The sequence below is a fragment of the Magnolia sinica genome, chromosome 13 (assembly GCF_029962835.1).
Source record: "Magnolia sinica isolate HGM2019 chromosome 13, MsV1, whole genome shotgun sequence".
Lineage (NCBI taxonomy): Eukaryota > Viridiplantae > Streptophyta > Magnoliopsida > Magnoliales > Magnoliaceae > Magnolia > Magnolia sinica.
In genome coordinates, this window is record NC_080585.1 from 64,007,552 (window position 1) to 64,079,640 (window position 72,089).

Consider the following 72,089-nt stretch of genomic DNA (forward strand, 5'->3'; position numbering starts at 1 on the left):
ATACATCGAAAATCGAACTATGAAGGGAACCCTCAAAACTGCAAAGCACAGGGCTATGAAGGCCTTTTATTACGCAACTGCACAATGAACCCATCAAATCTGCATAACACTATTCATCGTGCAACACTATTCACTGCACAACACTATTCATCACGCAACACTATTTACGTGCAACAATATTCACCGTATTCCTTCTCACTCTAGAACTTCTAATGATGCAAATGAGAGGGGAAGGGGATATTTATAGGCTTTCACATGTGTGAGGCATCGATTTATGTGTCATGGGCCCCATTCCGTGCAACACTATTTACCCGCATAACACTATTCACCATGCAACACTATTTACCCGCATAACACTATTCACCATGCACCATTATTCACCCACGCAACTATTCATCCATGCAACTATTCACCACGCAACACTATTCACCATGCAACATTATTCACTGCGCAACAGTATTCACCGCGCAACTATTCACCATGTAACACTATTCACAACGCAACTATTCATCACACAATACTATTCATGTGCAACACTATTCACGCACAACACTATTCATGCGTAATAGATTTTTCAAAGAGAGGGCTGTACAAATGGAAAAATATTGTGTAATGGGGGATCCAAGGAGATAGATAGGGCTGTAAATGGGCAGGGCTTCTTATTTGGGATCCTTGATGCACAACAACACAAACTCCTATCGATTTGTGCATTTTTTATAACCCAACATATATATATATATGTATATATTGATATGATTTCCCTTTGTGAGGTTTGTCTAATTTGGGTTGTAGTGAAAATTTTATGGACGAAATTTTCTGTTAGGAGGGGAGAGCTGTAAGACCCGTAACTTCACAAGACCTCCCTTATCATTCGACTTAAACAATGGCATGTTCCCGACGAACCATATCAATGAGTTTTGATTGTTATCCTATTTTTATACTGCAATACCCTGAGACTTGTACCCTAGCGACCGCGCAGGCATTATGATTCCAATGCCGCACGGCAAGCCCCATTTCAACCCCTATATTAAAAGTTACAATTTTGGCATAATCCGAGGTGGGATGTGCAATGTACACAGGCTCGTACCCCTACTTATGCTAGTCATCATTATGTCACTCCTCTCCATTAGTCAAATCCCCATGTTGTCAAATCAATCAATCCATCCATCAACCAAGCCATCAATCAACCAATCCATCACTTATGTCACTCTCTCTCCATTAGTCAAACAATCTTATGCATTTCTCATGCAACCTGTAACCCTACTTATGCCAGTCATCATTATTTCCTTCTTTTTCTCCCTATTTTACCCCTCCATCTTCTCCTTATTCTCTCTCTATCCAAAATTCTCTACCACACAAACTCCCTAACTCCCTCTCATTTCTAGCATTTTCTAGTAAGAGTAAAGAGGGATTAAGAGAGAGAAAAATATTAGAAAGATTAGGGAGAGATTAAGAGAGAAAGAGAGAAAAGAAAGAAAGAGTAGAGAGAGATTAAGAGAAAAGAGAGTGTTTAGGAGATATTAAAAAGATAGCTTGAGAGAAGGTTATGAGGGATCAAGAGAGTAAGTGAAAGAGAAAAACGATATTAAAGAAGATTAGGGGTGAAGAGGAGCTTGGTGGGCCATCTGATCACCGATCCGAGATGATCTAACTAATCATTTGTTATTGTGAGTGCATGGGAGGGTTAAAAACCTCATCTTCTTTGTATTTTGTTATCTTGGTGGGCCCAAAAGGGTGGGACCCACCTTCATCATGTATTAAGTATGTGATAGATCCCATAGTGGCAGGGGGCCACCCCGATGGCCAAATCTCTTTCCCTTCCTTTCCCTTTCTTTTCTTACTTTCATGTTGTTGGAGAGAGTGTCCTGTAAGATATCATAGCATGGACTACATTGTGTGGCCCACCATGATATTTATTTTCTATTTAAACCAATTGATTGTGTAAGCACACTTGGATGGTGAAAATACACTAAAAATTGATGTGATACAAAGCTTCTTGGCCTTACCATGAGTTAGTTATTCAAATGGATAGAGTAGATTTCCTAGATGGGCTCCACCTCACCCCATAAAACACATAAGAGGGAGAGGGGCAGTGGCACTATCGCTAGACGCAACAACGTCCAGGGACACTGTTGGCACCGTCTACCTCCCAAGGCCATTGTGTGGGCTTCCCTCATGGACCCCACCATGATATATATATATATATATATATATATATATATATATATATATATATATATATATATGTATGTCATCCACACCATCCATCCTATATCGCTTCTCATTTTAGGCGTTGAGCCCAAAAATGAAGCTAATTTGGATCCCAGGTGGGCCATAACACAAGTATTAAGGGGTTGGGTTACCCATCATCCTTACTGGCTTTGGATTGGAGGTTTGCAGTGGGTCTCCACTCATTGGACACAAGTTGATGTATTTCTTAAATCCACACCATCCATGTATCTCTAGGCTCATGTTAACTGTTCAAACCAAAATCCTAGCTGATCCAACCATAAGGTGGACCACACCACAACCGACGGTGGGGCAGGGAGCTTCCCTTGCGTCAGCCATGCTAACATGGGGTGAGGGCATCCCAATCATGGACCCCACCTTGATTTATATGTTTAATCTACGCCATTCACCAGTTTCGTCAGATTATTTTAGGCTGTGGTTCGAAAAATGGGGCAGATCCGAGCCTCGAGTGGACCGTAATAAGGCAAATAAAGTTCCACTGTTGGAACTTTCTAAGGCTGATTGTTGTGTGTGTATGTGATGGACTTACCCAACATTGGACTCCTTTGGTCTACAGAGAGTTGGCTGATATAATGGACCGAATGGATTATCCAGTCGTGGACCCCACAAAGCAGAAAATAAAAAAATATATAAAGGAAGAAAAAAAGTATGTCACTGGGCGTTATTGAGCAATGACATGAGGGGTGGAAGCCTCATTGGGCTACCCCCACTTGTGGACCCCACTATTGCATATATTTTTAATCCACACCGTCCACCATCTAGTCTAGATAATTTCAGGCCATGGGCTAAAATTTAATGCATATTTGAGTCTTGAATGGATCGTGCTAAGGAGAACAATGCCTATCTGTTGCAACCTTCTAAGGCCTGCTTTAGAGTGCTTAATCATCCAAATAGCCCAAACTAGAGTCTATTGGACCCCACTCAAGCTAGCTAAGATGGTGGATGGATTAGATCATCCATTTGGGGCCCACCTTAATAGTGTAGGTAAAACATAAAACAAATATAATAATAATAATAAATAAAAATTAATTATTATAAATGTCATGCACGTGGACGGTAACCCATTCTTAGCCAATTGTGGGTCTTACAGGTGGGACCCATTCTGATGTTTATATTGAATATGCACCATCCACCGACTTCTCCATATTAATTTAGGCCATTGGCCGAAAGATGAGACAGATTCGAGTCTCAAGTGGGACACAATGAGGGAAAAAAACTATTACTGTTGAAATCTTCCAAGGCCCACTGTGGAGTCCATGTTAGTCCAAATCAATCCAATTCAGTAGCTATTAAACTCATCTCGATCTGGTCTACGCGGTGAATAGATCAGATCACCTAAGTGGGGCCCACCCTTAGTGGTGGTAAAAATATATATATTATAATCATGTCAGCCACTTGTTGGCACTGTTACCAGCGCCCCAGACGAGACGACGCCCAGTTGGAGGCATGGAAGTGGGTCCCACTCATCGACCTTCCATGATGTATCTTCTATATCTGCTCCGTTCATCCATTTGACCAGATCATTTTATTTCAGGAGCACAAAGATGAGGGTGATCCGAATCTTAGGAGGGGGTCACACTAATGGAATTAAAGGGGGTAGGGAGTGTTGCACATTTGGCAAAACATAGGCCCCACTCGTGGGACCACCTTGCCCATGTTTGACATCATGAATTTAGTGTCCCTATTATACTAAGTTAAAGTCATGTGTATTTACATGATTTGGAATTAATTAGTAAATCAATTTAAATTCCATAATTAGCGTACACGTGTAATGTTGACACTATGGTTGTATTAGTCCGTTGGGGGATATACTTGGGCCATGAGCATAGGATCATATCCTAGTGACTAACCAATGATATGTAACTGTCTATTTACGTTAGCTATGATCGGACAGTGCAAATCATCCTACTAAAGTAATTATAGTGATGTCATTGATAATCTAATTATTTTGGGATATCATTAATGGGTCGTGTACTCAAATGGATTGGTAGCCTAGTGACACACATGTGGTATATGTGAGTGTCCATCCGGGTTACTCCTAGTGAACCCTGCCTTGTTATATGTATTTTATTCATGACTTGCAGGCTAAATAAGGAGTCGATGTTAGGCTAACATGGGCCACACCACATAGACTTCTATATTTCTAGTGAGGCCTACCGTTCGGTTCCCACTCTCTATATATGATGTGTCAATTAAGGTCGATTATTGCCTAATATATCCGATAACATGCTAAATGTACTTAGCCTAGTAGGACACACTAAGTACATGCTTAGTATAATGATATCATGCCTAGATATATGCCCATATGCGTCATTTGTATGCATGTTGTGGGTGATGATTAATCATAACATATGCCTTTAGACTGAGATACTTAGGGGACCCCATATGCTTAGTATAATGATATCATACCCAAATATATGCCCATATGGGGTATGTGCAAATTTGATGCATGACTTGGATGGTATGACTCATTCATTTTGCATCTTGTATGTCACGATCACTTTACGCCCTAACGATATCAGGATTATGGCCTGCACAGGCATATCATGAATGGTTGGATTGGATACCAAAAATATTTGTTCTAGCATTAGGGAGCTATGAATGTCCTTGGGTGAAAGTCCCTAAACCCTTGTGGTACCAGTAGGATGCTTCAACGTTGAGACCGAGTGGATAACATGAGCGTCCGAGTGCCAAATATCAGTAGGCTGCGTCTCCTACTGTGACGTGGTCGGTTGAAAAGGGGTGCGACCTTATCCGCCCGAGGGTAGCAGGCTGTAAGCTAGGCTGAGTTTGACTAGCTTGTAAATGGGTCCGCCATCGATGAGCTGGGTGGGCATTGGCATACCACTGGTAAGGTAGATAGTGAGGTCTCTTCCACTCACTTGGTCATACGTGCGATGGGGCGGCAACTAGTGTTGGAGTGTACTAGACCCTGGTGATGTTTCCAGTGACGAACTATTCGGATGTATGGACTAGTTGAGGATTAACATGCTTGCATTATATCTCTAGCATATGACATTTGGTCATGTAGGCCTTGCATTACATAGCCTTAGTATGGCTAACATCATTTATGTGCTTGCTAGTTTAGCCTTCATCATTTCCACTTACTCTGACATTTGCATGCTTGGCACATGCATTGCGCACACACGCATGCACTCTCTAAGCTTCGTAGTAAGCTTATGCAGGTTCGTTACGTGTAGGTTGTGCTAGACCGTAGTAGCATTGAGGCAGGAACATGTGCCCGATCTCTTGAAGTTTTGTTATGTCATGTATTTTCCTTTCAGCACTGTATCAAAGATTATATTAGTAGATATAGGGTGATGATGTTTTGTGACTTGGGTACACTTATGGTTATGCTCCTTTACAAAAAAAAAAATCCTGAAAATCCTTCTTGTAAGATCCTAGGATCGGAACTTGGTGCATGGGAGTTGGGAGCCGAGAATGGGGTACTACGGAGGCTGTTAACACTAGTTTCAGCGGTTGAAAAGTTTGTGAGCCGGTTCCCAAGTTTAGGGCGTGACAGTCGCTCTCTTGTAATCGAGCCTGGTAAAGGATGATCTGAGACTTGATGAAGGCCATAAGTTCTTAGGAGTTGGGATAATCCCAACTTAGATGGAGATATTTAGTCTCAAAGAGATCCTCGGCTAGTTCTTTGCACTAGGCTTCAAGCGTTTACAACATGGCCTCGTTGAAATGGTGTTGATGGATCCAGTGCAAGCGATGGCTCTATGAAGAATCGTATCGGGCTAATAAAGCATTGGATTCTGCATGGATTATAAACCTCTTCCTCATCAGACCGACATGTTTTTATATTTTCATATTGGCATATTTGAAAAAAATGAAAAGCAAGTATATGAAGGGAAACTTGCATGGGACCCACCCACTAATGGTTGCCCACAAGTGAACCTTACAGTCATGTCCAATAGTTACTAGAAACATTGAATATGTAAGAGTGTCCAAGTACCATGAGCCTTTCAATCACAAATTATATCATACAAGACCAATAACAATACATCTATTAAAGATTTGATTGTATCAATTATATGCATGAAGTGGTAGACATTTGGCTTATTAATCATATCATATAAAGTTGGTCACCTCTTCATCTTTATTATGGGGAAAATGGGGTGACCCATGAAAGGAAGTCGAACTAAGAGCCAGCACAAACTAAATGGGACAAGCTACTCGAAAAATAACTACTGTCAGAGAAGGGCCAACCATAAGATAGTCGGCACAATCATAGGTCGGGACGACCTTTAATGAACTTCCCAGAAGAGTAACCTAATGGGGTTGTCAGGCCCAGCAAAGGAAGCTAATGACTACTAGAGTCAAGGACATCCCAAACTTGCTTAGTCAATATTATCATTGTAACGATACCGACCTACTAATAGTTTGGTATTGTCCGTCTCCAAGGCATTGTTTGCCTCTACCGTCTGACCTTATCTATGGGACGGACAAATCCATCGGCTTTCAACTGACATTTGATCCTATCCAAAGCAAATGACCAGGGGATCTCTCTTGGAATCTCAAGGGATAGGGCCGAGATCCCAGAGATTTCGGGTCAAAGATCTTTAGAAGATCTTCGAGATATGAGGAGTCCTAAACAGAAAGGATGTCCAATGGTGTGTTCTTCCCTCTAAGAAACAAGATCTCCAATGGTGTGATCTCCCCTCTAAGAAACAAGATCTCCAATGGTGTGATCTTTCCTCTAACAGAAAAGATCTTCCGACTGTGTGATCTTCTCTCTATTATAAATAGGGAAGCCCCTAAATGGTGAATGGTACACACTTAAATACAACCCATAGACTAGTGACTCTTTTCCTTTAAGATCATTTCTACAAAGACCCAGATGCCTGACTTTGTCATCGGAGGGTCCCCTACATAAGCCAGGGTCTTCCTCGTTTGCTTCATGTGTAGGCACCCAAGGGTCTGAGAAGTGTCCACCAGAAAACTACATCAACAGTTTGGCGCCGTCTACGGGAACATAGCATCAAAACCGTTTCCTGCTTTTCCAGATAAATTACTATAGATAGAGGAAGAAGAAACCTGAGTCTCCCCTATTGCGCCTGATCGCACACCACTGGACCAGCTTGACAATGATCCAGGCTCCACCTCCCAACAACAAGATGACTCCAGTCCTACAAGGTAGGCTTAGTGATCTTGCAACAGGGGAGGGCGGCTAACCTCCCTTGAGCAGCTGGTCAAGATGCTGAATAATAACATGAACTCCATGAGACAGTTATTGGAACAACTACAGCCCCAGCAAGTGCAGAGGACAGCTCATGAAGCTGAACAAGTGGGCCATAACCCTTCTCAGCCTTTCAACACGCCTGCCAACTCTTGGGGAAGTCGGCAACTCTTATCGACCAGGCCAGCCCCTTCTCACATTTCTGGGACTGCAGCTTTACCCACTTCCGACTTATGCCATGAGCTAAACCGAAAGAAGTACGGCAAAGCTCCGATCGAAACTACGGCCGAAAGCAGTGAACCGTGGGAGGCTGACCTTAAGGACTTGTGAGGTCAGATTGGAGACATACGACAAGCCTACTATGTAAACACTCTAACTCCAATGGAAGTGATAATGGTTAAAACTAAGCCTCCATTCACTGCTGACATTATGCAGGCGTGACTGCCGAACAGGTTTCGTATGCTACAATCACTCCCTTCTCGGGAGCTATAGACCCGTCCAAACACCTGGAATCCTTCAAGGTCTAGATGGAGCTCCACAATGCGTCCGCTGCAGTAATGTGCCGAGCATTCTCATTAACCCTGACTAGAGCTTCCCGACTATGGTTCAAACAAATGAAACCAAACTCCATCAGCTCGTTCTCTCAACTTGGTCAAATGTTCGTCACGAACTTCGTCAAGGGGAAGGAAAGACTTAAACCGGCTCTCACCTTCTCCACATCGTTCAATAAGAAGGAGAGCTTTTAAAGACTACATCAAGCGCTTCAATCTCGAGGCAATGCAAGTAAAAAAACACTCCGAGGAACTTGCTCTGACTGCAATAATGGGAGGATTAAGGGATCCCAAGTTTTTCTTCTCGTTGGATAAGAACCCGCCAACAACGATGGCTAACCTACTAAACATATCTCAAAAGTATTCCAATGCCGAGGAAACCTCTATCCTGCCAAAGGTTATCCAGAGTAAAGGAACGACAGGCAAAGAAGAGTAACCAAAAATAGAGCCTAGCTCGGCCAGTGGAAGTAAGAAGAGGAAGGATGACCGATCACGAGATAATCAACGTCTGAACAAGTGACCCAACAGTAAGTTCAAAACATACACTCCTCTTAACAAGACACTCGAACGAGTCCTGATGGAGATTCAGGACAAACGCATCCTCAAGTGGCCGAGCAAGTTGAAATTTGATCCTATTAAAAGGAGTAGAAATAAATACTGCAATTTTCATTAGAATCACGGTCATTCGACGAGCGATTGTTTCAACCTCTAATAGGAAATTGAAGCACTCATCCTTCAGCAGGCACCTTGGAGAATACATCAGTCATTGAGGAGATCAGGCTACCTCAAAGGACGAACAGCCCATCAATAATGAACCAACCAGAGAAATCTGCACCATTTTCGAAGGCCATGTGTTGAGGGTCAAATATTGCATATTATCCCCCATTTATTACTTGGTTTTATGAACATGATAATGCTTAATGTTTTATTTTAATCATGTTCATGTTGCAAGGTGAATTTAAGGGCTTGGATTGAAAAGGATACTAAAAGCATGAATTTAATGCTTAAGAATCACTAAAGCTAAGGATAAATCTTATAAGACCAAGAATGAATAATTCACATGCCAAAGGTCGAAGAAAACCAAGTGAGGAATGAAGAGCATTGAAGACTTGAAGTGAAGAAAAGGAACCCTAAAAATCGGCATCCTTCGACTAGTCTAAGCCCATCCTCAACTAGTCAAAGGATCCTGCTTGACCAGTCAAAGGTTCCTCGACTCGAACTCCAGCGATAAAATTCTCAAAAATCCCGTCATTCTTGACCAGTCAAAGGCGACCCTTGACTAGTCGAAGGTTGTCTTCGACTAGTCTAAGGTTATGCAGACAGCACATGAATTATGGAAAATTGAAGCGGTTTCCAGATTTTTCCAACTCGATGTGAAAGTTAGAGTTGCAAAACTATAAATAGGGGTCCACATGGCATTCCTAGGTATCTTCTAGGGTTTGAAGAGTAGAGAAAAGTGGAGCTGCCGTCTAAGAGTTTTCTTCTTCTTCCTTAGTTAATGTTTTGTTTAAGAGTTTTTAGTTCAATCATGTCTATGGTTGGGTAAACCTCTTAGTTAGGGCTAAGAGGTCAAGCTTGTAGCATGATCGAGATGTTTGCTTTATTTTGATTCATGTTTTGTTAAACTCTCTTGGATTTTATTTTGATTATGAAGTAATATTTTTAGTGTTTAATGGTTTGTTGTGACAAATTACAATAGATCTGTGATGACTTGAAATATCTTCTTTTCCTGAGTTGAGATTGTGAAATTAGAAAATCCTGTTGTTCACCATTGTCCCTTGGGCATGGTATGATGATGGAATCCTTCCTAACCTTCACAATTCTCTTATAATTGGTTGTGGGATTGGAAAATCTTGTTGTTTGCTTTGTCTCCTAGGCATGGTTAGGTGATGGAATCACTTCCAAATCCTCACAACTCTTATCCATTAATGATTTGATCCATGAGAAGTTCAAAGATCTGACAAATATCTTCTTACCAATTGGATAGGATAGGACTCTGATTCCAGTTGTGTTCTTGAATCAAGCAAGGTAGTGTCCCAATTGCTACAAGTGGATCCTTGCCACCCTAGTTATCACCTTTAAATTTATTAGGTTTTAATTAATCTATTCACAATTACTCTCTAAAAATATTCAGAATTAGGTTTACATCTTCTTCTAGTTTTAGTTCTAGTTACTTTCAGAAGACACACAAGTTCAGTCCCCTTGGAGTTGACCTCAATCTCACCGAGATTATTACTGCATTACAACCCTACACTTGGGGTTGTGAACACCTTGCAGGTGGAGGAGATTTGAACAGAGCCTAGAGAACCCACACAAGGAGCATCGGTCATCCCGAATCAAAACGAGAAGTCTTTCTCACCAGCTAGTCTTTGAAAGAACAAAAAATAGAAACATGAGGCTTGACCTTCACTGAAGAGGACGCCCGAGGAGTTCACCATCCACACGATGATGCGCTCCTAGTCACAATCACCATAGTCAATCGCATGGTATTTCGAATTCTCGTGGATAATGGATCATCGGCTGATATCCTCTTCGCACAAGTGTTCAACAAGATGGGAATAGGTCAGTCTCGACTTTGAACCATCAAAACTCCTTTACTCTCAGATTCTTGGGTGGCAGAGTCATACCAGAAGGATCAATACAACTCCCACTCATTACTAGTAGCTCGTTAACAAGATAATCACCCATTAGATAGGACGAACAATGGAAGTCTACGTGGACGATATGCTTGCTAAGAGCATTAAAGCTATGGATCACGTCTTTGATCTCAAGAAAATGTTGTTGGTTATTCAGGAATATCAGATGAAGCTGAATCCAAATAAATATGCTTTCCTAGTTAGCTTGGAAAAATTCCTCAGTTTCTTAGTCAACCAACAAAGATCAAAGCTCTTCTCGACATGAATTTGCCAAAAATGACGAAAGATGTCCAATGCCTTACAGGAAGAATCCCCGCTCTTAATCACTTTGTATCTCAGGCTACAGACAAATCCCCGCTCTTCAAATAGTTAAAAGGGAAGCAGGTCTTAGACTGGACAAAGGAATGTGAAATGACATTTTAAGAATTTAAGCGATACTTGGGATCACCACCATTGCTCTCCAAACTCGAACAAGGAGAACCGCTACTGATGTATCTGGTCATTTCAGATGCATCAATCAGCTCGACCTTGATCAGGGAACATGAAGGAAATCAACTCCCAGTATACTATGTGAGCAAAGACTTGGTCTCAGCCGAAACACGATACTCAGTCCTAGAAAAATTGGCATTGGCACTGGTCATGTCCTCTCATCAATTGCAACCATACTTCCAGGCCCACACCATCGTTGTCCTGATTGATCAACCTCTTCGCTAAGTGCTACAGAAGCTTGAAGCTTCATGAAAGGCTGACCAAGTAGGTTTGACATCAAGTATCGACCCCGAACAACTATTAAGGGTTAAGTGGTGGCAGACTTTATCGTCGAGCTTACCCCAACATTCAAATAAAGATCCGACGCGAACCGTCAGTTCGAACCGAGTTCAGGTCCAATTGTTTAGACTGATCTGAACGGTCAAACCGAACTAGAACTTGCTCTAAGAATTTCACCCAAACCAACATTCGGTTATCAGGCTAATCCTTACCTACCTAGGTGAATGTTATATGTTGACGGCTTATCCAACTCTAAAGCCAATGGGACCGGGATAGTCCTAGAGGCTCCAGATCGTGTGTGCATGCAATATTGTTTGATATTTGGATTTCAGGCCTCCAACAATGTAACAGAATATGAACTTCTACTCACTGGACTTAGGTTGGCAGTTGACATAGGAGCCCAACACCTTGAAGTTTTTAGCAATTCACAGCTGGTCATTAATCAAATAGCCAAGGAATACCAAGCTAAGAAGGAATACATGAAAGCATATCTAAAGAAAGCTAAAGAACTAATCAGCAGATTCCAAAAGTGCAATGTCGGCCGGATCCCTCGAGCAGAGAACTCCAAGGTTGATATGTTAACGAAATTGGCCACGCAGATGAAGATGATATCCCAAGGTCAATCCCGATCAAATTCCTCACCGAGCATTAGCAAGTCTGACCTTGCCATAGCTCTTCCGATAAGCTCGGAGTCGACTTGGATGGATCCGATTATCGACTTCCTCAAGGAGGATAAGTTACTTGAAGATCGAATGGAAGCGGGCAAGCTGCGAACCAAGGCAACTCGCTACACCATGGTCAATAACATCTTATAGAAAAAAGGGTTCTATCTCCCTTATCTCAGATGCGTCCGACCGGATGAAGCGGAGTATGTCCTAATAGAAACCCATGAAGGTATATGCGGAAACCACTTGGTGCCCAAGCCTTTTCTCATTAGGTCATTCAACAAGGGTACTATTGGCCAACCATCCAGGCTGATGCTTGACAGTATACCCAAAAATGTGATAAGTGCTAGCGCTTTGCGAACATACCTCAGAAATGTCAACCCCCAAACTTGGGGACCGGGCTCACAAAATTTCCGATCGCCAAATCCGACGCCGACAGCATCCATAGTACCCCATTCTCAGCTCCTGGCTCCCATATACCAGATTCCGATCCTGGGATCCTACAAGGCGGATTTTCACCATAAATTTATTTCATAAGAAACAAAACCATAAGCATAACTAAGCCGCAATAACACGAACACCATCACATATCCACTAATATCAAAAACTTCGAGTAGAATGTATAAAGGGAAAATACAATATCGATATCAAAAGCTCCAGAACGTCAACGGCACCTCCTGCCTCAGTGTTGCTGTGGTGTCCTCGCGTCACCTGCATGCAACGGTCATGCATGAGCTTATAGAAAGCTTAGAGGGTGGTGTAAGTGTGTGCGGAAGGTATGTGCTCAGTATGCAATATCAGAGTAATGCGGAAACATGCTGGCAAGTCCATTAATGCTCTCAGCCAAACCATGGCTATGCGATGCAAGAACTATATGGCCAATGTCATATGTAAGATGCAACATAATCATACCATTCCTCCTAAGGGACTACATATCAGTACAACTCATCTTTGGAATATCACCGGGGTCTAGTACACTCCACACTGGCTGCCGCCTCCCTAGCCGCGTAACCAAGTGAGTGAAATAAACCTCATTACCCGCCTGGCCAGTTGTCAGCCAATACGGGCTCGTCGATAGCAGACCCACTTATGAGCTAGTCAAACTCAGCCTAGCTTAAAGCCCCTTCACTAGGGCGGATAAGGCCACACCCCCTTCCAACTGACCATGACACAGTAAGAGATGCGACCTACTGATATATGACCCTCATGTGCTTATGTATCCACTCGGTCTCGACGTTGGAACAACCTCCTGGTACCATCAGGGTTCTATGACTTTCACCCAAGTTCATCCTAAGTACCCATAGTGCTAGAACCAAGTATGTCTGATATCCAATCCTGTCATCCACATTTTGCCCGTGGAGGCCACAACTCTGATATTGCTAGGGCATACAGTGATCATATTACACGATGTAAGATGCATGAGTCATATTATCCAGTCATGCATCAATCCTGCACACACTGCGCACTCATGTGGGGCAACTCCATCTCTCAGGGAGTCTCATAATCAATCTCCCCAATGGCATATGCTATGATCAATCACTCCTCATATCAAGCACACATATGATGCGCATTGGCATGAATCATGAAGTTACACAAGCATATTCTACGGTGATGATGTACTCTCCTCATATCAAGGGTGGGCTTAGATGGCCTACTCATATCGAGAATGGGTGTAGGGCCCGTATCCTAATCTGTACTATTCCATAGACTCCTGCGATCCTCCCCATCGAATTTCCTACGACCAATAATCGGCGTTTGCACGGGACCCTAAGTTGTATCTCATATATCTTAGTCAGCTCAACCTAAAACTTGTACCATTATGACCACACCGTCACTGCGGTTCTAACGCCACGTCTTACGCATCGGTGTGATACCTGAGCCAGGAGTTGTGGGCCCGCATATATTTTGAAAAAACGCCGCGCATTACGAATTCTGAGAGAATCTCTATAACCCATCACATCAATCAATTAAGTACTAGTCAAGAACACAACCCATGCCTCTCCCATCCCTTTCTTACCAATAAAGACAAGCAACCCATAAACCATGCCACCTCACGCCCATAAGTCAACTCTCTCTTACACACACCCATCCCTCTCTTACACACACACATCCCTCTCTTACACTACCCATTCCTCTCATCCCATCCTTCTTACACAACCCCACTCCTCTCTCATTTTACTCCATTCTATACCATTTCCCAAGCAATCATGAGAGAAGAATCCTAAGGAGAAAAAATAAGCTAAGTGTGTGGCCCACTTCCTACCCCAAAATCTCCCAATCCAACCCTTCAAATTTCATCATCCACCCTTAAAGAGTGAGATGTGGACCCAAACTTTAGTGGGCCACATGTGCGTGGACCCACCTTGATGTACGTATTCCATCCATCTGTCCAGGTGGCCAAGGACGGTGGACCCCACCTCTGACGTATGTATTTTATCCAACCATCCTTCCAAATGTCCAGGGTCAGGACGCTGGACGCTGCTGTTTAAATATATATATATATATTAATTATAATAATATAATATATTACATATGATGGTGGGTGCTACGTGGGACCCACCCATGTGGAACGGATTGGCTGGAGTACCTTGTTTTTCTTCTTTTTTTTGTTAGCTTGTTAGTACACCCACTGTCAGATCACACTTCACAGTTAGCCACCCCCACTAGGGAATCGATGCCAAGACCTTGGTGTTGAAATGAGGTATCTTTCACTCAGCCTACCACCTTGATGGAGTACCTACACTAGGTATTAGCTGATGTATTGACGTCAGCAAATGGGACCCATCGATATGTATGGGTCTATCCACACCGTCCAGATCTTGGACGATGGGGACCGCCTTAATGTATCTGTTATCCACACCGTCCAGACCTTAGACGGTGGGAAATCGGATTGGCTGGTGTACATCTCACACCAGCAATATTGCTGATGTATTGACGTCAACAAGTTCAGTGGGACCCACTGTTGTGATGTCATCAACAAGTTCTGTGGGTCTCACTGATGCATGTGTTATATCCAAACAGTCCATTCAGATGGTGAGATCATCTTAAGGCCTGAGACTAAAAATGAGGCAAATCTATCCGGTGGACCACACTGCAGGAAACAGTGGAGAATTGAACGCCTACTATTGAAATCCTTTAGGGATCACAAAGTTTTGGATCAATATGATATTTGTTTTCCCTCTTGATTTAGGTCTTTGTGACCGTAGGAATAGATTGGATGGAAAATAAACGTTATGGTGGGCCCTGGTAATTTTAAGGGTGGAAATCATTATCTCCACTACTATTTGTGGTATGGTCCAGATGATTTTCCAATCATCATCTCTGCTGCTATTTAGGGTGTGGTCCAGATGATCTTTCGATATGATTCATTTTTTTAGAATGTGTGAGGCCCACTTGATGTATATGAAGCCAATGTATATGAGGCCCACTTGATGTATATGAAGCCCATGTATATGAGGCCCACTTGATGTATATGAGGCCCAAGTGATGTGGCCCACTTGATGTATTGAAGGCCCACGAGTGAGGCCCAATGCGATGTATATGAGGCCCACAGTGAGGCCCAATGTAACATATATGAGGCCCATGAGTGAGGCCAAATGTGATGTATGAGGCCCTTTGAGCGAGGCCCATGGAGATGTATGTGAGACCCTTGTGTGAGGCCCAATATGATGTACATGAGGCCCATTGTGAGGGATGAGGCCCACCCATGATGTATGTGTTATATAGACGCATTTTCCATCCTTTTCCTAAATAATTGGAGGGCCGAGAGCCTCGTTATGATTCCAATTCCGATTTCCAAACGGACCACACCTTAGGACAATGGTGGTTAAATATCCACTATTGTAAGCTTTCCTAAGGCCCATTGTTAAGCCCATTTTCACCCTTACCCATCGGGCTAACCTAAACCGTTGGGCCCCCATTGATGATAATACCTTCTACCATCCTTTCAAGTGGACCCCGCCTTAAGATATATGATATACTAGTACCTTGAATAGGTTATGATAGTCTAACATGGACCATTCCATATAGACTTTTATATGCCTAGTGGGGCGTATCATTCAGCCCTTACTCTTGTAAGTAGCACACCGGTTAAGGTCGATCATCGCCTGTTATATCTGATAATCATGCTGGTATACTTAACCTAGTAGAATACACTAAGAATACGCTTAGTATAACATCATGATACATGCCCATATGCATCATTTGTATGCCTATTATGAGGAGTGTTTGATCATAGCAGACGCCATTGGGCTGAGACATTTATGAGACTCCTTATGAGATGGAGTGCCCCACATGATCGCGCGGTACACGCAGGAGTGATACATGACTGGATGGTGTGACTTATACATTTCACATTTTGTGTGACATGATTCACTGTATGTCCTAGCGACATCAGGGCTGTGGCCTCCACATGCACATCATGGATGGCCGGATTTGGATACCGAAAATACTTGGTTCTAGCACTGCAGGTACATAGGATGTCCTTGAATGAAAGTTCTAAAACCTTTTTGGTACCAGGAGACGATCCAACATCTAGACTGAGTGAATACATGAGCGCATGAGTGCCGAATACCAGTAGGCCACGTCTCCCAATGTGTCATGGTCAGTTGGAAAGGGGTGTGACCTTATCCGCCCGAGTGAGGGGGTTGTAAGCTAGGCTGAGTTTGACCAGCTCACAAATGGATCCACTATCGATGAGTCGGGTAGGTATTGGCAGACTACTGGTTAGGTGGATAGTGTGGTCTCTTCCACTCGCTAGGCTGTGCAACTAGGGAGATGGCAGTTAGTGTGGAGTGTACTAGACCCCGGTGATATCTCATAGGGGAACTGTACTGATATATGTACTTGATAAGGACTAGCATGCTTGCGTTGCATCTTGCATATGACATTTAGCTACATAGGCATCGCATCGCATGGCCTTGGTATGGCCGATAGTATTCATGCCTTGCATTACATAGCCTCGGTATGAGTGATAACATTCATGGACTTACTAGTATATTTCTGCATTACTCTGATATTGCATACTTGGCACTTACCTTGTACACACACTTACACCACCCTTTAAGCTTTTCGTAAGCTTATGCATGACTGTTGCATGCAGGCGACATTGGATCACAGCAGCACTGAGACAAGAGCGTGTAGCTAAGCTTTTGGAGTTCTGATATCTATATTTGTATTTACCTTTCCACAGTATACTCAAAATTTCTGATATAGTGGATATGTGGTGATGTTATTTTGTGACTTGGTTATGCTTGTGGTTATACTCCATTACAAAAATATATATATATTAAAAATCCTCCTTATAGTATCCGAGGATCAGAATCTAGTATATGGGTGTTAGGAACCAAGAATGGGGCACTACGGAGGCTATTGGCGCCGGATTCAGCGAATTCTGTGAGCCCTGTTTCCAAGTTTGGGGTGTGATAATGGGCCTAAGAACAAGGAATTGGCTTCCTCACCCATTCCATCACATAGTAAACTGGGCTTCCTATGGGACCCAATAAGCAGAAGGTGGGCCCTATGACTTGGACAAGTCTACAAGGCATGAAGTATAATCATTAGTGGGGGCCCAACGGTTTGGGTTAGCCCACTAAGGCTAGATAGGTAACACTATGGGGGCCCGAATCGATGAGAATGGACCTAATAATGGGCCCCAGGGAGGTTCACAACGCGGACATTTAACCACCATTGTCCCCTAGAATGCGGCCATCATGAAATCTAACTTATAGCGGGGCCCATGGCCTGAATACTACTTGGGAAACAAATGGGCAACACTCATAACATCTCACACAACATGGCGGGCCTCAAGAAACAGCCCAAAGTCTACGTATATCAAAATAGCCTATTTGGGACAGCCCATAGCCCAAAAAAAATACCATGGCCAAAGAAAACACACAATACATACATTATGGTGGACTCACACATCACAATTGGGCCTCACATATATAATGCAATGGGCCATACATCACAATGGGCCTCATCACATGGGCCTCATATTCATCACAATGGACCTCATGAAACTGCCCATGGCCCTCACAATAGTTAGAACATAATTTGGACAACATTCATATTATCTCATACATCATGTTGGGCTTCTTGGGTCAACCCATGGTCTACATACATCAAGGTGAGCTTCTTGGGGCAGCTCTTAGCCCAGGAAAATGGTCGGGTAGCACATCCATCTTGGTGGGCCTCTTTGGGTAGCCCATAGGCTCCAAAAAATAGTTGGGCCAGGTGTATAACACATTCATCATAATGGCTTACAAAACAGCCACACCATCCACCATAATGGATGGTTAGCACATACATTAGAGTGGTTCTAAGGCTAGACATCCATCCCATCTGGGCCTGTTGGACGTCCAAAAATCTGGACAGTCTGACCCTCTTTTAATCAGATAGGAGTTGGGCCCTGCAAGGCACTTGGGGGGGGGGGGGGGGGGGTATCCACTGAACAACATGGAGGCAAGGTACATACATAAAGGTGGGCCTGTTGCTGGATTTTAGTCCTGCAACGTCCCAGCTATTGCTGGACGTCCAAGGGGCTGGACGGCTGGATGAAACACATGCACCAAGTGGGGTCCATGGTGTGGATGAATAACACATATATCACGTGGGCCCCTCAACCGCTGAATGATGTGGGTGTAACACATACATCACATGGGCCCCACGGTCCTTGGATGGCGTGGGTGATACACATACATCACAAGGAGTCTCATCGTCTAAGGTCTAGACGGTGTGGACAGCACAAACATCACAGCAGGCCCCACCATTCAGCCTATCTGGATGGTGTGGATAAAACAAATACATCAGGTGGGTCCACATGTGTGGCCCACCACTTAGGATACAAGCTGAAATTTGTATTTTCCTTCATCCAGGCCTATCCAAATGGACAGGCAGCAAGTCTGCCTGTTAGACAGTGCAGCAAGTTTGGCCTACAAGCGGATAGTGTGGATATAAAATGCATACATCACGGGGGGCCTGTTGGCCCTGGACGGTGGATGTACATCAAGGTGGGGTCCACACGTCAATGGTCCACCCCTCTCCCATCAAAATCAGGCTCAGAAATGAAGGTTAAACTCTACTCGAACAGTCAGCAACATGGGCCTAAAAATTTAGACAACAAGGTGTTGTTGCTTAGTGCAGCCCATAGGTTGCTAGACAATAAGAAAATTCATCACATAAATCAAGATAGGGCCACCTAGATGGGCCACACACACCCAGACCAAGCTTGTGTTTGAATCAAACCTTGCATGCAACATAGGACAGCAAGGTGGGCCAACCTGCGTCTAGATTTTTGGACAGTAGGACCATCCCACCCTGCTGAACGGTCTGGATATGCTGAGCACATCACGTGGGCCACGTCCATCAAAGAGAGAGAGAGAAAGAGAGAGAGAGAGAGAGAGAGAGGAAGATTGGCCAAAGAGAGGAGCTCCGCCACTATTAGCCCCTCAACATAATCCAAACCATACATCACATGCATCTCATGCATGCATGGGCCCTTACATCAGAAAATCTGAGGTGGGGATGCCATCCCCACCATGAAACGAAAGGTCTAGATGACCCTTCAATGTTCTAGATTAAGCAATACATCATGATGGGGTCCATGGAGAATGGCCCCATCATGGCATTTGCATGCAACTAAGGTGGGCCATTGCCACACTTAGGGGTCAAAATAGGATCCCCACCATTGATTGGTGGGTCCTACTTGCCCCATACAAGAGAACTTAAAGATCTAAGCAAGAAAACAATTAATCTAAACCTAGAAGGGCACCCACCTCAAATCTTCTTCTCCTTCTTCCACCCTTCGGTTCTTATGCTTTAAAGAATTTGATTTAATGGTGGAGATAGGGTATGATGGTTGGATTGGGAGAGCTTAAGCTTGGAAGAGGGCTAGATTTTGGGATGGGTTTCTCTCTAATGGTTGGACGTCCAAGCTCCTTGCTAGCAATGGAGAATGAAAGGGAGGGAGAGAGAGATGTAGTGGAGGAATCATTGCTTTGTAAGATCATCATTACATATGTAAGAGGTGTAAAGCATGGGGAAGAGAAAGAGCATGCTTGGAATGATTACATGTAAGAGGCATGGGTGGTGATGTCACCCTAGGCTAACTAGGATGACATCATCATCATGATTGCTCTAGGGAAATGCACTTTATCTGAAATAGCTATGGTTCTGCAATGTGCGGTCCACGACCGAGATAATGCGCGGGCCATAACTCTCAATCTAAGCATCGCATTGGTGCACGAGATGCGGCGTTAGAACTGTGACGATGGCACGGTTGCAATGGCATAGGTCTCAGGTTGAGCCAACTCAAGTTTACAGGATGCGACTTAGGGTCGCTCGTAAATGCTATCTACAGGTCGCAGGTTGCCAGAATTCGACGGGGTGGATCACGGGATCCTAAGGAATAGAATGGTACCAGAACACAGGCCTGATAGGCAACCTCCCGAAGAACTAACCCCCGTGGCCAGTCCATGGTCGTTTGTCCAATTGGGCATCGACATCATCGGTCCCCTCCTGACTAGCAAAGGACAGACCAAGTTCGTCATAGTTGCAATCGACTACTTTACAAAGTGGGCTGAAGCCAAGCCTTTGGTAAAGATTACCGAATAGATGATAACAGACTTCATTTGGAAAAACATCGTGTGTAGGTTTGGAATTCCCCGCACAATCGTTTCTGAGGAATGTGCAAAAACCTTGGGATCCAAACTTTTTATTCCTCACCACTACATTCTGCATATTAATGGGTAAGTCGGAGTAGTCAACAAGATCATCAAACATCATCTCCAGATCAAGCTTGAAAAAGCTAAAGGAGCATGGGCAGAAGAGCTCCCTAATGTTCTTTGGGCACACCGAATTATGACCCGGACAAACACTGGGGAAACTCCCTTTTCTTTGGCCTTCAGAGTTGAAGCCATTATTACTCTGGTAGAAATTGGGCTACCAACTACTTAGACTGAGTCCTTCGATGAACAGCAAAACTCTGAGCTAATGGCTCTAGATCTTCTCGAGGAAAGAAGAGAACAAGCTCGGATCTGAACTGCAGTCCAACAACAACAAGTAGCTCATTTTTACAATGACAAGGTAAAAGTCAAGAGGTTCCGAGTTAGAGACTTAGTCCTTTGAAGAACCTTCCAAAATACTAAGGAACTTGGCTCGGGAACCTTGGGCCCTAACTGGGAAGGACCTTACGTGGTGATATGCACTAGCTGACTTGGATCATACCGCCTTGAAGACCTGGAAGGTCAGCTCTTACCTCACCCATGGAATACTGAACACCTCAAGATCTACCATCCTTAAGGAACCGATTCATATCGATTACATAGTTTACTATGTACTGGTTGCATCCAAGTTAGTGAAATGAAATCCCACGGTCCTTTTCTTACTTCCATGCCTAAAAATGATTGTTCGTCAGAACAAATCTACAAAGGGCTTCCCAAAATAAATGGGAAGAATAGCCCCTATCAATGAGCCGACCCCCCAAGTGGAGGTCGAGTTCTACACTACCGGCACTTAAGTTGTAAGTGGAACACTACAAAGGGTTCTCCATAGTAAAAAAGGGAAAAGACCTAGTCGACTGATCGGATCTCAAAAGGAGGAGCAAACTTCCGATGGCTACCGTGACTAAGGTTTTTAACAGATCGACCCTCTTCCTATAATCTGATCTACCTACTTGATATGATCTATTTACTTGATCCGATCTATCTACTTAGAGAAATTCACATACAAGCACTGTTCCAAAAAGTGAGTTGTATTGATAAAGCTCCATGGAATGTATTACATTAAAGTCCACAAAAATTGAAGGTACAAATGGGGTTTGTCTTTAAGCCTTGGGGGGTTCCTCAGAAGGCACGTCTTCAGCAAGGGCCTCAGATTCAGAGCTAGCATCTTTGAAGCCAAAGAGGTATAATTTAGGATAGACCTCTTTAACCTCTTCGATGCACTTCATGAATGCCATTTGGTACAAGGCATCCCTCTCTTCCAAATATTCTTTGGAGGACTAGAATTCCATGATATCATCCACTAGAGCTAAGAAGATTGTCGTCTAAGCCTCTACCTCAGCCTTCTTGAGCTTTGCCTTCAGCTCCACATTGTCCACCTCCCATTAAACCGACCAATCAGAAGCCTTGGCGAGAAACTTATTTGTCACCTTTAGCTCGGTAGCCAGAACTAAAGCTCTAGCCTCTGCAGCAGAGCAAGCTTGGTCAACTATGACAACAACAACTTGAGACTCCTCGCAGCAACGTGGAATTGTTTTGCCTCAACTCCCTTTTGCAAGAGTTTATTCTCTCTCTCCCACACTTCCTTCTGCAAGCGCACAATGTCGTGGTGTTCCTTTAGGAAGCAAGAGGCGAACTGCCAAAAGAACGAGAGAAGGTGTCAGAATTCGAATGGAGAAAGGGAAAAATACTTAAGAGGATTGACTTACCCTAAGGAAACTCTTCATCGTGAATGCAAGGATTGCATCTAATGAAGAGTCCAACATGCCGAGGAATTCAGTAGTGAGGATATGTCGTTCCCCACTCGTCGTCTTGAAAGGACGTTGTCTCTCCTCCCGAGCCTTAGAGGGCCCAATAGGAGGCCCGTTGGCCTCACTAGCCTCTACAGGCTGAGCCTCGGCAGCTCTCCAGACCTCGGTGGGATGAGCATCCTCGCGGGCAGTCGCATCGACCATCACCTCAGCATTAAAGGCAGGCTCAATGATCACCGCCTCATCCTCAACCTCCACGATAGTGGGAGATGAGGGACCGACTCTCCCTTTACTTTTGGAGGTTGTCTTTGGCTTCTTTGCCTTCTTCATCGGCACAGTCTCCTCAAGGAGAGGTGCCTTACGCTTTGAGATGGGCTTCAACAAAGTACAAGCTTCAGGCATTTCTACATCAAATAGAGCGAAAAAGGATTTAGTTACGAATTCATAAATTTTCTAAGTCTTAAAGGTTGGTCAAAGCTCTTATCTGTAAGTTCGGTATCGAGACCCGACTCGAGCAAGAGATCCAATTGAAGAAGTCTTCTCCAAGTTCGATCTTCCTCTCTTAATGACTTTGCTCCCTAGATCCGAGCAAGAGAGCTGTCTTCTAGGAGAGGAGGATATTTGGGAAAATCTGCATCAAAGAGGACATGCATAAACTATTAAAAACACAGGAGACTGACCAATTGAGAAATGACCAAAAAAGAGCTAAGTGAGAGGAAAGCCGACCTGGAGCAGTAAATGCAGTGGCAACCAAGCCACGACGTAGAGTCAAGCCCGGTATTTCCCAACTGCCAGAAGCCCAAAACCACTTGTCTTTACAATTTTTATTAGAGGTTGGGACGTCTGTGACCATGCCCCTTCTAGTCACCCTCAAGTAGAGAGATAGTACCAACCCTTATGAAAATGGTTGGGCTTCATTTAGTACATGTGGAGGAATTCATCGATGGTAAGGTTGGGTGGCTTGAGGTTAGACCAAAGGATGGAACAACCGATCAACACCCTCCAAGCACTGGGGATCAGCTGCCCCAGAGCCAAATCCAAATGAGCAAGCACTCGTCTTACTATATTTTGTAGAGGGAACCTCAGGCCACACTGAAGGGCAACCTGAAAGATAGCAACTTCTCCCTCTGGAGGATGAGTAGGGAGCTCGTCCGGCGAAGGAACTTAAAGGACGACTGACTTGGGTATATGGTACCCTAGCCTGATCCGAGCTAGGTTAACATCCTTGAGGGACGACCTCATAGGGCCCTTCTCCTCTTCCTCATCCTCCCCACGGGATTCGTCTAAGTCCCCTTCTACAGGCAGATCGCGCTCTACCCTAACTGGCCGCTCTGCCAGGGATGTTTTCAACACTCGCGACGATTATGATGCCCAAAAATTGACATCGCTCATCATCACTAATGGTGATGGTGGGTTTGACATCGGGTGCAAGCTACTTGCCCCACTGTCGTCGCCAGAGGCCCCCTCCCACGAGCTTAGTGAATCTGACATGGTAGTTTGCTCAACAAATGCCGGGAGTCAGTAACGAAGAAGAAAAAAGAAAAGGGAGGGGGTGAGTTGAAAAACAGGGCTCACCAGAGGGAGATTATCGCCCTATCACCACTGGTAACTTCATTAAATTGCTGGAACTCGCCTTTGTATGCAGCAGTAAGGGTCCAAGTGCAAAAGGGTAGAAGTAGAGGGGGAATGCAAACAGACTCGACCAAGGTTTAGGGCTTTTACTTATATAGGGAAGCCACGTGGCAGCCTTTAAAGGCTCTCATTACTGCGAATCCCGTACTGCCCCCCCTCGACTACTCGAACTCAACACGTGGCGTGACCCCACGCGTCACTCAACCTTGTTACCGAGAAACGGCCACATGTTGCTCTCTCATTGGTCAGATACAGAAAAGACGGCCTGATAGGTCACGTGACCTCAAGCCATGACGCACCACCTCGAGTATGTCGTACATGATTACTGACATGCCTCGACTCCCATGCTGGCCACCATACTCAGTATTTATGGTGGAATAGTTCGATCTAAGTGCTTCCAACCTACTTTTCAAGTCTGTGCAACTAACTCGAAAGTAGGGATGGCTTACTATTATGGGGAAAATGGGGTGACTCATGAAAGGAAGTCGAACTAACAGCCAGCACGAACCAAATGGGCCAAGCTACTCGAAAGATAACTACTGTCAGAGAAGGGTCATCCATAAGATAGGTCGGCATGATCATAGGTCGGGACGACCTCTAAGAAACTTTCCAAAAGAGCGACCTAATGGGGTTGTCAAGCCCAGCAAATGAAGCTAAAGACTACTGGAGTCAAGAACATCCCAAACTTGCTTAGTCAGTATTATCATCGAAACGATACCGACTTACTAATAGCTCGGTAGTGTCCATCTCCAAGGCATTATCTGCCTCTACCATCTGATCTTATCTATGGGACGGACGGATCCATCGGCTTTCGATTGATGTTCGATTCTATCCAAAGCAAATGACCCAAGGATCTATCTTGGAATCTTGGGGGATAGGGCCGGGATCCCAGAGATTTTGCGTCAAAGATCTTGGGAAGATCTCCGAGATATAAGGAGTCCTAAATAGAAAGGATCTCCAATGGTTGATCTTCCCTCTAACAAACAATATGTCCGACGGTGTGATCTTCCCTCTAATAGAAAAGATCTTCCAACTATGTGATCTTCCCTCTATTATAAATAGGGAAGCTCCTAAATGGTGAAATGTACACACTCAAATACAACCTAATAGACTAGTGACTCTTTTCCTTTAAGATCATTTCTATAAAGACTCAAATTCTTGACTTTGTCAATGGAGGATCCCCTGCATAAGCCAAGGTATTCCTTGTTTGTTTTATTTCATATACAGTCACCCAAGGGTATTGAGAAGTGTCCATCGGAAAACTACATCAACAATCTTCGCTGAAGATTTGGCAAGTACCTTGGTAGAATAGAATAGAATATTATTCCCACGGCGGAAAAGAAGTGGGGAAAAAAAAAACAAACAAGAGAGAGAGAATCCAAGGTGTATGTTCTTGAAGGCGCCGATCCCAAAAGGCTCCACAGATACAGCACGAAGTCATCTTAACAAATTCAACAAAAAATTTGATTTAGGGTACTTTCAAATGGAGTTCGGATCCTCTGTTACCAGGTAAACAGAGAATCCCTGTTACCCGGATCCTCATTGGTCCACGTCACCACTTACTTAAAAAATAAAAAAATATAAAAGAAAGGTCCGGACGCCAAACCGTTATTAAAAAAAATAAAGGAAAAAAAAAAACACAAAAAGAAAATGGGAAGAGAGGTCTCTTTCCAAGGACCCACTTCCAGTTGTCACTGCTGACTTAACCAGAAAAAAAAATCAGAAAAAGAAAACGGGAAGGGAGGGAAAAGAAAGAGAGGGTGTGCTTCGTGACCTCCGACTCGCCCTTCTCGTCAACGAGTTCGCCGACTCGGACGTCGACTCGCTCCTCCACGACTCCACCCACCTCAACGCTGCTTTCAATCTCTCCACAGTCTCCCTCACCCACGGTCAGTAAATCCCCAAAATACCCTTCTCCTTCTTCCAAATTCCTCACCACCTCCCTTTTTCACTACCAAATTGCCCTTATGTTTCCTTCTATTTTCCATTAGGCTGCGGTTGTTGCAATGTGGGCGGGCCTTTTAGAGAATCTCTATAGCGGATTGTCGATAGCAAGCACAATTTCGACTGCCTCCTCGTAGAGGTATTGTTCCTCCGTTGGTTCCGTTGCCTACCTCACTTGCATACATTCAAAGTCTAATTTTTTGAATTTTTAGTCCAATGCTTTTCGGATTTCCAAAATTTTCATACAAAAAGTTAAAGGAGGGTGTGTTTCGTAGACATCCGGGCTTGAGAAGCAAGATAAGTTTGTAGCGGAGTTAGAGGAAGTCGGCATAAATCTGGATTGGATTATTGTTGTGGTGGATGTTGAATCACTTCCCAAGATCTTAAGCATGGATGTTGTGAAGCAGCAGTTGCAGCATGTGGATCTTGTGCTGCTAAACAAGTACATTTTTTACCTGCTAGGAATGATCACATGCATTATCTAGCCTTGTGTTCCCTGCCAACATGTCATGTATGTAGGATATCTGGGCCATGCAAAAGAAAGAATGTGGATGGTTCATTTAAAAAGGAAGCAACAATTTGAATGGTCTGGATTGCTGTACCTGTATCACCATGTGATGGTGATGGACAGGGAACCAGATTGTTTTTTCCAACCAACTTAATTGCCCTGATTGTTTTGTTAAATTACCAAAAAATCCAAGCACTTATCATGGTATGGATAATAAGTATAGGGAATGATCACATACTCAGACGTATTTCAATTCAATTTGTGGGGCCTACTTTAATGTGTGAAGAATCCAAACCATGCATCAAGTGATCCACGTCCTGCTCATTATATAACTCAAAAACTAGGCTGGTCTAAAAAAACTTGAGTCCGGATCCTCTATTATTTGGTAAACAGGGATTCCCTGATTGCCTAATCCTCTTGCTTTTGGATGGCCTTTTTTGCCCGTAAATAATTTGACAGACTGTAAATGATTTGTAGTATTTATAGGAAAAAAGTTTGGATTTCATTTACAGGCTCGAATGGTTCTCCATTCATAGGACTTAAAATACTTTACAAGCTATCCAAACGCACACAATCATTTACTTGTAAATCATTTATTGCTTAAAGCCAAACAAAATAGGCACCTGTAAATCATTTGCAACTTAAACCATGCCGCAAAGGAAGGATGTCTCCTCTTAAAATGTTCACAAGACCACTTTGATTGATCATTATAGGTCATTCATTAGGCCATTCAAAACTCTAGTGGCCCACAGATTATATAGGATTTGGGGATAATTTTCATCGATTGCTCTTAATGGTGACCCCGTAGATTTATTTAAAGATTTTTTAGATTTATTTGAAGTGTTTTATGTTAGATGACGGATTATATATATTATACAACTTTTTTTTTAATCAGTCCTCATGTTAAATTTTTCTTGACATTATAGGTCAATTGAAAATAGAGCTCTTATGGCTTTTTTGCACGCCATGCCTGGTGGATTCTATGCCTCATTCATGACGTGATATAGAGATCGACTTAGCAGTGAAAGTTGGTATGGATGATTCAGACATGGATGAGAAGGTACCGAATCCAGAAATTGGTATGGAGTTTAAAACAGAGAAAGATGCATATGATTTCTACAATAGTTTCGGAAGGAAAGTCGGTTTCAGTATTCGAAAGCATAATGTAAAAAAAGATAAAATGACAGGTGTATTGAAAATGAGAGATTTTATTTGTTCTAAAGAAGGTAAACGTTCATTTGATAAACGTGATGTTAATGTGAAGCATCATCGGGATGAAACAAGAACAAGTTGTGAGGCACATATGAAAATTAGATTGGGAGTTGACGGAAAATATCGTGTTACTGATAATAAGATTGATCATAATCATATTCTTGCATCTCCTGAAGAAGCTCATTTGTTGAGATCACAACGGAAATTTACTCAAGAAGTAGTTGCTGATAATTGTGATAATGCAGGTATAAAGCTAAAAGCGACATATGATTTCATGACTAAACAAGCCGGTGGTCGATAGAATGTTGGATATAATTTGGTAGATTACAAGAATTATTTACGGACGAAAAGGGTGAAAGCAATGAAAAAATTTGATGACGAAGGTCTTTTGATATTTTTTAAAAGAAAGCAAGCTGAAGATCCAATGTTCTTTTATTGTATTCAATTTGATGTTCAAGATTGTATCACCAACATTTTTTGGGCAGATGGAAGAATGATTTTAGATTATGAACGTTTTGGAGATGTGATTTGCTTTGGCACAACGTATAAAACAAATGAGTATGGACGGCCATTTGCACCATTTATTGGTGTTAATCATCATAGACAGACAGTTATATTTGGGGCTGCACTCCTCTACGATGAAACAATCGATTCTTTCAGATGGTTGTTTAGAACATTCTGTGATGCAATGTGTAGAAAAGAACCCCAAACCATTCTCACAGATCAGGATAAGGCTATGTCAAATGCCATCAAGATAGAGTTACCTGGAACGGTTCATCGTATTTGTGTATGGCATATGTTTCAGAATGCTTGCAAACATCTAAGTCATCTATTTTGTTCTTCCAAGTCGTTTGGCAATGATTTTAGTAGATGTGTATATGATTTTGATGAGGAGCATGAATTTCTTGAAGCGTGGGAAAAAATGATCATGAAATATAATCTCACAGATAATATATGGTTACAACAGTTATTCAATGAAAAGGAGAAGTGGGCATTAGTATATGGAAAGAATAGTTTTTGTACAGATATGAAGAGCACGCAACGTTGTGAAAGTTTAAATAAGGATTTGAAGAAATACTTGCATCCTGGTCAAAATATAATCAAATTTTTTGAACATTTCGAACGCTTGGTAGATGATAGACGAAATGCAGAATTAGAAGCCAATTTCAAAATGGCTCAAAGTTCACCAATTGTAACTTTTCTTGTTAGCATCCTAAAGCACGCAGCTAGTGTATATACACCAACTATTTTCAAATTATTTCAAGCAGAATTTGGTGATAGCCTTGATCAAATAGTGGAACAAGTAGATGAGTCTGGTACAGTTAGAAAATATCAAGTTTTGAATAGAAGAAATCAAAGTCTTCACATTGTTACCGTTGACTCAATGGACGAGTCCATCACTTGCTGCTGTAGAAAGTTTGAATTCATGGGTATTTTGTGTTCCCATGCATTAAAAGTTACGAATCATACCCTCACAAATATCCCGGCTAAGTACATCTTGAAAAAGTGAACTCGAGAAGCTGCTTCAATTTCATTCTCCTCATTAAGTAGTGGAAGTGACTCCATTGACAAAAGCAAGAAATCACAATCTCGGCGTTACAATAGTTTACTTTGCAATTTTATGAAATTAGCAACAATGGGTTGTGAAAGTGAAGAAGCATTTGAATGTGCTGCCAAGCATTTAGAATGGATGTTGCAAGATTTGAAAAAGATTTTGAAAGCAAAAGAAAATGAAAAAGAACCCTCATCATATGTTGAAAGCCTGAGTAATGAAAAAGGCATTCAAGCTTATCGGGTAAAATTCGAAGATGGTGATGTGCAGCAAAGAAGTGAAATTATTAAAATTAAAAAAGAAGCTCATGAGAAAGCTATGGAAAGCTATTATATCAAAAGAAAAAGCGCTGAAATCATTGAAGTAAGAGAAAAAGCTCATGAAATTAAAAGAAAAGAGAATTGTCGTGGTAGACGTAGAATTAAGAATAGCTTGGAGAGAGGAAAATCGAAGAGATGTCGACAAAAAGAGCAAAGAGATACACCAAATCCAGTCCATCTCAGTCAACAGCCCACATTAGTACGCTCTAATGTTCAATCTCCATTTGCTCATGTAGCATTTTGATTACCCTTAGAGTAATGAAAATTTATTTTATAGTGAAATTGAAAATTTCCAATGAACTTAATATTTACTTGTACATTATGTTAGGGATACAATAATGTCGGGCCTCTCCCCATGACCACATACTATATACCGGAAGCACAGATTCAACCGCAACTCTCTCCTTCTTAGTGTCAACCACAGCTGTTTCCTTCCATGGATCAACCACATCCATATATCTAGCATGAAGTTGATTCAAATTTTCATATGCTTGATAATTTCAACTTTACACAATTACTCCAGGTAATGAATAACATTTAAGGAAAGCTGATATAGTTTAGTTTTGTAAAATGAAAATGTATGCATATGTAAACTTAGGTATTTTAGTAATTAAAAAAGTAGTTGTTATTCAATTTGAACTTTGATTTGAGTTATATCTTAATGAAATTAACTCGAAATTTATGGAATGTTGACTGTGTAGTATCCTGTTACATCTGGTGCATTCCAACAGTTCATGGTAAGAGACAGTAATTCAAAATTTGGAACAAAGGAACAACGACCTTTATCGAAATAGAATATGGTAAGGTTCATCGTATCTAATATTTTCTTAAATCATTTTTAGATTTTTCCTAAAATATCTTAGCCCCTAAGTATAATCACATACTCCATCCTCATCACACCCTTATGTGTAATCACATCACACTTCCTTATAATGCACAACAGATCGTCTAGTGTATGCCAATCACACTCCACCATCTATATCACATCCTTAAGTTGAACCTCAACACACACTTCATCACCAATATGATACTGTCAAGTGTAATGGGACCACTCTAATTGAAAATCCCTTTGCATCCTAAAGTGGAACCAAGTTATAATCCCAATCAACCACATCACACTCTCAATGGTAATCTCATCACATATTCTAACTCAGATATATACTACAACCACATTACATTCTTAAGTGTAACCAACTCACACACACCTTCATTTTCATTACACTCCTAAATGTAAATGCATCACATTTACATAAATGCATATCATATGATCAAGTGCAACCTAATCACACTATCGTTAAAACCCTATCATCTTTGTCTTTAAATCTCTTTGCATTCTTATGTATAATATAAATATATACTTCTCCAAGTGTATAACCCAAATATACAAAACATAGATTAAATGTGTAATTATATGTTACTTTCATTCATTTTTTTTTCAGGCATTGCTTTGAATTAGGAATGGTGTGTTGTTATTAATGGGATCTTCATGAGGGTGAACTTCATTTTGAATTATATGCTACGGGAGGGCAATTCAATTTTGGATGGGCTTTGGCAGATAAGAAGTTCAAGCAACAACTCCTTCGTTATATGCTGCAGGAGGGTAATTCAGTTGTGTTAAGGATAATTGTTCAAGTCGAAGGATGCCCAGATTCTGGCATGTTTTAAGAATTCAGAATGGCTATATTTTTTTTTATTCTTTTTTGGTTTATAACAAATGTACATTTTGTATGATATACATGCCTTATATGATAGGTGGGGTCTTTTTTTGTGGGGCCTATCCTAGTTCATGTACGTTTTGTGCAGCTATAGGTCCATTATACGATACACGAGGTAGGTGAACTCCATTTCTATTTTTTCTTTTCCTTTTTTTTGTGAGGCCCACTTGAATTAATGTACATTTTGTGTTGTTTAAATGCATTATACGATATGTGAGGCATGTTTCTTTTTTGTGGGTCTTCAAGAATTCATGTACAGTAATTTTGAAAAATGATGAAATTACATATTGAAATTCTACTTATGGATGTAATGAAATGCTGTTTACATATTGAATTTTTTCCTTTGAGATGCAATAACGATCAAGGAAGTTGAAGTCATGCAAGTGACAAGTTTAGAGATTGTTGGAGGCTCTTGAGGCTCTTCAATTGAGTCGGTACTTACTTTTGATGATTTACAAACACAACATACTTGTATAATGAATATCACATATCCAAGCTTAGGTGTTGAATTACAATTTTTGTCATCTTAATTGTTGGGTTTGATTTTGATGCTTCTTACCTTAATTAGTATTCGACAGGTCGGGGCTGGTGTTGTTTTGGGATGTACAGTATCCTATATAACTCTATTCAACATCTAAACATGACATTTTATTTACCAACTGACATGACCTCTTATGTAACTAAATTCTGTGACTTGAATTTATCTAAGTAACTATTACTTTTGCTTTATCACCTATGATTTTTATTATTATTATTATTTTTACTTTTTTTCTATTTTTTTAATGTAATTTCTTTTAAGGGTTTTAAATGAATGAAGATTGAAAACTGGAAATAGAAAAATAAATTATAATCTTTGCCAAAATAAACAACCATATCACATTTCTAAGTGAAATCACTTCACACTCACACAACCATATCATATCCTCTAGTGCAACCTTATCACATAGTCTATCAATTGTATCACATTCTTAAGTGGATCCACCACACCAACTTTTAAACAACTATATCATATTCTCAAGTGCAACCTCATCACACAATCCTTCAACTGTATCATATTCTCAAGTGGAATCACATCACACTATCGTCTCAACCATGTCATGTGCTCAAGTGCAACCTAATCACATAGTCTATCAACCATGTAATATCCTCAAGTGTAACCACATCATATTATCATACAACCATATCATATCCTCAGGTGTAAACTCATCACGCTGTCCATCAATCGTATCACATTCTCAAGTGGATACATACCTCAACACACTATCACACTACCATACTACATCCTTAAGTACAACTCCATCACGTTGTCCATCAACTGTATCACATTCTCAAGTGGACACATCACACTCACACAACCACATATCATATCCTCAGGTGTAACCCCATCACATAGTCCTTCAATTTCTTTCATTCTCAAGTGTAACTTCATCACACAGTCGCACTACAATATCATATCCTCAAACGTAACCTCATCACATAGTCCATCAATTATATCATGTTTTCAAGTGTAACATGATCACACAGTCACACAACCATGGATTATCCAATGTCATGACATAGTCCATCAATCATATCATATTCCCAAGTGAAGATCATTTATCACACTCTCACACAATCATATCATATTTTCAAGTACAAATAGTCCATCAACCGTATCGCATTCTTCAATCTGGAACCACTTTACATTGTTACATAATCATATCATATGCATATGTGCAACCTAATCACTTGGTATATCAACTATATCATATTCTCAAATGTAACCACATCATACTATCACACAACCATATCATATCCTCCAATGCAACCTCATTACATAGTACGATAACTATATCACATTCTCAAGTTGAACTATATCACACCATCACATAACCATATCATATCCTCAAGTACAACCTTATCATATAGTCTATTAACCATATCATATTCTCAAGTATAACTACTTTACACTAGCACACAACTATATCATATCCTTAAAGGTAACCTCATCACTTGGTCCATCAGCTGTATCACATTCTCATGCGTAGCCCCATCATACTAGGACAATATTATATCAATGCCTTAAGTATAATCTCATCAAATAGTCCATCAACTGTATCACTTCCATAGATGCATGTACCTATTCTGATATAGATTGTACTCTCTTACATGGTGTCTGCCACTTCTTTTATTTATATTTGGAAATTTTCCAACCTTATAAAAAAATACAAAAAACAATTTATCTTACCTGCATTGGGACGCCTTCTAATAATCCAGTAAATGCTTGTGTAACCGCCAGTAAAGGCATGTGGAAATGCCAGTAAAAAGTTTGTATATGTGCAGGCCAATGTTTATTATATTTGATTGTAACGTGCATTTTTTTTGTTTACAAATTTAAAATTTAAAAGATAATATTATATAAATGAGTATAGATCCTCTGTTATTTGGTAAACAGGGATTCCCTAATTGCCCAGTCCTGATTGGTCCACGTCACCACTCACTAAAAAAAATAAAAAACTAAAAGCAAAGTACGGATTCCAAAAAAAAAAAAACTAAAAAAAAAGAAAACGAGAGGGAGGGAAAAGAAAAAGAAGATAAGGGGGAGAGTCATTATTTATTTTGGCTAGCTTGTAAAGTGTTTACAACGGGTAAAGAATTTCATACAGTTGGGAATAACTTAGATGATCTGATTCATGAAAGTTGTTGTGCACATTTCTTTTATTGTTGAATTCGAAATTTTTAGATGAGTTGATGTATCAGGGCATGCACTAGCAGTGGTAAGCCATTATTAATTTTATTTTTTTTAAAAAAAAATAGAAGTTGCACTACCAAAAAAAGGGACAAAGGATTCAGACCACGTTACTTTTTTGCTACGGATATAAACCGTAGTTATAATTACTACGATTTTAGTCCGTAGCTGAAAATGTGCCACACCATTAACAATCAACAGTAGTGTAAGGGGCTCTATATAGCCTAAAAAATTATACGATTTCTATCTAATCTGTCCATCTATTTTGAAATATTATTATAAAGCATGAAACCAAAAATTAGCTAGATCGAAGGCTATAAAGTGGACCACACGGTAGGAAACATGGAGATTAAATCGCATGTGCTTCCTATGGTGTGGTCCACTTAGGCCTTTAATCTACATTATGTTCGGGATGATGAGCTAAAATAATTTATTAAAATTAATGGACGGAATGGATAATGCAAATGCATCATGGTGGGCCCCATGGAGCCCCTGAGAGGACCGTCCAAGCCCCTACGCCCAAATTTGGGCGCGCGCTCAAAACGGGGCCGCGCCCAAGTGTCACCCTATTTCTCTCTCTCTCACTCCATACCCTAACCCGTCCTCTCATCTTCATCCCTCTCTCTCTCCATTCCCAATCCCCTCTCTATCTCTGTTCCCTCCGTCAGCACTCTCCCTCTCCCTCTCCCTCTCCCTCTCCCTCCCCTTCTCTCGAGCTCCCACGCCCTCACACCTCCTTCAACAGCATCGGCTCTTCAGCAGCGTTGCCTCCGCTGGCTCTCCGTCTTCCTCTCTCGAGCTACTAGGTAATTCTTTTTATTGATAACTTTAGAGGATACTGAGTTATTTTTCTAGTTTTGAGATTATTAATTACAATATATTGAACTGATTCTGTTTGTGAATTTTGTTGATCCTCCTACTCGGTGGTGGATTGCATGCATCATTTGTGTTTTTATTGAGTAGAAATTTATTTAAAGATTCAAATTTATGTCGTTGTTAAGGTAGTTTTGTCCGAGAAGAGTTTGTGATAATCAATTCCTGTTATGCTGAAATTTGATTTGTTATCATGTAGTTTTAAGATTGTTGGATACATTGTTTTCAATGGGTCTTTTTTTATTTCTTGATCTTCTTCTTCTTCTTCTTCTTCTTCTTCTTCTTCTTTTCTGTAATTTGTAGTTGTTATAGAGATTGAAGGATTTAGTTCAGTTGTTATTGACGTAGATGTGCTTTTTATGGTGGCGATGGTTATGAAGATTTATTGTGATTATAGATGCTCAATCATGTGGTTTTGTTTGTATAACACATCTTGCTTGTTTCATATTTTGAGTTAAGTCTTCAACGGCTAATGATGTTTTATGGCATTTGAAAGGATATTTGAGACGTTCTTGTGTCTTCATTTTTATTATTTAGTATATGTACAACACCATTTTACAAAACTAAGTTGATGTTATTGTAGTATTGGTTTGCTTTTGCAGTCCTGATCCATGTTTGGCTGTTCCATGTGTCATTCAAGAGCTTTGGGGATATAGCTAACATCCCCATGAAGGTTGGGACATTAGCATTCCCCATATATGTTTAAATATATTCTATTGTTGATATTTACTAAAGAAAAGAATCTTGGATTTGGAAATAGGAGCCTCTCATTTTGCTTTTAATCACTACTGTTACAATTGGTTCATTGAAGTGAAGGGAAAACACATGAGATGCGATAAGATTGCCAATGCACACTATACAGCCAGTGGTCTCCATGAATGAAAAGAACCATATCACCTAATGGAGGATGATTTAAGAGGAATTATCATGATTATTTTTTTTTGGTAAGATGATGTTTTCTTCGATAAGAAAAAAAAAAATCAAAAACAAAATCCAATTCCTGATTTTTGACCTGTACAACTCATGCATGGTTTTTTGGGAGATTTGTGGCATCCCTACGGTTCATGTTTTGCAAAATCCCAAAAGTGAAATTTCTCATATCCATGAAGATTTGAACTATTGGTGATGATTTTTGTCATACTTGTTTGTTGCCCAGCCATGGAACAATTTTCAAGGATTTTGGTTTGACATGATCTCAAGTCTGTTGGTCATGGTTGATGTCATGAAGTGATTATACAATTTATTCTGATGATAGATTTTTCATTTTTGGTATTTGTGTGGCTCTCAAATGCTGTGCATGAACTTGTGGTTGTGATCAGTTACTTAATCATTTCACCATAAACATCTCTTAAGAACTCATCATTGCCTTGTGATTGTTCTTTTTTCTTATTTTTTTTAGGGCTGCAGAGAAGATGAAACCCAAGGTTGGAATCTCAGGTCCCTGAGAAAGATGTTTCCAAAGACAAGCATTGAATTATCTTAGGCAGGTAGTTTATAGTATTAACTTGCTACTTTGCTTGTAAATCTTGAAACATCACCTTGGTCTAGAGCAGAGGAATTGTAGGATCTTTAATGCAAGGCAATAGAACTAATTTTTCTTTTGAAATCTCTTTAGGAATTAGGAAGCTGCTTATGCAAACCAGTCTAAACCTGCTCTATGCTGTCTACCTTTTTTGAAGATCTTGAATAAAACTAATGTCGTTGAGAGGTGAGATGTGCATTATATGGAAGATATAGGGAAACTACTTCTCATGATCTAGTTTTACTGTTGATATGATTATTTTGTGCATTCCTGTCATGCTTGAATAGTCTAGATCGATGAACCATCTCCATTTCAACAAAATGGGTTTGTTGGGACACCATTCATGTCCTAAATCATGAGGACCCTGTTATCTCTCAATTAATGTCTCATTTAGCCATCCTTTTTACCTTGTCATATCATTTTGTCAAATTGTATTTTATGTTTTTAAGATTTTATAAATTCTTTAATTGTTTCTATCTTGTTTTAAAAAAAATATATAACAAGGTTTGACTCTTTGTTCAGGTTCCCAATATATGACTGTTGTAGAATATGCACCATCTCAACATGTTCCAAAACCATGGCCTAAAAAAGATGGCCGTGAAGGGACCATATTCAAAGGTGATAATATTTTATCAAGAAAAGAATAATACAGAAATAAAGAATGAAGCTGGCGATGAGACATGACCACTTGGGATAAGGACTCCTCTTCTCAAGATGGTTCAAAAATCCCAAAAGGTAGATTGACAAACAATTTATAAGATTTTGCTAAATCGATGAGAATTCCTATTTCAAATTCCTTTTTTGAGCCTTGATGATTGGTGAAACATGATTTGTAAAGCTGAGTAGAGGTAGTAACATGATTTGTTAGCTATGTTGGTAGTAACAAGGTGACAGCCTACTATTGAGTCTGTCATTCGTTGTTTCATTGCTGTAAGTATCCTTTTTTTCGTCCTCTTTATATTTATTTGCATAAAGTTTCATTGAGAAATGCTGTTATGAACCTATGATATACATTTCTAAAATGCATGGTGATTGATTGGGTCTTTTCATCTGGTGGCCTGCCACTTGGATGGGCAATAGCCCACATATTGTAACAGTCAGACAATTCTGTTCAACTCATCATTTCAAGTTTGCCTTCATCATTCTCAAAGGTATTGTTTTTAACAAGCAACCATTGATTTTATCAGTTGATATGCCAATGAGATCGAACTTCGATTGATTTGATTTGTAGATGCTTTTTTTAGTGTTTTTTTTTTTTTCATTCTATGAATTGGTTTTGCAGAGGTTTTAGCTATGGTGTTGATGTTCATGGTAGCGTCTGATGATTGATGTGGGTGAATTCTTTTTCATTTTCTTTGTTGATTTCATGTGTGTTTGGAATGGTTCTATGAATGGAACAGATCATCTGTTTCTTTATCTACTGCTAGTATACATCAGATTCAAAGCAAGTGCTATATTTTAGTTAGTATTTGCTTTATTATCTTAAGTCTTGTGATTGAAGTACCTTGACTGCTAGTATTTGCGTTCACGCTGGAAGAGACGGCGTTTGAAGTGTTGAATTTGGATTATCAATGGGATCTGTTGGATCAAATTCAAATCTTGAAATCAGGATCCGTTTGTATTCATATCTGATTCAAATATGGCATGATTCAACTCAATAAATATCTGATTTATCACATATAAAGATCTGATCCTACTCATAAAAGATCTGATCTGTTTGTAATGGTGATGCTTAAAATTCAGATCTTTTTATTTCTTTTTGCTGTTTTTCTCCAGACCTTATTTACAGTGCCAGAGGACTTGCAATTCAATCAATGCATTTAAGAGAATTCAAATTTATTTGTGCATGCCCTCCTAGGTATCTTCTTCCATAGGGAAGTTGATCTTTAGTGATAGGTTTACCAACTCATTGATTCAAGCATTTAGGACATCATGGAGCAGGATTCTAACAGGTTCGCTTATAGGATTGTCCAATTTAGCTTTAGTAGTCTTACCCAAATGGTCCAATTATTGATCATAGAAATTGAATAAACTTGCTGGAATTTCAGATTAATTGCTGAAATTTCACCATTATTTGCTACTTTTGTGATTAAATACTCTGATTGTCATATTTCAGTATTGGAAATTCATAATGATCTGTCCTGCTAGGAGCAAATCAATATCACAAGTACAAGCTGAAAAAGCAACCTTGTTGAAACCTTGGAGGAGCTTGCACCTGCTTGCACATTAGATGTGAATTTTCCTCCATGGTAATATCACCCTGAAACAACAGCTTGTTTCATCATTACAAATGAATTTTATTTTGCCTCGGTTATAGATTGAAGAATCCTTGGAGGAGCTTGCGCCTACTTGCACATTAGATGTAATTCGGTCCCTCTAAATGCACATTAGGTGGAATTTTGAAAATGCTTGATGGTTAATTTCAAGAGTTTTTTCGGCTTCTTCGACTATAATCTGAGGACCTCAAAGGCCCAACTAACTTGATATTTTTCTATGCAGGCTGATGTATTTTTAGCCGCATAGATCAATGTTGCCACTACAAGGTTCAATATTGAAATGGTAAAGTTTTTAACTATTTATTTTATCTTTGTTTTTCGCGTTCTTCATATCGTCTTCTTCTGAATGCCCATTCAATTACTAGAGGAATGCTAAGAAACTTAGAAAATCCATTTTCTCTTCATAAACAAGCTGAAAGCAGCAATTAATTCCTGATTTCTCCATCTATTGTTCTTTTGTAGTAAGGAGCTCACGAACCTGAGACTCTTAGCATTGTAATGTCCTAACTTAATCTTCCACTTTGCCATATAGTTTGTCTTGCCAATTGGTACATGTGGGGCCCCAAGATTTCAAACCATAGTTCTTTAACAATAATGTGTATGTAGGTCAGGTTCAAGTTTAAATCAGACCTGATTGAGTTATATACAAAACTGGTATAAGTTGGTTTTTTCTAATTTCTTGTTTCTCACTTAATATAGATTTCTAACTAGGCACCTTACTGCATGTTTTCTTTATCATTGGATGGGATCCATTAACCTGATCAGTTGACCCAAATCATTTGTATGCTTAGTTCTTTAGGGAAAAGAAAGAGGTTATAAAGATAAATATTCTACAATCCTGGCTCCGCGAACGTCTGCATTACGCTTGAATTTTCAATTTTTTTTTATTTTTTTTTATTTTTGTACCAACTGGGTACATGATTCAGTAATCCTAACCGTTGATTTAGTAAGGCTCACAATGGTGGATCACAAATTAAAATTTTAATATTTGGTAAAATTCTAACCTCCTGTTTCTATCTATAAAATAGATGGTTAGTAAGAAATGATAGCAATGGTCATATTCAAATGGAAAGACCAATCATTCGATGGATGTGATATTTCCTTTCTGGATTATGTTAGTGTGCGTGATTTCGGCATTTCAGATGGCTGAAACTATGGCCCAAATTATAGTACCCGGCTTCCTTGGATCCTTGGATCGGACGAATTCGGTGGATCCCGGGGCCTACCTTGATATATGTGCCTTACATCTATGCCATCCGTCCATTTTGAGATCCTATAAGTGAATAAGATCCAAATCTTAGGTAGACTACACGGTAAATATTGGCGATTGAATATCCATAGTTAAAAAACTTCCTGACGGCCACCGATATGTTTATTTGACATCCACCTGTTTATAAGGACAGAAAGACCTAGATGAAGCGACCATACAGATTTTAGCTTGATCCAAAACTTTCATGGCCCATGAGAAGTTTTTAATGGTCAATCACCACTGTTTTTTTGTTGTATGGTCAACTAGAGATTTGGATTTGCTTCATTTGAGGTTCATGCCCTGAAATGAGATGTCAAAACGGATGAATGATGTGGAGGTTGCTTAGTGGTAGACACTGAGATCATGGCTTCGACTGCTCATGTGGGGTGTGTGTGTGTGTGTGTATAATATATACAAGAAAAAAAAAAAAAAAAAACAGCACCCTCATATTAAGATTGATCTTTTTTTTTTTTTCCTTCTTTCATTTCTGTGGTTTGTGTTTATCCCTCTTCAATCTCTCCAAAATTTCTGATTTTATTTTTTCTTTTTTAGAATTACATGTTCTTCCATTTATAGATTACTCTATCTTAACATTCAAAGGTGGAAAACAATGAGCTATATCATGTTAATATGAACCGATATTTGACTTTAATGGTGCAACAGGTGATACATTCAATCCATGGTGATAAGAATTTTAGTATTGTACTGCTGAATCTTTATAAGTGATACATTCACGATAAGTAATTCAATGAATCATGATTTTGAATGCTGCTATTCTGAACCTATATCAGAATATGTATTGATTTGGTATGCATACAGTTATTCAGCCTCACATGCACATGATAAAAGAGGGAATAGGGGAAAAAAAGGATAGAAAATATCTGCTTGTGGGTTTTGTTCTATTCAGCCTCACATGCACATGATAAAAGAGGGAACAAGGGAAAAAAAGGATAGAAAATATCTGCTTGTGGGTTTTGTTCTCAAGAGGATTTTGTATGGAAAAAAAAAAGGTGTATGGAAAAAGGATTTCATGTTTCTGCATGTGGGTTTTGTTCTCAAGAAGATTTTGTATGGAAAAAAAAGGGGGGGTGGGAATTTTAAATCTTTGAATTGGTGCTGAAATGGTCTGATTAGGGTGGAATTTCAGTTTTTTTTTTTCACGGCTGAGTTTTTGCTGAGTGGTTTTTTGGATGAAGAAGCTGAAAAGCTCTTCTTTTTTGCTTTATTTCTCATGAAAATGGTGGTTCTGGTGTGAGAATTTTAGGTGGGAGGTTTTCTTATCGTGTTGAAATTGTTTCTCATTTGGCTTTAACTTTTGTGTTTGCATTGGTTTTGTGTATGAAACTTCATGTGGAAATTACTGGCTTTTGGGTTATGGTGGTTTTGGTATATTATCTTTGACAGTGAGAAGAGGGTAAGAGATTTTCAGAGTGGAAGAAAGGATGGAAAGGAGAGATTTCCTGTTTTGGGAACTAACTTTGCTGGATTTGGTATGGATGGAAAGCTCCAATGCAAATCTGTCATAAACTATGAAGGTCAATTGGGTTCTCTTATTATTTTATTTTATTTTTTAACTCCCTTCCCTTCACGCATCATCTGTTTGCTAGGATCGTCCTGACATAGGTTTAATAATAAATTATATATGCTTGATCGGATTGGCTTGAAATGATGAGTTTGTTCTCTTGAGATTTCGATGAGGTTTTGAACGCCAATTGCATGGACAAAGTCCACGGCTAGACATAAAGATTTTGTTCACCGGCCATAAGGTTCCATTTAACAACTGGCTCTGATGTGTATGTGCACCAATTAGGAACTCTACCCAATCCATGGTGCTAGTTGTTAAAGGGCACTACAAGGCTCTATATGGATTTGCTTGTTGACTTCTTCCATGTGCTAAATTTGTAAAAAATTTATAAGAAAAAAAATGATGGTCATAACCTTGGTTTTTAAACCCAGAAATTAGAATGTATCAGACAATCAAACTAGATTGAGAGCAATGTAACAGCTATTCAGCAAATGCAAAGAGCATTACCAGGAGCATTTGTAACAGATTTGGTCGCCATCATCAGCTCTATTTTAGAACTTGGAGAACCTACAAACGAAGTGCTTGAAAGCCACAATGTATTACAAGATCAGTTACAGGCCTCTTAGATTTGTTCTCAGGTACCTGAATCACTGGATGTAAAATGCAGTGTATCTTCAACCATAGAAGTTGGGAGTATGAAACAAATCCATGAATTCATTAAATATTCAAACTTCAGCAGTCAACGGAACAAAGAAAGAGGGCATTCAGAAAGGAATGCATGTAGCCAACTTATACTTCTGTTGAGTAGCCAACTTATACTTCTGTTGAGGAGACATCTGATACTTCAGAAAGGATTGCCTGCACCAGTAATGAAGGAGATCAGATTGAGTACTTGACTATGGATGAACCTCAAACGATACCAAAGATACCGCATTAAAGTTCATACATGTATTTACTTTTGTGGATTTTCTGTTAGTCTTTTTTTGGTAGGAAGTGAGGTAAAGGGAAGTATTTTAGCATGGGTGTGATGACAGTTCGAATTGTTGTTATGTCCAAGTATGATATAATGACTATTTGAGATGCGTATCAATTTCATATTCCCTGCATATCAACTATCACACCCTGCAAGAGTACCCAAGATTTTCTCTTCATGCGCCAGACAGTACGATCGAGAAATTGTTGATACAGAAAATTTTCAGCATTGCATTTGTAGGTGTATACACATTGTGATGAAAATTTCATTCAAAATCTAGCTTTGTCAATCTTAATTCTTGTCAGCATATTGCATTTGTAGGTGCATATACACAATCTTCTTGAGAACAAAACCCACATGCAGAACCTTGTGTTTCTTGATCAGGGGGAAGAGACGCTCTCCAAGTATCTGCTTTTGGTGGTGAGGAGGTGTAGCCGTAAGCATGCTAAAATTTCCGTCCCCTATGAGGCTCCTGCTCCAACAGAGTTAGAAGCTGGAGATGGAACTGCAGTTCCGTTGTTCATCTCTCGCTGCCTCCTACTAGGTACGTATTTAGTTTGTCCAGCCCACTGCCAAATATGAACCACATCAGATGGCAAATCAATGCACGTGTTTGTGCACGCACTCGTGCATGTGCTCATAATTTAATGCTTCATAGATTGTAACTCTGTGATGGAAGCTATGTTTTTGAGGTTGCAGGAGTAAGTAATGGCATATGATCAATTTTAAACTACTTTGATTGCTATTTTTCTATAATTTTCTTAAAGATGATTTCTTGTCATAATTCTTATTTCCCACCTCATTCATGTGCAGTGGAATATGGAAGAACTTCGTAGGAAGTATTTGGAGATGGAGTCGAAGCTAAAGTTCGAACATGTTCTTTTTTTGTAATTCTTATGATAAGTTGAGGAAAGTGAAGTATTGTTTATTTAGAAATGTGAATGTGGGATGCATTGTATAATTTGATTGCTATTTGTAATAAATGCATCGTTTTTTTTTCCTAATTGCATTTTATGTACTATTCCTATCAGCATTAAGCTCAGATGACTTATCAATTATAGCAGGTTCTTGCAATGGAAACAGGCACAGCTATTGTTTAAATTTAAAAAATAAATAAAATTTAACAATAGCTACGGATTTTAGCCGTAGCTCTTGTTCTGAAAATCGTAGCAACTTCTAACATCAGCACATTGCTACGGATTTCATACCACTTTTAGCTACTGATATTATTCGTAGCCTTAGGTACATTTCGCTGCAGAAATTATAGCTCTGCTTTTTTCGTAGCTAATGATATCTATTGCTACAGATTTAATCTGTAGGGATAGGCACATTTCACTACAGAAATTGTAGCTACGGCTTTTGTATGTAGCAATGTTCTATTACTACGAATATAATCCGTAGCAATTGATTTTTGACCTTTAACTACCCAACCAATAGCGACGATCGTGCTATGGACTACATCCGTAGCAAAATATCTTTAGCTACGGATTTTGGCCATAGCTTTTACCCCTTTTTAGTACTAGCTACGGCTAATAGCCGTAGCCTTAGATCTAAACACCGTAGCCATAACACCTAAGATTATTATTATTATTATTATTATTTAGCTACGGTTTATATTCGTAGCGATTATCCCTTTTCTAGTAGTGATTCCTCTTGCTTTAACACCTAAGATTATTATTTTATTTTTTTCTTTTCGCTATTATTATTTTTTTGTTATTTCTTTTGAGAGTTTTAAACGAATGAAGATTGAAAACTAAAAATATAAACAAAATCCTATAATCTTCGCTAAAATAAACAACCATATCATATCCTTAAGTGTAAACTTATCATATAGTCTATCAATTGTATTACATTTTCAAGTGGATCCACTACACCAACTGTTAAACAACCATATCATTTCCTCAAGTGCAACCTCATCATACAGTCCATAAAGTGTTTCACATTCTCAAGTGGAACCACATCACACTATCACACAACCATATGATATGCATCCTTGAGTGTAACCTCATCATATAGTCCATCAATTGTATCATAATCCCAAGTGAAATCACATCACACTATCGTCTCAACCATATCATGTGCTCGAGTGCAACCTAATCACATAGTCCATCAACCATATCATATCCTCAAGTGTAACCACATCACATTATCATACAACCATATCATATCCTCATGTGCAAACTAATCACACTGTCCATCAATCATATCACATTTTCAAGTGGATATATACCTCATCACACTATCATACTACCATACTACATCCTTAAGTACAACTCCATCACGTTGTCCATCAATTGTATCACATTCTCAAGTGGACACATCACACTTACATAACCACATATCATATCCTCAAGTGTAACCTCATCGCATAGTCCTTCAATTTCTTTTATTCTCAAGTGTAACTTCACTACATCGTTGCACTACAATATCATATTCTCAAGCGTAACATCATCACATGTCCATTAATTATATCATATTTTCAAGTGTAACATGATCACACTGTCACACAACCATGGATTATCCAATGACATAACATAATTCATCAACCATATCACATTCCCAAGTGGACATCATTTATCACACTAGACATTCATATTATATTCTCAAGCACAAATAGTCCATCAATTGTATCACATTCTTCAATCTGGAACCACTTCACACTGTCACACAATCATATCATATGCATATGTGCAACCTAATCACATGGTATATCAACTATATCATATTATCAAATGTAACCATATCATACTATCACACAACCATATCATATCCTCCAGTGCAACCTCATCACATAGTACGATAACCATATCATATCCTCAAGCACAACCTCATCATATAGTCTACCAACCATATCATATTCTCAGTTAGAACCACTTCACACTATCACACAACCACATTATATCCTTGAGGGTAACCTCATCATTTATTCCATCAACTATATCACATTCTCGAGTATAACCCCATTATACTGGGACAATATTATATCAACACATTAAATATAATCTTATCACTTCCACAGATACATATACCTATTCTGATATAGATTGTACTCTCTTACATGGTGTCTGCCACTTCTTTCATTTATATTTGAAAAGTTTTCAACCCTAAAAAAACACAAAAAAATTTATTTATCTCACCTGCATTGGGACGCCATCTAATAATCCAGGTCATTCCAATGTACAAACACGTTAAATTGTACCTTTTTTTGTTAAGTGGGAGTACACCATCTATAAAAATCCAAAAATGTAAGGAAAAAACTGTACAAATATTCAAGTGGGCACTACAAACAAAAAGTTTCTCACCTATCATATAGCCTAGACATAGGCATATAAGAAATGACCCATCGTATCAAGTAGATATACTTCCCAATGCAAAAGCTACCTAACAAGTTCTATGGGTTTGATCATGAGGTATATGTTATATCCAAACTGTCCATCCATTTGGCGAGCTCGTCTTAAGGCTTGAGATGAAAAGTAAGACAGATCTAACTATCAAGTGGATCACATTGCAAAAAGCAGTGGGGGATTGAACGTCTACCATTGAAACCCTTTTTAGGGTCACAGAAGTTTTGGATTAATATGAAATTTGCTTTTCCTCTTCATTCAGGTCTTTGTGACCTCATGAGCAGATTGGATAGAGAGTGATGAGGTTACATTTGAGAATGAAAGAAATAGAAGGACTATGTGATGAGGTTACACTTGAGGATATAATATGTGGTTGATATGTGGTTGTGTGAGTGTGATGTGTCCACTTAGGAATGTGATATGGTTGATGGACAATGTGATGGAGTTGCACTTGAGGATGTGGTATGGTAGTGTGATAGTGTGATGAGGTATATATCCACTTGAGAATGTGATACGATTGATGGACAACGTGATGAGTTTGCACCTGAGAATATGATATGGTTGTATGATAATGTGATGTGGTTACACTTGAGGATATGATATGGTTGATGAACTATGTGATTAGGTTGCACTTGAGCGCATGACATGGTTGAGACGATAGTGTGATGTGATTCTACTTGAGAATATGATACAGTTAATGAACTATATTATGAGGTTGCACTTGAGGATGCATATGATATGGTTGTGTGATAGTGTGATGTGGTTAAGCTTGAGAATGTGAAACACTTTATAAACTGTGTGATGAGGTTGCACTTAAGGATATGATATGGTTGTTTAACAGTTGGTGTGGTGGATCCACTTGAGAATGTGATACGATTGATAGACTATATGATGAGGTTGCACTTGAGGATATGATATGGTTGTGTGAGTGTAAAGTGATGTCACTTAGAAATGTGATGGTTGTTTATTTTAGTGAAGATTATAATTTATTTTTCTATTTCCAGTTTTCAATCTTCATTTATTTAAAACCCTCAAAAGAAATTACCTAAAAAAATAGCAAAAACTAAAATAATAATAATAATAATAATAATATAATGTAAAAAGAAACATGCACATTTCTGTTGACTTGGCATAATTCAATCTTTGTGGCGACTTTGTGTGAGAGATTGAATAGGCAATGTCTGGTGTATTTGCCAATGTGATGCATTCAGTAGCCCAGCTCACTATTGCTTAGCACAAATTCAGGTTTCTTTCTTTGAACTTAAAAGAACTTTTATGAAGAAAGACCATTTTTATTAATAAAAGAAAAAAGAAAAAAAAAAGGTCACTGCCAAGCATCAAAACCCTACTAATCTCACTACACAACTTAATTCTATGCCTGCAAATTCATTTCCCTGCCAATTTGCACTGGATATATACTTGTATTCTTACTGTCCAATTCCTTTTATTTTCATTGTTTGGCACGTCTTGGATGCGGATAAAGGAGATAAACTAGAAAGCTCAGTTGGAAGAATTGCAACACGTGATATCGTACAATCCACTTGAAAATCAGATAATCTAATCATTACATTAACAGAGGGGCTGGGCCTGGGCTTGAAATCTAGATCAGACTAGTTCGTTGGCTCAATCCAATTATCAATTGGGCCACCCAAAAAATTGTTAAGTGGGCCACATGATTAATTGGTTTAATCCAATTACAAATTTTTGAGTGGTACAATCTCATCACATAGTCCATCAACCGTATCACATTTTCAAGTGGAACTACTTCACATTGTCATACAACCGTATCATATCCTCAAGTAACATCATCATATAGTCCTTCAATTATATGACATTATTCAATTTGGAACCACTACACACTGCCACATAACCATATCATATCCTTAAGTACAACCTCATCATATAATCCATCAACCATATCATATCCTCAAGTGTAACCTCTTCATATAGTTCATCAACCATATCACATTCTCAAGTGGAGCCACATCACTCTCATACAACCATATCATAAATCCTCAAGTACAATCTCATCACGTAGTCCATCAACCGTATCACATTCTCAAGTGGAACCAATTCACATTGTCATACAATCATATCATATCCTCAAGTTTAACATCATCATTATATAGTCCTTCAATCATATGACATTATTCAATTTAGAACCACTGCACACTTCCACATAACCATATCATATCCTTAAGTACAACCCCATCACATAATCCAACAACCATATCACACTATCACTCAACCATATCATATCCTCAAGTGTAACCTCTTCATATAGTTCATCAACCGTATCACATTCTCAAGTGGAGCCACATCACTCTCACACAACCATATCATAAATCCTCAAGTACAATCTCATCACGTAGTCCATCAACCGTATCACATTCTCAAGTGGAACCAATTCACATTGTCATACAATCATATCATATCCTCAAGTTTAACATCATCATTATATAGTCCTTCAATCATATGACATTATTCAATTTAGAACCACTACACACTTCCACATAACCATATCATATCCTTAAGTATAACCCCATCACATAATCCATCAACCACATCATATTCTTAAGTGTAACCATATCACACTATCACTCAACCACATCATATCCTCAAGTGCAACCTCTTCAAGTGTAACCATATCACACTATCAACTGTTTCACATTCTCAAGTGTAACCTCATCACATGACATACTCATGAAAATGTGTAATTTATATAATATTATCTTTTAAATTTTAAATATGTAAAAAAAATGCAAGTTACAGTCAAATATCCTTAACATTGGCCTACACATATATAGACCTTTTACCGGCACTTCTGTTGTGGGTCAAATATTGCATATCAGACCCAATTATTGCATGAATTTACAAGCATGATACCGTTTAATGGCCTGATTTAATTGTGTTTGTGATGTTGAGTGTATTTATGAGCATGGACTGAAAAAGGATGCTTAAAGCGTGGATTTAACGCTCTGATGACACCAAAGCATGGGATGGACCCCAGGCGACCAAGATCGATGGATATGCATGCTAGGGATCCTAGAAAATTGAGGAACTGAAGCTCAAGTGGCCTGAAAAGTGTCCAGAATGCAAGCTCATAGGGTTCCCACCATCCGATCAGTTCGAAACTCCATATATGGCCTGAAGACCACAAATTAACCATACATGACGGATTTCAACTCTCAGATCCCTCCGGAAGTGGCACAACTGTCAGATCAGCCCATAAACAGTTGATTCTGGGCCCACTTGAGATCTGAATATGCTTCAAATTTTTCTCAACCCATTATATGAGGTGAAAAAGCTGATGGACGGAGCGAATTTCTCAAGAACATCTCTATGGGGCCCCGCCTGTGATGAATGTGCATAACATCACGTGCACTAGCCGTGCACCCGTGCACTCAAAGTCGGTCAGCAGGCGCTGACCGACTCAAACTCGAATTCTTCAAATCACGCAACAACGTAACGCTGCCTGACTCTCGGTTTGCTTAGTGGGCCCCACTCATCATGTGATTCGATGATCCAAACCGTCCACTTGTTGTAGGAGATGGCCAAGAACAACGCCTAGGTGTCCTTTTTCTACCATGCAAGCAGCTTCATGATCCCAGCCGTTCAAACGCAAGATGAACGGTGTAACGCCAAGTCTTGTGGGTCGCAACGAAATCAAACCGGTCTCATCCGTCCCCAACGGTTTTTCGACGTGATTCGAATGGACGGAGTGGATTTTCGACTCGGCCTCAATAAATGGGCCATCGCCTTCACAGCGCCCGTCCGCGGCGACTCTGTTCGCAACAGGAAGCTGCGGTCGATCCAGGTGGGCCATCATCGCTGATCAAAACAGTGATCCGGACCATCTATTGTGTAGAGGGGCCAAAACCGTCCGTAGGGACGTTATCTATTTGGAAAGAATGTGAGGGAAGTGGAAGTCTCTTTCCTCTGTTTTCTTGGCTGCGGAAACGCCTACGCAGCGGCAGTGTTGTGTAAGGAGTCTTCCGGCTCGTGAAACTTCCGTAGGGAGTGCGGAAATCTTTCCCCGACGACAGCTCTATAAGGAGGAGCAAGGTAAGAGAGAAAGTGATTTCTCGTTTGGGACGATTGAAGGGGATCGGTTTTGGTTTTAGGCAGAGGAAAACAGGGGGACGTGGCTAGAGAGAGCGTGTGAAGGAGGAAGGAAAGAGAAGAAACGAGAGGAGGATACAGTTGGGCAGGGACGTGAGCAAAAGGTGGAACGTGGAGAAAAAAAAACAGAGAAAGGAAGGAGATTAAGGAAGGCTGGACGGGGTTGCTGCTGCACGTCAGGGAGAGAGAAAGAGGAAGACGTGGCTAGAGGCTGGGGACGAGCAGGGTTGCGGGCTTGGATGATTGCAAGAAGAGGGTTAGCCATTTAAAGTTTTAATGTTTTATTTATTTTTTATTTATTTATTTGAGAGATCAAGCCCAATCATGTTGGGCTAAACCTCTTAGCTAGGGCTAAGAGGTGAAGCTTGTAGCGAGATGGGAGATACTATTTCCTGCTTTTCATTTAAATTCATGAACTGAAGTCGATTTGTATTAATGAAATGTTTTTTAGTCTTTAATGGTCTGTTGTGACTGAAATTACAATGGGTCTGCAACGGCTTTGAATATCTCTTTTTCTTTATTTTTGGATGTTTATGATGTCAGGAAGCCCTGTTGTTCACCATCGTCTCCTGGGCATGGTTGGATGATCGTACCTTTCCTGACATTCATACATCACTCAGACTAGTTGTGAATTGGTTTGATTTTGTTGTTTGCTTTGTCTCATGGGCATGGTTTTGTGATGGAATCCACTCTAATTTACACCCGTCTGATCTCATGAAAACTAGATCAAGTAAGTTCAGTTTAAATTCCATAATTCTTGATGCAGGCATAAAAACTCCCTAATCTCTACAAGTGGATCCTCTGAATCCCTAGTTTCCTTCCTCTGAATTCCTTAAAGTTTTAGATAATTATTCTACAATTATTCCTTAAAATTCTACTTAGTTAGATCACATCTTAGTCTAGTTCTAGTTCTACTTGGTTTCAGATAACGTACAGGTATCAGTCCTTGTGGATTCGACCTCGGTCTTACCGAGTTTATTACTACATCACAACTCTGCACTTGGGGTGTGAACAACTTTCACATACCTTTACCGGCTGTTCCATAAGCACCTTTACTGGCGTTTATAAAAGTGATGGTAAATCTTACCTGTAGGGGTGTCTAGCACAACCGTCGATAAAAGTCCTTGATCGCCAGTAAAGCTTTTACCAACGACACTTTTTCCGGTGCTTGCCTGATCGCCGGGAAAGGCTTTACTCGTGGTTTTCTAGGCCTTTGCCGGTGGTTTTAACTGTCGATAAAGGCCAGTTTTCTTGTAGTGACTCCTTTTACCGATTGCCTTAATAATTGGTGAATGATTTCTGAATTGGGCTAAAATTGAAATTTTGAATATGCTAAATGGATTTGAGTAGTATATAGAAACTTCTATTTTTCCAAGTTAACTTGTAGAGGGCATTTTAAGGTGAGTAATTTTATCATATTTATCAATATTCTTGGCTATTTAAACTTATCTACTTTTAACTCACTCTCCCTTACCCATGCACTACTATTACAATTCTAATGGAATGCTCCATAGCAAGAAAAAGAAATTCCCTTCCGAAAGGCCTGGTTTGTGTTTGTAGGAATAAAATGTATGATGTTTGCATGGCAACCCATGAAATGTGTACTGGAACTAATAACTAGTTGAGATTGATGACTTGGATTATTAGAAGGCGTCCCAATATAAATGAAAGAAGTAGCAGAAACCATGTAAGAGAGTACAATCTATATCAGAATAGGTACATGCATATGTGGAAGTGATATAGTTGATGAACTATGTGATGAGATTATACTTAAGGATATGATGTAGTTGTGTGATAGTGTGAAGTGGTTCTACATGTTGTCCCACCAATAAGATCTTCTCATATCCTGATACATCTTCGTGCTACCAGGATGCATCGTAAGCTTAGAACTATGGGCTAACTCGAGAACCTCCCGTCTCAAGTCAGGAATGTCTGGGACACATAACCGGCCACGAAATCGTAGGCCCCCATCAGAACTAACACTCCACTCAGAGTTCTCATTTGTACCAACCCGCTTTCTCATCTTCGCCAAAAGCTCATCATCTGACTGAGCTGCAACGATCTTCTCGTCCATGAGGGGCTATACATGAATGTATGCGATAACCTCATACGGCTCTTCCACCATAAGCTTCTGCTTAAAGTCTCGCACAAACTCCAACATGTCTCATTTTGCTATCATTAGCGGAGCCACAAAATCTATAGCCTTCTTGCGACTTAACGCGTTTGCCACAAGGTTCGCCATGCCCGGATGGTAAGAAACATCGAACTTAAAGTCTTTCAATGTTTCCGTCCATCGGTGCTGCCTCATATTCAAATCACGCTGCGTGAAAATATACTTAAGGCTCTTGTGGTCGCAAAAGAGCTCGAACTCCTCTTCATAGAGGTAATGTCTCCAGAGCTTTAATGCGAAAATGATAGCTGCCAACTCCAGGTCGTGTGTAGGGTAATTCTCTTCGTGTTTCCTCAACTGTCTCGAAGCATAAGCAATCACCCTGTCCTTCTGAATAAGGACACAACCCAGGCCAACGTGAGAGGCGTCAGTATATATCATATACTTAACCCCTTGCTCTGGCAATACTAGCACAAGGGCGGACGTCAACTTGTCCTTCAGCTCTTGAAAATCTACCTTCGCCCTCTCATTCCAAGTAAACTTCAAATCTTTCTGTGTCAACTGAGACAACGGTCTGACTATCTTCGAGAAGTCTCGTATGAAGCGTCGATAGTAGCTTGCTAGACCCAGAAAGCTTCTTACCTCAGTAACTGAACCAGGCTGCTTCCAGTCCTGAACTGCAGCTACCTTAACAAGATCGATAGTTATCCCTTCCTTGGACACCACATGTCCCAGGAACTTGACTTCCTCTTTCCAGAAATCACATTTCTTGAACTACGCAAAAAGCTGATTCTTCCTAAGAGTATCCAAGACCGCTCTTAAGTGCTCCTCATGCTCTTCCCGACTCGCAGAATATATCAAGATGTCATCGATAAAGACAATGATGAATCAGAACAAGAATGGCCGAAACACCCTGTTCATCAGATCCATGAACACGGCTGGTGCGTTCGTAAGACCGAACGACATCACAAGGAACTCATAGTGACCGAAGCTAGTCTTGAAAGCGGTCTTCTGCACGTCCTCATTCTTGACGAGCAATTGGTGATACCCTGACTGCAGATCAATCTTCAAAAAGTACCGTGCCCCTTTCAACTAATCAAACAGATCATCAATCCTAGGCAAAGGGTACTTATTCTTCTCAGTTACCAGATTCAACCTGCGATAATCAATACATAATGGCAAGGAACCATCTTTCTTCTTCACAAACAAGACAAGTGCTCCCCATGGGGACACACTAGGCCGAATAAAGCCTAAATTCAACAAACCATCTATCTGCTTCCTCAATTCCTTCATTTCACTCGGAGGCATACGATAAGTGGGCAAAGAAATGGGCACCGCACCAGGCATGAGATCGATAGTAAATTCAATCTCGTGCTGAGGAGGTAATCTAGGAATCAAATCAAACACATCTTCAAACTCCCAAACTACAGGCGTACTTTTAAACGCCAATTCAGCCATACTCTCCAACAGAGAAGTATAATAATCAAGATGAAAAGGGTAACTGACCTGAACTGGGAAAGTAACTGCCTCGCCCTCAGGTCCATGGATTGTCACCGACCTTACTTCACAATCAATCTCTGCTCGCATCCTCGTGAGCCAATCCATACCCATAATAACATCATAATGAAAAAGAGGTGCGATAAAAAAGTCAACACGAATCGATCCACTTCCTAGATCAATCAAACAATCCAAATAATGCTTGTTCATAGCAGAGGAGATCCCTGTAACGGTAGTGAGCGTCACTCCTTTCATAGAAATAGTGCTCAAACTCAGACACCTAACTGCCACATACGATATAAGAGAGGTAGTGGACCCTATATCTACTAACATAAAAATGGGAATACCTTCAATGTGCACTGTAACCTTGAAGGATCTCGGCACCAAGTCAGCCATAGGCGCTTCAGCTGAGAGCGTATAAACTTGAGCCTACTGCTGACAATTCGATGGAGGAACCATGGGCCGCTGAGGTGGCCTGATGCTAGGTACAGAAGGTCTGAAGGATAGATGAGCTGGCGCTGAACGAAGAGGTGGAGGTGAAATAACCTGAGGCATCGGACGGCTGATCCTCTACGATGGAGTAAAACCACTGTCCCGCATACGCGAAAAGCAAGAACGATCCAAATGCCCCATCTTCCCATATTAAGAACAGCAAAGATCAGCTCGCACCTGCTGAGCGGGCGGCGCTGAACGCCTCGGAAGAGAATTTGCCCGCGGCCTCTGACTGAGAAAAGGTGCACTCTAAAAGTCAGGTCACAGCCTAGGAACCATAGGTGCTCGCATACGGGACGACCTGTCCCCGTCCTGCTCTGCTCGCAAGGACATGCTCACCAATTCCGCATAGAAAGATATGCTAGCACAGCACATCTTCGATCGGATCTCAGGCCTCAATCCCTCAGAAAAATGCCGCATCCTCATCGGTTGATCGCTCAGAATCAAGGGAGCATAGCGACCTAGCTCAGTGAACCGGTTCTCATATTCCGTCACTGACATCCCTCCCTGGCGGAGGCGAAGGAACTCACTCTCCTTCTCATGTCGGTACGTAACCAGAAAATACTTCTAGTGGAAGCGTGCCTCAAACGCCTGCCACGACCACTCATATCCTTCCTCAATAGTGTGAAGAACATTGTCCCACCATAAACTGGCCTCCTTCTCAAACATGAAGGAGGTAAGCTCGACTTGCTCAACCTCTGAACAGTGCAATGGTCTCAGCATCTTAGAGATGCCATCAATCCAGTACTCGGCCTCCTCGGGTCTATGAGAACCCATAAATGTGGGAGGTCGTAAGCGCTGGAATCGCTCAAATGTGCCGCTTGCACTAACACTCCCAGATGGGGGCATAGGTGAAGCAGGTAGAGTCGCCTCCACTGACTGAGCAAAGATGCTAGCCATGAAAGACAAAAACTACTGTTGCTGTTGAATCTGCTGCTGCTGCATCAACAGCATCATCTGCTCAAACCTATCAGAAGGCGGAGTAAATGAAGATGCACGGTTCGACTCAGGAACTGAAGGCGTGACTGGAGGAGCCATAGGTGGAATCATAGGTGTCGGCCCAACACCAGCATGAGACGTGCCCGCCTGTGGATCCGTCTGGCTATCGCTTAGGGGAGGAACCCCGGCAAGCGACTCAACCAAGGAGAGACGAGCCAAAGTCTTTGAACCCTTAAGAGGCATACCCTACATTCAACAGAGGATGCAACCTGTAAGTTTCTACATCCACATAATCCACCCACACAGCATTCACAGCTCAACTTCAATGATAAACAACATGCATTCCATTTAACAAAATTGTTGCATTACAAGTAGTGCAGCATTACATGAATCACGACAGGGAAAGCATGTGAACCAAAACATCTAAAACTTCAAACAACAACAAACAACTTCCAACTACAAAGCCAACAACAGCTACACACAGAAAGAAATAACAAAACAAAGCAAAGGACGACTACAACTGCAACTATTCATCGAAATTAGGAGATGGAGGTGGGGCACCCTTATCCTGCAAGCAACACAGGATAGACTTCAAAGTTCAAGTCACCTTCTTGAACTTATGCTTCACAAGGCTTCGAAAATCCATGATATCCTGGCATAGAACAGCTTGCTCTTCCTCAAACCGAGCGATATGGGCATCCCTGGCAACCTGATCTGCGCTTTGCTCTGGTGCTACAAGAGGAGAACTCTCAATCGTATCCTGTGCCTTAACCTCTTCCTCGTCCTGCTCTATTTTTTCTTCAATCTCAGCTCCACCCTCAGCATAACTCTTATCCTCAAAAAGGACCCTACGACATTCATAGACTCCATGAAATAACTCTGCCAACAGGGTTCTTCTAATGGGAGCTTGAGGATTAAGGTCCCGCTTGGTCTGGAATTCATGAGCGGCGGTTGTGCTCGCGGTGGCACCTCTCGGCCTCAGTGTACGAGTTGGGCGGCTAGGCCCGACTTCATCCACAGGCACTCTCTTCTTCCCCATCAAAGAAAGAAGGGTAGAGATGGAAAATATGGTCATGATAAACTTAAAGAGGGCCATGAAAATGAGAGAAAAGGGAGAAATGGGAAGGATGGTGAAGCTTCCACACACTTAAGATCCCAAAGAAGGATTTAGGAGCTCAAATGAGAAGAAAAGAGAGTGAAATCAGCAATGGGGTGAGGTTTTGAGATGGGTTGGTTGGGTGTGCATGAAAATGGAAGAAGAAGAAGATTGGGGAGGGATTTTGGTGTAGTTTTGAGAGGAACGTGAAGAAAATGAGAAATTGGGAGGGTGTTTTGTGAAGGGAATAGGGTTTAGGAAGGGTTTTAACTGAGCAACTATGGAGGGGTGGGCCACACTAGGCTCCATGAGCGTCGGCCTGAGCCGGCCTGCCCGACCTGGCCCGCTAGGCGGCAAGGGCTAGCCGAACCGGCGAGGTCATTGCCGGTCTCTGGACCGTCCGGCGATGGCTTGCCATTTGAGTGAGGTCCTCCTGACCCCTTAGCTCTAAAATGATGTGGGTCCCCCCCAGGTCTCCCTGGAAATGCCCCGATCGGCCCCTTTGTCCGATTCGACGCCTATCGGGCCATTCGGGTTGAAATCTGATACAAACAGAGGTTTACTGACAATTGAAGGGTTGAGTTGGGAAGATAAACCATCTAGACTCATCAAGGGATGGTCTAGAAGAGATTTTGGGTCGCTATGTGTGATCAGGAGTGCGCACAGACTCGATCTCGGCGATCGTTTTAAGTAAACTTTTGCCGATAGAAGAAATAAGACACGAGCACAAATTCTACGACAAAATTGCACCCAAATACACTAAGGTGGCGACAGCGTGCAGTGTGTGACCATAACCCAGGTCCGGTTTAATCCAATTCATGGTCTAATACCAACTTGTAACGCCCTAAAATTTGGGGGTCGAACATAACTCAGCTCCCGAGTTTCAAAACATCACTTATGCAACATATTGAATGATGGATGTATGTTGTCTGTATGAGTGCATAAAACATGGAATAGATTAAGCCAAACTACAAACATAATTCAGGGATAAGTGAAGAATGCAAGCGGAAGACTTAAAGAAATATATGTGCACATGTGCAAATCCCTGAAATACATACACATACCAGGTCATACTTACAAGTGTTACTATCAAAATTACAAGGAATAAAAGACATTATCTATTCCAAAAGAAACCTAGAACTCTTGCGCATCAGGACATGGCTCACAGGAACCCACCTGAAAACTGCATGAAAGAAAATGCAGCCTCATCATCCTCGAACTCCTGCTCTGCCTCAAGGGTCGCATCAAGATCTGCATCTAAGACAGAGTCTGGTGGGTGTTTAAACACCACCCCAGAACGTGAGAGTGAGTGATCAACTCAGTGGAACAATAAAGCAAAGGTTAACATGTTATCAATTCAATCAAGTAGTAGTGATAAAGCAGAACAATCAAATATGTCCTAAATACTCTTGTTAGTGCAAGGATGTATGTAGAATGATGCGTGCCCTCGCCAGTACACCCTCAGCGTCTTCATCTTACGTTACGCATGACATCACCTCAAGTGCTCCGCCTCTTCCAGGCACATGCAATGCGGTGCATGAACATGATTACCAAGTTGTTATTAGTCCTTTTCATATAGCAGGATTGGGAAGCTAAGGTACCTTCCTCATATTAACTTCCAAACAGTGATCCATTCAAGGGTCGTCAGTCCTAGACAATCTCATATGATCATATTGTTTTAGGTCGTTGCAAAGGGCTCGTCATCAATCAATGCATGCCTATCATACCTTCGTTACTAAAATAAGGCTCATCACCTCAATGCGGTATCCAGATATGCTCGAGGTCACTACAAAGGGCTCGTCACCAATCAATGTAGGCCGACAGCACGAATATAGTGTCCCATACCACCATAATCGGCTCACGAGTTTGGTTGCTCACTGGTCACTACGGGGAGGCTCGTCACCCTAGCGTAGGCCGACAGCTCCACCACGGTGTCCCATGCTACCATGTCCTGCTCATGAGTCTTAGCGGATCAAGGTACCATGGTTAACAGGATTTCATTGGTAAGTTTGGTACCCTAGATTCAAACGATAGTGTCCATATATGGTGAACATACATCGGACAATCGGGTTACTTGACGAACTCGATTAGTACGAGCGCAAGTTGGGTTGAACGACATAGAGTGCGCAAACACTCCATGTGGCCAAACCACTGCTAACAACTCTAATACGACTCGGGTTCGTCAAATCACGTCCTTCGTGGTGAAAGCAACCTCAGCCATGAACTCAAGGCCGATTATCGATTTCCTGGACTATTCCATAGTCCCAAACACATTCCACTACAACAGATATTCATATCAACAGTTTAGAATAGTAATGGAACAGCAACTCAAATCATGTGATATGTAAGCATTTGAAGAATATCAACTTAACATGGATTTTCACATAAGTAATACTTGAACTTAAACAACAAGGAATATGATTTGCATGTGGTAAACAATAGGAGTGTTGAGAATCGCTTCTCAACACCCGCAATTAGGTTAATATATCACCCTTTAGACCATTTAAACATTTCTTCAAACACTAAGAATACATAGGTCAACATACATGACGTATGTTGTAATACACACATTTGAACAATTCCTTTTACCATGGAGTTGTCACACATACAATCAGCATAAGTACACGACAATTAATCATGGCAAGCACATGTTCATATTTTATACGTATACGGTACTTCCTACACATACATAGAATACGCAAATCTCAATATAACACATACATATCAGGAATACAAAATAAACATAGCATTTGACAAGTGAAATCTCACCCATAACAAGAATAAACCATTCACTGGCATTGAAAGCCTTGAAAACCATAACCTATACAATTAAAGTCCGCACCTTAAACCAGAAATAGCGCACCGAACTGATTCAGACGATATGTCTTCGTCAACGGCGACTAGACAACCTATGGCAAGAATAGAAATGAGCTATAACAACACATAAACTATTCTAAGCTCTAAAATAGATTAGGGTTAGGTTAACTTACCCAAAGATGAACTTAGAATCGCCGGAAGAATGATTCAAAAGTGAAGGTTTAAGGATGAAGAGCAACAGGAAAGAATCTAAGATGATTCACCAACTTCTCTCTCACTTTCTCTCTCTTTTCCTCTCTTTCTTACCTAGGGTTAGGAAATTCGTATGGAAAAGAGAATGAGGGTTTTAAGGTCTATATATAGGCCTAAAATTGATGAAAATAACCCCAGGGCCAAGGTATACTTAGGTTATAACCAAAACAGGCCTCTCTCGATCCAACGGAGCACTTCCGGTGGACCTTTTTCCACGTGTGGTCGGACTTAAGCTCACTGACCATGGATCTAGGTCAGACTGAGTTTTCGTACCGATCGGATCTACAGATCAACCGTGGCAGACCACACTCAATTCAACGGTCACCGAAACTCGATCAGGTCCACAAGCACTATGACCTGCCTGGGCCATCTTACCTGATCCGAGGGTGAAATTGGGTCAGAATCCAACGGTCAGATTGCTTAAAATCGTCGCACAAGCGACACGACTCAGATTTCATAAAAGCATATTTAATTTCTCACCGTTCTCACACTCTTCACTCCAAACTCAATCAAATTGACCCAGAACATCATCTGGACTTGATTTTTGAGGTGATGGCCAAGTCCTACATGGTGACCATAACTGTCTAAGATCATTGCTATCGGACTTTCGACGCGCGGTCCAGGTCCGATCCAGAACTTTCAAAAATTCCCAAGAACAACTGGATTTAGCAATGAATCCCAGATTTCAGAGTAATATAGCACTAATGATTTTACAGGTTTTGAGTCATGCAGATCCAATTTAAAGTGATTGATGCTAATTTCACAAGCAATGGAGTTTAGCGCTAATTACCCACAAATAACTTCTAAGGAAAAATAGAGGTAGTACTCGGGTCTTGGCATAAAATTTTCTGGGTCATTACAGGGCGACAGCTCCACCACGATGTCCCATACCACCATGCCCGACTCATGAGTCATAGCGAATAGTGGTACCAAGGTTAAACGGGCTTTTCAATGGTAAGTGGTACCTTAGATTCAAGTAGTAGCGTTCATACATGGTGAACATACGTTAGGCCAATCGATTTACTTGACAAGCTCGACTGGTGCGGGCGCACATTGAATTAATCGACATGAAGCGTATACGCACTCCTCATGGCCTAACCACTGTCAATAATCACCATACGACATGGATTCATCAAACGTATCTGTTGTGGCAAAACTAGTTCAACCCCTGATTGTAAACTGTTACCTATTGTCTGGACTACGTATCAATCCCAAACATACTCAACCACCGTAGGCATTCATATGTGAGAGTAAAAAATAGCATGTGACAACCAATTTAAAAATAAATCTCATTTGAGCATTTTAACAAACATATAGTGCACATGTTATTAGATATAGGCATTTCATCCATAAAGCACGTAGTAGCGAGGTAGGTTATATGAAGGAAACTGTAACTATAGATATGGTAATTAAGAATCTTATCTCAATGCCCTTATTAAATACATTTCAACAAGCAACTTCTAATTCAGGCATTTTATCAAACACTTAGACTACACACGTCAACATATATGTAATAAATTAGTTATAACATATATTATGGCAAATCCTTTCACAAGGGAGTTGCCACACATACAAAATCAGGTATTCGTAATCAATAATCATGGCAAGGTCAAATCATAATTCCACATTCATTCAAACATTTTAACAAATACATGGAATGCATTAGATTCAACATAGTTCATAGACATGTGTAATACACGGAAACCATCGCTTCTAAATACACGTGACAACAATCAAGTCAGTCATAAATCATTAATTGACATTGAAAGCCTTGAAAACCATAACCTAAACGTTTATAGTCCGTACTTTTCACCGATACGACGATTACAAACTTGGTTCGTACACTACGCCTTTATCTATGGCACAACGGCTACCTAAATCATGAAATAGGTTAGTTATTTCACCGTTTCCCCTATTCAGATTCCTAAAACAGATTAGGGTTAGGATTTCTTACCCAAAAATAGATTTGGATTCGACGGCATAGTGACACGGGAGAGAGGATTCGGCACGCGGAGAGGTGGGAACGAATCCTAACAACTATCTCTCATTCTCTCTTCTCCTCACTCTTTCCTCCTCTTTTCTCTCTTCTCTCTCCTAGGGTTAGGAAATTCGTATGGAATGAGAGAGGGGTGGGTTAAGGCCCTTATATAGGCCCAGAACTGATGTCAATGGCCCCAGGGCCATGGTATACTTAGGTTATAGTCATCTAGAGGTCCATACCTTGCATACGGTCTCGAGAAAGTTCCCTAACCATGGATCTAATCAGGTTAAGACTTCGGTCCGATCGGATTTGTGGATTAACCATTGAGGACCAATTTCAGTTCAACGGTCATCGTCTCTCGATCAGGGCCACAAGGACACTGACATGTGTGGGGAAATTTCCCTTATCCAAGGGTGCAGTTGGTTCAGATTCTGACAGTCTAAAACCTTAAATTTAGCCTGTGAGCGAACGGCCTAATTCACATAAGTTCGAGTTCATTTTCTAAAGATATTCACGTTTCTCACACACTTCACTCCGGGCTCAAGTTGTGCGTTTCTGGATACTATTTGGACTTGATTCCCACGATGGTAGTCAAACCCAGTAAGGCGGTTATAACCGTATAGTTTCACAGTAATCGGACTTTCGATGCGCGGTCTAGATACAGAGTTTCAACGTGCCCCCGAGAGCAACTAGGCTTTAAGATTGATCCTAGGTTTCTAGGTAATGTTGGGTTAGCGATTCCAATGGTTTTGAGTCTTACAGTTCATATAAAAAGTGACTCGAACTAATCCGCCGATTAATTCAGTTTAGTACTTAATTAATTTTCATCTAATTTCTAAAGGATTCAATCCTTAGTGATTTCTGCCTGAGGTGGTACTCAGGTCTTTATACAGATTTTTTTGAGATGTTACAATCTACCCCCCTTAAAGAAAAAAATTCATCCTCCAAATTAGTAACTTTTAGTATTCATTGAGAATCTGAGGAAAGTTCTTGCGGACCTCGACTTCTGTTTCCCAAGTAGCCTCTTCCTCAGTGTGATGCGTCCACAGTACCTTCACAAGCGGAATAACTTTACTGCGCAACACCTGCTCCTTCCTATCTAGGATATGCGTCGGACGTAGTACATAAGTAACATCTTTAGTCAATTATACCTGCTCCCATTTGATAATGTAGGAAGGGTCAGAAATGTATTTCTTCAGCATCGATATATGAAATACGTTATACACGCCTGCAAGTGGCATGGCCAAAGCAAGGTGGTATGCTACTACCCCCACTCAGTCTAGTATCTATAATGGGCCAATGAATCTCGGTGAGAGTTTCCCTTTCTTTCCAAACCGGAGGACTCCCTTCATTGGGAAAACCTTCAGAAACACATAGTCCCTAACCTCAAACTCTAGCGGTCGTCGTCTCGTATCGGCATAACTCTTCTATTTTCTCTGTGCCGCCAGAAGTCGACGCTTGATAATGTCGATCTTCTCTGAGGTCGCCTGCACTAAATCCAGGCCAATCAAACTCTTCTCGCCAACCTCGGACCAGCAATGCGGTGCTCAACATGGACACCCATATAAGGCCTTGTAGGGAGCCTGTCACGCCCCGAACTCAGAAACCGGGCTCACAAAATTCCCAATCGCCGAATCCGGCGCGGACAGCCTCTGTAGTACCCCATTCTCGGCTCCTGGCATCTATACACCAAGTTCCGATCCTGGGATCCTATAAAGAGGATTTCAAATATGATTTTGATTCTGTATAAGCAAAACCGTAAGCATAACCCACGAACAGTAACCACAAGAACACCATCACAAAATCCATTATGATCAAAAACGTTGAGTACAAGGCATATAAAAGGGAAAATACAATATAATGAAAGTAACAAAAACTCTAGAAGCTCGGCTGCACGCTCCAACTGCGGCGAGACTATGGCTGTGTCCTGGCATCACCTACACGCATCAATCGTACATAAGCTTATAGAAAGCCTAGAGACTGGTGTAGGTGTGTGCGCAATATGAGCGTACTCAGAATGCAAGGTTAGAGTAATGCGGAGTCATGCCGATGGGTATATGAATGCAATCAGTCGTACCAAGGCTATGCGGTGCAGAATATAAAGCTATCGGCCATATCAAGGCCATGCGATACATAATGCAAGTCAAGCATGCCAATCCACATCCCCATGTCAATGCAGTTCCTCACTAGAGCATCAAATCAGTACAGTTCTCAGTCTGAATAATCATCGGGGTCTAGTACACTTTACGCCAGCTTGTCGCCCCTATCCGGACGAACAACTGGGAGAGTGAAAGAGACCTCACTATCCGCCTACCAATATCGGGTCTGACTCATCAATAACGGACTAATTCCTCAAGCTGGTAAAACTCAACCTAGAAATTGTCCCCTCACTCAGGCGGGTAAGGTCACAACCCTTTCCAACTGACCACGACACAGAGGGAGACGCGGCCTACTAGTATACGGCCCTCACGCACTCATGTATCCACTCAGTCTCGACGTTAGAGTCATCTTCTAGTACCATTGGGTTTAGAAATTTTCACCCAGGGACATTTATGGTGCCCCGATGCTAGAAACAGTATTTTCGGTATCCAATCTAGCCATCCACGTGTTTATGGAGTCAGTGGCCCTGATGTCGCTAGGGCATACAATAATCACAATCACATGATGTAAGGGCATGAATCACCCTACCAAGCATGCAACAATCATGTGTGTACTGCGTGCTCATGTGGGGCTACTCTGCCTATTAGGGAGCCCATAAATAATCTGCCCGTAGGCATATGCTATGATCAGTCACTCCTCATATCAGGCATACATATGATGCGTATGATCATGAATCATGGATCTATACTAAACGTGTTATATGGTGATGGGCTTTGTTCATAACGAAGATGAACTTAGATGGCCTACAAACTATAAGTATGGGCCTATCAATGGGCCTTAGGGAGGGTGACAATGCGGACATTTAACCAACATTATCCTTACAATGTGGACGTCAAACCAACATTGCTCCCAAGGCACAGCCTGCCATGAATCACACATTACAATAGGCCTTATGTACATCTTGTTGGGCCTCGACCTAAGGGCCCAAATACATTAAATGGGCCACAAGGCATGGGCCTTATGTTCATCAAGTGGGCCGTATCAATGAGCCACACCGATGGGCCTTATGTACATTGCAGTGGGCCATAACCCATGGGCCTTGCATACATCACAATGGGCCTCATAACATTTGTCACGGATATATCAAGGTGGGCCTCAACACCGGGCCACAAATGTATCAAGATGGGCCTCTAATCACATGGGCCTCCTATATATCAAAGTGGGCCTCAACAACATACCTCATACACATCAAGGTGGGCCTCAATGGACAGCCATAAATAAATCAAGATGGGCCATAAATTCATTAAATGGGCCTCGTCACATGGCCTTATATGTATCCAGGTGGATCTCAACGGACGGCCCACAAACACATTAAGATAGGCATCAACAATAGGCCTTATACAAATCAAGGTGGGCCTCAACAATGGGCCACATGTATATCAAATGGGCCACACCCAAATATACGAGGTGATAAGGATTTCCACCATTAAAATTTCTAAGGGTTTAATGCTGGATGTTCAAACCCACTATGTTCTATAATGTGGTCCACCTGATCCTAGATCTGTCTTATTTTTTAGTCCCAAGCCTTAACATTTTATTTCAAAATGGTTGGACAGTTTGGATGCAATACATGTATCATGGTGGGTCCCTTAGATGGATGGCGTGGACGTCACTAGTGAGACCCACAGAACTTGGTGACGCTACTCTAGTAGCTGGAGTGAGGTACACCAGCCGTCCCACACTGGGATGGTGTGGGGTATGATGCATACATCAGTGGGTCCCATGTGGGGCCCACCATAATGTTTATATGCCATCCAAACCATTAACGAGGTCACACGGACCCAGATGAAGTGGGAAAATAAATTGCATAATAATCCAAAACTTCTGTGACACCCAGAAAGGTTTCAATGGCAGATGTTCACTCCACTGTTTCTTGTGATGTGGGCCACTTGAGTCACTTATATGGTTGATTTTTGGGGGGCCCACTATCCCGAAGGGGACCTATCAAATGGACGGTGTTGATGTTCTAACACATTATGGTGGGGTCCATGGCTGGGACCAGTGGTCCCATCCCAGCCCGTCCGCACGCAGCAGCCACCTGCGTTGTATGGACAGCAGCAGCAGGCGCTGCTGCTTGAATACTTATTTTTTTAAAAAAATCATTTTTCTATGGTAAGGCCCACATCAGATCGATCTGACCCAGTCATTGGTCCCCACGGCTCAATACAAACCCATCAAGTCTAATATTGGATGGGTTTTGGTGTACAGAAATATCAGGGTGCAATTCAAAGGTGAGGATACTCTTCTTCATGCTATAGCCTACTAGAAAGTCGGATTAGCTCCATCTTTCTGTTCAACGCCTAAAATGAGCTGGGGAACAGAATAGATGGCGTGGATTATATACATACATCAAGGTGGGGCTTGCATGAGCAGCCCACCCCCATGCTTAGTACACCCCATCGTCAGTTTACACTTCACCGTTAGCCACGCCCCACGCTTGTTCACACTTCATTGTTGAGTTACGTCCAGCGTCGGTGTGGAACAACATAGATATCATGGTGGGTCCCCCATGCACGTGGCCCACCTGCATGTATATTCATATATAATATATGTCTTATATAATATTATATTATATATATATATATATCATATATATATTATATAAAATATAATATATAAAGGGAGGGGGGTATTGGATCCATCTAAATAGTGGATGGTGTGGATCCTCACCTGCAATAGCGTGCGCCACACCATCTGATGTTGATGAACAGGGTAGATATAACACATATTGGTGGGATCCACACCCTTATAATGGAGAGAGAGAAAGAGACAAGAGAGACGGTGATGGAGGGGCCCCGCCACTATGGGCCCCTCATGATTACAATACATACATCATAATGGGCCCCACGTATAAGTGGGCCCTCAAATGCAAATTGATGGTAGATAACCCACCTATCTTCCTTCTTTTTGCTCCCCTAGCCTCCTTAGCTCCTTACCTTCGAGTTTGATGAAGGTAAATGATGGATGGATGGTTGAGATGTGAGATGAGAGGGTGGGGAAAGTGTGTCACACTTGTTGCTTGGGAGAGAGGAGCTTGGACGTAGGAATTTTTTTGCTTGGGAGAGATTTTTTTTTAGAAATGAGGGAGAGAGAGAAGTGATGGGTTGATAAGAGGTGATGGAGTGATGTGTGATGGATGATTGGTAGAGTGATGGGTTGTAAGAAAGGGATGGGTGGAGAGAGGGAGAGTTGACTTTGGGAATGGGAAGGGATGGGTTGATGTACTTGGGGTAAGGAGTGATTTGACTTGTACATGACATTGATTGATTGATTGATTGATGGGACATGTTGTAGAGATTCTCTCAGAATTTGCACGAGTGGCGTTTTCCTCGAAATGAATGTGAGCTCACATTTTCCAGCCTAGGTATCAGTTCGGTGCCCGAGTCACAGTGTTGAAATCGTGGCGACGGTGCGGTTGCTTAGATACAAGTTTTGGGTCGAGCCGTCTTCGGTATGTACGACTTGGCTTAGGATTGCGCGCAATCGTCGGATACGGTGCGAAGGTTGCCGGAATTCGACCGGAAGGATAGCGGAAGGCTATGGAATGGTACGGATTAGGATACGGGTCTTACAACTCTCCCCTCCAAATAAAAATTTTGTCCTCAAAATTTACACAATCATCGCAAGAAAACATAACTCGTAATAGAAGAGGAAGCAAGGCATCGTCATATAAAATCGAAGACAATATACAGGATACAATACACAATCAATCATCAAAGAGATGGGGATAGCGCTCTCGAATCTCTACCTCGCGCTCCCATGACGCCTCATCAACAGAATGGTGACCCCACTGAACCTTCACCAAGGGAATGACCTTGGTTCGGAGGACCTGCTCCTTTCGATCAAGGAAACGAACTGGCTGCTTAATGTAAGAAGCGTCCTCACAAACCTCCAACGGATGCCAATCAATAACAGAAACGATGTCTGACCCGCACTTCCTTAACATAGATACGTGGAAAATGTTGTGGACGTTAGACAACTGAGATGGTAAGGCAAGCTGATAAGCCACGGCACCATTGCGTTCAGTGATCTCAAAAGGTCCTATGAATCTTAGGGCAAGCTTGCCCTTCGCTCCAAATCGAACTACGCCCTTCATGGGCAAGACCTTGAGATACACGTGGTCCCCTACATCAAACTCCAAGGGACGACACAGACAATCAACAAAACTCTTCTACCGTCTTTGAGCTGTGCACATCCTCTGCCTGATGATATTGATAACCTCTGACATCTGCTACACAAGCTCGAGACCTAGGAGACGCCGCTCTCCAACCTCGGTCCAACAACTCGGAGATCTGCACGGTCTGCCATATAATGCCTCAAAAGTAGCCATGTCAATGGTCGCTTGATAGCTATTATTATATGCAAACACAACCAATCGTAAATACTCATCCCAGCTACCACCGAAGTTAATCATGCAGGCCCGAAGCATGTCCTTAAGGATCTGATTGACCCTCTCGGTCTGGCCATCGGTCTGTGGGTGATACGTAGTGTTGAGCTGTAAATAAGTGCCCATCACTCTCTTAAAGCTCCTCCAAAACTGAGACGTGAACCTCGGATCTCGGTCAGAAACGATTGAGACTGGAACGCCATGCAGTCTCACAATCTCCTCGATGAATAACCTCGCAAGCCGGTCAAGAGGCCAAGTCCCACGAATCGTAAGAAAATGTGCTGACTTCATTAGACGATCAACAACAACCCAGATGGCGTCATGAACGCGCTGAGTCCTCCGCAAGCCCATAATAAAATATGTTGACACGTGCTCCCACTTTCACGACGGACGCTCAACGGCTATAATAGACCAGAGGGTCTCTGATGATCGGCCTTGACACGCTGGCATGTGTCACACTCAACCATAAAACTGGCAATCTGGTGCTTCATCCCCACTCAAAAATATTGTCACCTCATATCACGACACATCTTCATCGAGCCAGGGTAGATAGAAAACCGCGATTGATGTGCCTCAGTCATAAGATCTCTACTCAACTCAGCAATATCTGGGACACATAATCGGCCTCTGAAGTGAAGTCCACCATCAGATCTAATCTGTCAATCTGTTTGACTCTCAGATGCTGCCTCTGCTCAGTAATCCTATAATGACTCGTCTGTCTGCTGAGCCTCGATCACCCTTACGACAAGAGGGTTGAATCGACAGGCTTGATAGCTGAACAATAGAAGTCTACAGACCAAAATCGAAGTCGTACTCTACTATATCCTCGAGCATCTTCCACTCCTGAATCATCATATGTGCCACCAAGCCTTATGGCTGACGACTGAGGGCACCCCCCACAATATTCGCCTTTCCTGGGTGGTACTGGAGGTCAAAATCATAGTCCTTCAGAAACTTCATCTAGCGTCTCTACCTCATGTTCAACTCAGACTGAGAGAATAGATACTTCAAGCTCTTGTGGTCAGAGAAGAGCTCGAATTGACCCCATAGAGATAGTGTCTCCACACCTTCAGTACGAAGATGACTGCTGCCAGCTCTAAATTATGTGTGGGGCAGTTCAGCTCATGGACCTTGAGCTGACGAGACGCGAAGGCTACAGGCCTACCGTGCTGCATCAGGACAGCACCTAAACCAATACATGAGGCATCGGTAAATACAACAAATCTATCACTCCCAGAGAGAAGAGTGAGGATAGGAGCGAACGTGAGATAGTCCTTCAGCTCCATAAATGCTCGCTCATAAGCGTCACTCCAAATAAATTCTACTCCCTTCCGAGTCAACCTGGTCAACGGGGCTGCAATACGGGAGAAGCCCTCAATGAAATGCCGATAGTATCCTGCTAAACCAAGAAAACTGTGGATCTCGGACGCAGTCGTGGGCTGGTCCCACTGACGCACTGCCTCAGCCTTCGAGGGGTCTACTGCGACACCCTCCCTCGTCACCACGTGACCGAGGAATCTCACCTCCTCCTGCCAGAACTCGCACTTCTCCAGCTTCGCATACAACTGGTGGGCACGAAGGGTCTGTAATGCGATCTCCAGATGCTGCATATGATCCTCACGGGTCCTCAAATATATCAGAATGTCGTTGAGGAAGACCACAACAAATTAATCGAGATATGGACGGAAGACCTTGTTCATCAATTGCATGAAGACTGTGGGTGCATTGGTCAGTCCAAAGGACATGACCTGAAACTCAAAATGACCATAACACGTCCTAAAAGCCATCTTCGGGATGTCCTCCTCTCGGACATGAATCTGATGATAACCGGAATGTAGGTCAATCTTTGAAAAGAACTGTGCACCTTGCAGTTGATCAAACAAATCATCTATCCTCGAGAGCGGGTACTTGTTCTTAATCGTGACCCGGTTAAGCTCGCGGTAGTTTACGCAAAACCTCAACGAGCTATCCTTCTTCCTAACGAAGAGTACCGGTGCTCCCCAAGGTGAACTGCTCGGACGAATGAATCCAAACTCACATAACTCGTCCAACTATCGCTACAGCTCACGCAACTCCATCGGTGCTATATAGTACGGGGCCTTCGAGATAGGCACGATACCGGGCACAAGGTTAATCTAGAACTCAATATGACAGCACGATGGTAATCCCAGAATCTCTTGAAACACATCGGGAAAATCACAAACCACTAGCAACTGATCAATACATAAGGCAACAGCCTCCTCGACTGCACGGGACATCAAACAAGACAACGGCTCTCCTTTAGGCTCGACGATAAACTGAAACTGTGGCAAACCTGGTATGCGAAATGTGACTATCCTCGCGGAACAGTCCAAGATGGCGTGGTACTCGGCAAGCCAATCCATGCCCAAGATAACGTCGAAATCTGACATCAGCAGCACAAATAAGTCGGCGGGAAAAAAGATATCACCGACCAGAACCATGCAAGATGAACAGAAACGGCCCAATACTATAGTCTTCCCCAAGGGCGTCGATACGGTCAATCTCTCACTCGCAAACTCCATTGGTAATCCAGTTGATCGGCAAAAATTCTCAGATATGAATGAGTACGAAGCATCGGAATTAAATAATACTCGAACGATGCATGTAGAGACTGGAAGTATACCCTTAACAACTCCTCCGGATGACTGCGAGTCCTGCTGAGCCGCATAGAATCTGGCCTGAGCTGGCTGAGGAGGTGCCTGTCCCCTTGGAGGATGTTGTTCTGCTGCTGTCGCTGAGGTGCTCGAAACTGCTGCCTCTGCTGCTGTGGTCTTGGAGGCTAGTGTTGATGCTGCTGCTAAGGGGGCCTCGGTGGTGGAATCTGCTGTTACTGTTGCGGTGCTCTCGGCTGCTGCTATGGAGGCTGTTGTGGTGCTCTCGGCTGCTGCTACTGAGGTCGGAGACACTCCCACCTACAGTGTCCTATCCCACCATATCCAAAACAGGTATCAGAAAGCTGTCTCTGAGGTGGTGCACCTGGAGGTGCCGATGGTGCTACTGGTGCCTTAGCGGATGGGTGGCTCCTGTACCTCTGCGGTCGTCGATGCTGCTAGGAACTACTAGAGGGAGCCTACCTCTTCCGATCTCTCCTCTGATCTCGTTCGCTCTGCGTGCCAACCCACTTGGCCTCATAAATCTGAGCCCTCCGTACTACCGCTTGAAAAGTCAGAAGCTCATGTCCAATAACATGGCCTCGAAGACCGTAACGTAAGCCGTTCTCGAAACGGCAGGCCTTTCGCCCCTCATCATCAACCAAATATGGCGCGAACCTCGATAGTGCCACAAAACCAGCCGCGTACTGTGCCACGGACATGTCCCCCTGCACCAAGATCTCGAACTCTAGTGCTCTCCGACGTCAAATGTTGTCAGGGAAGTATTGCTCCTCGAATCAGTCGATAAAGTCCTCCCATGTCCAGACATAATCAGGTCCTACAACACGGGTAACAGAGGTCCACCAGTGCTCGGCCTTGCCCTAGAAAAGAAATACTGCCAACCGGACTTGCTACTCGGTCGTACATGCCATGGTATCGAAGATCTTCTCCACATCGGAGCGCCATCTCTCAGACGCAGTCGGATCTGGCTCGCCCTGGAAACACAGAGGATCAAGCTATCTGAACTCTTGAAGAAGGGCGCTTGCGCTCCTGCTCGACCTAGGCTGGAGAAACAACTGGGCGCCTGCCCTATCCCTGAAGTGTAGCCGTCATAGCCTGCAAGATCTGCTGTAACTGCGAGGCACTCACAGGCACAATCGGATCCGCATCGGCATCAGGTGGGGGAATGTCATCCTCAGGCAGGGGAGCAGGGATCTCTGGCGGTGGAAGGAGAGGCGCAGGTGGTAAAGCTGGAGCCTCAAGTGGTGGAGTGGGAGTCGATCGGGTCACTCTCCTATGCAGCATGTCCAATAGGAAGAATAAGGATGTCAATCAACCTTGAGAATCGCATGTTAGGGAATTCAATCGGAAGGTTACACACTCAGAACCTAAACGTCCTAAATTCATAACAAACATGTGATGTTATCCTCAGTTATTCCTAAGTTATGCTCTGACAACTTCTGTCATGCACCAAACTCGGAAATCAGACTCACAAAATTCCCGATTGCCGAATCTGGAGCCGACAGCGTCCGTAGTACCCCATTCTCGGCTCCCGGCATCTATACACCAAGTTCCGATCCTAGGATCCTACAAGGAGGATTTCAAATATGATTTTGATTCTGTACAAGCATAATCGTAAGCATAACCCACGAACAATAACCACAAGAACATCATCACAAAATCCACTATGATCAAAAACTTTGAGTAGGGAAATACAATATA

General features: G+C 41.6%; 1 protein-coding gene across 1 annotated transcript; it reads left to right on the plus strand.

Moving 5' to 3' along the window:
- Positions 1-27,661: 27,661 nt before the first annotated feature.
- Positions 27,662-35,895, plus strand: LOC131224298 (protein FAR1-RELATED SEQUENCE 5-like). The gene is made up of 5 exons (XM_058219821.1): positions 27,662-28,070; positions 28,311-29,141; positions 34,809-34,946; positions 35,616-35,686; positions 35,830-35,895. Exons 1-5 carry the CDS (start codon positions 27,662-27,664, stop codon positions 35,893-35,895), a joined length of 1,515 nt encoding a protein of 504 aa, XP_058075804.1.
- The last annotated feature ends 36,194 nt before the right edge of the window (positions 35,896-72,089 follow it).

What these genes read in the sequence shown, in the direction of transcription:
- LOC131224298 (XM_058219821.1), top strand. Translation starts at nt 27,662, where the DNA reads ATGGATGAGAAGGTACCGAATCCAGAAATTGGTATGGAGTTTAAAACA. An exon ending in TGATAATTGTGATAATGCAG is followed by an intron (nt 28,071 to 28,310) that starts GTATAAAGCTAA and finishes TTTTTTGGGCAG; the next exon opens with ATGGAAGAATGATTTTAGAT. An exon ending in TTCCTCTCTCGAGCTACTAG is followed by an intron (nt 34,947 to 35,615) that starts GTAATTCTTTTT and finishes TTGCTTTTGCAG; the next exon opens with TCCTGATCCATGTTTGGCTG.